This window comes from Peromyscus leucopus, chromosome 3 (genome assembly GCF_004664715.2).
Source record: "Peromyscus leucopus breed LL Stock chromosome 3, UCI_PerLeu_2.1, whole genome shotgun sequence".
Classification (NCBI taxonomy): Eukaryota; Metazoa; Chordata; class Mammalia; order Rodentia; family Cricetidae; genus Peromyscus; species Peromyscus leucopus.
The window spans coordinates 12,465,614-12,537,702 of NC_051065.1; the positions used below are offsets into that span (position 1 = coordinate 12,465,614).

Here is a 72,089-nt window from a genome sequence, read left to right on the forward strand (position 1 = left end):
TTCTACTGTAAAAGTTAGAATGATGCTAAATATATCTAGCCACTGTGGGAGAAAGTATGTTATGAAAAATGAAGCAAGTTCTATTTATTTCTCCCCACGTATTCAGATTAGCTACACATAATGCATATATGCATTCATATAAACATTATCATGTATTTTTAATATTTCATAGAAAAGAGTATTTTTACAATGAATACTTAGTTTGAGCTGAAGAGTAACTTTAGGTGCCCAAAAGCAGATTGCCTGTCTTTTACTTTTGACTCATCAGATCAATTTCTCTTAATTACTAAGTGCTCTTTTGTAGATAACAATGATATAACTACTTGTATATTTTGGTATTCATATTTCAGGAGTCTGAGATTAAGATTCTGTGCATTTTAACAGAATGAAATGTAGAGATGCACAAATTTAACTCATCATTATGGAGAATTTTAAAGCCCTTACTTTCCATCCGTGAACTCTGTTGATAATATACTGCAATACCCGGGTATAAATTGTCTCCTGGAAAATCAATATAATAAACATTTAATTAAATAATTAAATATATTAACAATGGTTCTGGCTTAAAACACTTTTAGGGCTCCTATCTTGCATAATAAACTCAGTTGATTCATTAAATTTTTGCAGCAAACCCAAGTCTCGTTACCACTCAGACTTGCTAAACACTCCATGCATTAATCATTGAAACTTTTGGAGGCATGCATAGCTGCTGAATATTTTACCTTTATTAGGTAAGTCAAGTAGCAGAACATCCTTGAAAATATAAGTAACAAATCTTGATCTTACTACCTTCTAAACAAATTGGGAAAATGTAATTCTTTCATGTTCAATTGTACGAGCTCTCACAATAGTCTTCAAATCTCTTAGTTTATTTTATTTTGTATTTTAAATTCTTTTATCTATTCCAAACCATTTTTAACTCCATGACATTAAGAAATGATTTAATTAAAGAGACATTCTTAATTTTGAGAGTGAAAATAAAGTGAAGTAAAAGTTTTTCTCTGAAGTAAAATAGTTCTTTCTTTCACTCTTCCTGCACATAATAGAGGACCATGAGTAGCTTAGATTGCTATGTTCCTTTCTTGAGATATGTGGCCCGAAGCAAGAACAGAGATTTCTGGATATTGGCTTTGTATTGTTCAGTTTTTTTCCCTGGTTTTGGAGACAGGGTCTCACTGTAGCCAAGCCTGGCCTTAAACTGACTGTTCTCTTGCACTTGCTTGAGTATTGGAGTTACACCATCATGTCAAGCATGGGGTTTTAGGACTGACAAGGTATTTTAAGAGATAGATATTTACCATATATACCAGGCATGCATACATTTTGTATTAATTAATTAATTAATTAATTAATTAAAACAACTTACTTTAGGAACTTGAGAACATTGATTTTTCTATATTATAGTTAATATATAGCAACAAATGCAACTGTTAATAGAATAATAAGAATTATTTTAAAGTTATATATGCTGCCATACCATATGCTTATAAAGTGGAGCCTTTTTAACCCACTGAACAAGATGTTTGAGACAATGACACAAAATTACATATTAAGACTAAAAAAACAAATTTATATATCAGTCAATCACTATATCCATCTATCCATTAAATAATCAACTTATAAACCATGGGACAAAAACTGATACAACTATTAATAAAACAGGTTTGTTTGTGTGTGTGTGTGTGTGTGTGTGTGTGTGGGTTTTGTGGGTTTTTTGTTGTTTTGTTTTTGTTTTTTGTTGTTTTGTTTTGTTTTTGATGGTGGTGGTGGTGGTGGTGATGGTGAAACTATGAGTTTACTGAAGTTACTTACAGGAGCATGGACAACTCAAAGGCAGATGTTACTTCAAAAGCCAATCCCAGTATGAGGAACAGTTTACAAAGGCTGGAAACCTAGAGCACACTGCAGGTTTAGGGACAGCTCAACCCCTTCCCTTAGCAATCTGCTTATCTAAGCATGGGGTGGGGTGGGATGGGGTAGGGCTTGTGAATCAGGTCCAGTTCAGAGACTTCTGGAGACTTGGGATGGGGTCGGGCTTGTGAATCAGGCACATTTCAGACATTTCTGGAGTCTTGGGGTGGGGTGGGATGGGGTGCAGCTTGTGAATAAGGCACATTTCAGACACTTTTGGAGACATGGGGTGGGGTGGGGGTGGGGGTGGGGCTTGTGGATTATGTACAGTTCAGACACTTCAGGAGACTTGGGGTGGGGTAGGGATGGGGCTCGAGAATCAGGTACATTTTAGAGACTTCTGGAGACTTGGAGTGGGAGGTAGAGCTTGTAAATCAGGAACATTTCAGAGACTTCCAGAAATTTGTGAGTTATTTACCTCCTGAGTCTTTTTATTTTTTCTCTTTAATTAAAAATATATTTTTTTCTCACTTAATATATCCTGATTATGGTATTTTCTCCCTCTACTCTTCCCAGTTCCTCCCCACCTCCACTGCCATCTGGATCAACTACCTTTCTGTCTCTGATTAGAAAAAAGGAACAGGCTTTCAAGGGATAATAATATAATATATATTAGAATAAGATAAGATAGGTTAAAACACAAACAAATGCACTGAAATTGGACAAACAAAACAAACAGCAAAAAAGAGTCCAAGAGAAGGCATAAGCAACAGAGGCCCACTCATTCACACACTCAGGAATACCACAAGAACACTAAGCTGGGAGACATACTACGTAAGTGAAAGACCTGGTGCATTCCTGTGCAAGCCCAGACTTGACTTTGCAGACTCCATCTTAGGGAAGGGCCACCAGCTTAGACCACCTGGTAACCAGGGGCTGTACTCAATTCCAGGAAGAACCCCAGGAATGTGCCATGACAACTCAAACAGATACCCTTGAAGCAGCCAATTAAGAAAGAAGGCAGTAAAGTTTAACAATATCCAGATGCTCCTGCAGACATCCTGTTGACTGTTTATGGCCCTTGCAGATATCCAGATATCCTGTCAGCAGGTTTCTGTCTCAAGCCAAAATTTTAGACCAATAGTTTCAAAAAAATCGCCTTGCCCTGTATCCCTTTCACCCAATCCTAAAGTGCCAAGTCATGTAATTCCTGGTTTGTTTGTTTGTTTTTTTCCTTAAAAACCCTCCTACCCCAGAGCCTGTGGCTGCCACTACATTTCCCTCTATTCACCAGGTGGTGGTCCAGGTTTGAACCTGCCAATAAAAAGACCCTTGTGTGCTTTCATCGGAAACCACCTCCCTGTTGGTGGTTTTGAGACATGGGTACAACATTATATTTTCTGGTGCATCTATTTGGTGTTTTGTGTGCTTCGTGGTCCAGGATAGGTGTCTCCATCTTTAGGTCAGGAAATTTTTCTTGTATGACTTGGTTAAAAATGTTTTCTGTGCCTTTGACTTGGGCATCATTGATTTGTTCTTTTCATAATGTCCCAGATTTCTTGGATATTTTGTGCCATGAGTTTTTCAGATATTTTCTTTGACTGAAGTATCCATATCTTCTGTCATTTCTTCAATGCCCCACATTACCTCTTCCATCTCTTGTATTCTGATGGTGAGGCTGCTTGCCTCTGAGGAACCTATTCAAGTTCCTAAATTTTTCATTTTCAGATTTTCCTGAGGTTTTTTTTTTTTTTAAATATATGCTATTTCTACGTTTAGACCATGAACTGTTTTATTCATTTTTTTCCACTGTTGGTGTTTTCTTAAAACTATATATTTATTTTCTTTTTAAGGATCTCTATCATATTCATGAAGTCTATTTTTAGGCCTTTTCTTGTACTTCAGCAATGTTGTAATATTCAGGGCCTCCTGTGGTAGGATTGCTGGGCTCCCATGGAGACACACTGTCCTGGCTATTATTGTGTTTTTATCTGACATCTAGGCATCTGTTTTGGGGAAGATTCTAATTCTAGGTGCTGATAGCCTGTCTTGTCTTTGTTGGGTCACTGTTTTGTTCCTTGTTTGTTGTTGCCCTCTCTAGTTCTTAGGACAATGTGGTGCCTGTGTGTCACCTGGTATGAAATTCCTCTGAGATCCTGATAGATGCGGCCATTGTGGATTCTAGGTAAAATGTGTTTGTAGGTATTAGGATCACAAAGAAATAAGGATAGTCTATGAGAGTGAGGCCTACAAGGATGAGGAAACCGTTGTACCCATTTTGTGAAACCCCCAGAGACCACCAAGGAGCTGGTTCCCAATGTAAACACATAGGGTCCTTTTATTAAGGTTCAACCTGGGCCGCTGCATGGCAGATGGAAGGAAATGTGACAGTGGCCACCAGCCTAGGTGTAGAGACATTTTATAGGGAAAAACCACAAGTTGGAAATTGGCAACTTGGAATTGGGTTGAAGGGAAATGGGGCAAGGTGATTTTTTGAAACTATTGGTCTAGACTTTGGGGACAAAACCACATTTGAAACCCTTGGGTTAGACTTTTGGTGGGGAACCACATCCCGCTGAACAGGATTATCCGGACTGCTCAGCAGGATTATCTAGATATCTTCAAGGGCCATAAACCTCAGAGAGGATGTCTGCAGGAGGATACTGCCCTGCGTCTGTTCAAGTTGTCATGACACATTCCTGAGGTCCTTCCTGGAACTGAGTACAGCAGGTGTTCTGAGATGGTGGCTCTTTCCCTAAGATGGAGCCTGTAAAGTCAAGTCTAGGTGACCCTTTCCGCAAGGCGGAGCCTGTAAAGTCAAGTTTAGACCTTCACAGAAACAATGTGTTTCCCCAGGACCTGATCCCCCTGGGAACGGGGTCAGAGAATGAAAAGAGAATGGAGGGGCAGCAGCATGTGGACTGCTGCAGAGCTGAGAATAAGACTGAGGGATTGGTTTCTGAGGAGCTGAGGGAGAGGTGAGGATCTGCAGTCAGCCTGTCTGCTTCCCTGCCTAGAGTGTATGGATTCCTAGGGAGTGCACTGATTGCCTATCTGCTTCCTATCTAGAGTGTATGGATTCCCAGGGAGTGCACTGATTGCATCAGGGGGCTGTTTTCTGTAGGTTCCTAGGGAATACCTGCTGGTTTTTTGAATCTTGTATAAATGGGGTTAAGGGTTAAGCAGTGGCAGGGTGGGGAGGTGGGGGAGTACAGAAGAAGTTTGGAGGGGAAGATCTGTGTGATCCACTGGAGATGAAGGCTGACAGGAAGGGGGCAGGATGCAGCAAACAGTCTGCTGCAGAGCAGGGCATGAGACTGGGGGTTGGGCTTGGAGGATCTGAGGTAGAGATAGAGATCAGCAGTTCATCTACCTACTTCCCTGATCAGAGTTGTTTGTGGGTTCCCAGAAAATGCATGTTGAAATTCACTATCGATTTTAAATTATCTTTTCCCTTATAAGTTTTTAAGCATTGTAACTTTCTGTAATTATTTACACTTAAACGATTCTCAATTTTTAATGTATTAATTGATTTGGTTATCATAACAAACTTTTGAGGTAAGAACTGCTAATATTCCTATTGTAAGGATGAAGAAATTGAAGTAGAGAGTTTAACTAACTAGCTAATTTCACATGGCAATCAACAGAATGATTTGATCTTAGGCAGTATATTTTATAGACACTGTTTTTAGGTTGTACTACTACATTTTCTCATAATAGCAGAAACATATTAACATAATAAACAATATTGCAATGTTATCAGCAATGTAGTAATAATGATAACTATTGATATACATCTGACTAATTTGTCACTATTGATAACTGTTTATGGACATGTTTTTGTTTGATTCTCAGAGGAACCAAATGAGTTAGATATTATTGTGATTCATGCATATAATGAAAAATGACAAACACATATCCTGACTGAAATCAAACAAATCATTGTGGTGGTAATCTAATTGTACTGAAATGTGATTTTGATTGTATGTTAATAAATAAAGTTGCCGGGGGGTCAGAGCTATTAGAGCCATAGCAAGAGTGTGGCGGTGGTGGCACACACCTTTAATCCCATAGTTCTCTGTGTGTTCAGGGATACAGCCAGCATTGGAGACATATGCCTTTAAGACCTAGGGGGCTGTACATTCAGACAGTGACGAGGCAGTCACGTGTTTGGGTTTACAACCAATGAGAAGGCAGAACAAAATACTATAAATAGACGAACAAACAGGAAATAGCTCTCTTTTCGGGAAGCTGGGACACTGCAGGCGGAAGGGTGAGATTTTAGCTCTGAGCTCTGACCTCTCGGCTTTCTCTTTTACATTGTTTCTGTGTTTCTTATTTAATAAGACGGTTGGATACATCAATAAATCATAAAACATGAAGAGCCAACATTCAAAACAAGTCTTTATTCTAAAACATATTTTTGTGACTACCTCATGAAACTCACTCTAGTTAAATACATTTAAGAAAAGTAAAACTTGTATTCAAGTGTGACACCTTAGAACTAACCCAAATAATCACTGTCTAAAATTTAATCACCATGTATTATAATTTCAAATCCTGTGCTAACATTTAAAATAATATTTTAAAATTTACACTAAAAAGAGAAAAAGGTGTCTTGGGTTTTACTTTTCCCCTAGTTGTGACAATTATTGATTCTAGACTACATTATATAAAGACACCGCACTTTGTCATGAACTCCTTGGTCTTTCTTGTACCCTCACTTTGAGTGACAGTATGGAATGAAAAATTAGCATCATGGGTTTGCATTCTAACACTGAGTTGCATGCAAATGAATAGTCAATCAAATTAGCAAAATAAATGGAAGCCACAAGAGTCAATATTGTGCAGGACATGGAATCTAGACTTCTTGAAATGAGAACAAGTAATTCTAATGAATTATTTCAAAGAACTGGCTGAAATAACAGTCTAATTTGTACATGAAGATAGGAGAATGTGGATAGAGTCCTTGAAGTCATATTTTTAAGGATTGTTTCCAAGGTGTACTAGAAACTGACACTTGTGAAGTAGTGAAATGCTTTAGGGTGGAACACAGATATTAGGTAGTTGAGAAAAAATTTTACCTTTTAGGTCTACTTTGTAAATTTACTGTATGACACAATGTCTGACGTAGAACAGGGAGTTAATATATGTTTTATTAAAAAATGAGTATCATCTTACTTTTTTATTAATTGAATTTATTCATTTAGCATCTCAACCACAGTTTTCTCTTCCTCCACTCTTCACATTCTCTCCCCACACCACACCTCTGCCCCCCACCTTTATCCACACTTCTGCTGTTTCTGTTTAGAAAGGGGCAGGCCTCTCATGGGTATCAACAAAACACGGCATATATCAAATTGAGGTAGGACTAAACTCTTCTTGTATTAAGGCTGGGCAAGGCAACCCAGTATGATGAATAGGTTCCCAAAAAACATCCAAAGGTTAGGGACTGCCCCTGCTCCCACTGCTAGGGGTCCCACAAGTAGACCAAGCTGCACAAGTGTCATATATATGTAGTGGGCCTAGGTTGGTCCAATGCAGGTTCCCTGGCTGTTGGTACAGATGCTGTGAGCTCCCATGAGTCCAGATTAACTGTTTCTGTGGATCCCCTTGTGGTGTCTTGACTGCCCCCTAACTCATATACTCCTTCCTCCCCCCCTCTCTTCAGCAGGATTCCCTGAACTCAGCTTATCTGTGGGTCTTTGTAGCTGGAGAGTTTCTCCAGTTCTGCCTGGCCCATGGTCAGGACAAATCTCTCTCACCCGTTGGTCCCGCAGTTGCTCAGACCCAACCTTGTAAACACACAGAGACTTATATTGCTTACAAACTGTATGGCTGTGGCAGGCTTCTCGTTATCTAGTTCTTCTATCCTAAATTAACCCATTTCTATAAGTCCATACCTTGCCACATGACTCATGGCTTACCAGTATCTTACATGTTGGTACTCATGGCGGCAGCTGGCAGCATCTCTCTGACTCAGCTTTTCTGTTCCCAGAATTCTCTTCTCTCTGGTAGTCCCACCTATACTTCCTGCCTGGCTACTGGCCAATTAGTGTTTTATTTATCAATCAATCATCCACAGTACTTCCCCTTTTTCTTTTTTTTCAAAAAGGAAGGTTTTAACATTAACATAGTAAAATTACATATAACAAAACAATTATCAAACAAGAATTACAGTTACAATATTAAAGGAGATATCCTATCTATATTATATTTGTGAGTTTAAGGTTTTATATCTAACTTATCTTTAATCATAACTGAGGAAATTATAACTCTAGTCTTCAACTACATCAAAGACCCCAGAAGGATATACTATTTATTACCTGAGAAATGGGACAAGGACAAAAGCAACTTTCAGGAGCCTTGTGAGAGTAGACAGAGACAGCTGGCAGCCTGGACAGTCATCCAAAGTTCTTTTGTAAAGTTGGGACATCTGTCTTCAGCCCACTGGCTTAGAGTCTCTCAGCCACTTTTCTCTGTGTCCTGTAGAATGTCTGGCAGTTTCCTCTGTGAAGCAGGAACCTGAAGGACCATTTTGCCAAGCACAGTTCAGTGGTCACCTTCCTAAGGGTCCTGCATGACCAATCAATCAAGCAGTCCAGGCAAGAACAGTTTCTTGTCCAAACAGCTATTTTTGCCAAGAAGAAGATAAATTGCCATATAGAGTGTCTTCAATGACCATCCTCCTCTCTGAAGTAAATCTGGTGCTGCCAGGAGCAGACATGTCTCACTGTCCAGAAAGTCTAAATTTTTAAAACATTTTAAATGCCATATTCTGTAGGTCTTTGAAGTGTTTGACAATTACCTACCTAATTGAATAATATCTATGTATACCTAGAAAACAACATGACTAAGTTTGACTATCATAGAAGACTAATTATTAATCAGTATTACTTAATTATCCATTACAACCTAAATGAGTTACATAGACATAATACCTCAAACGAGAATTGAAATATATATACAGTATAGCAAAATTAAGTTTAAACTTGTATCAATAAACTAAAATCCATAGCAATGTAAAACATTTTTAAATAAGTTGCCCTTTAAAAGTAGATTCAATAATCTACCCTTTCATCCTATCATATCTATACCATATCCCCTTTTCTTCTTTAGAAAGATCACATTTATAATCAACCTGATTTAAATAAAAATATTGGTTTGGCTCTGTCCCACATCAGAGGGCTCTTCTGATATGGGACACAAGAATCTCTTAACCTTTTCTTTTAGGAATATGCTTGGGTTTAGAGAAGGAGTGAACCAATTCCATCTCCAAAGCCAGCTTGATATATTTGGGAATTTGGGCATAGCTTCTCTTACTGTTTCCTGCTGGAGGGGGGCACTGTATCTTATGGGGACACAAAAAAAATTTTAGAATGATGGAGTCGTCCATGACGGTGTATTATCTGAGCCAGTTGCCTTGAAACCATTCTGGATGTCAGATCATCTGGGCCATGGTGTCATTGGAGACCTTTCAGAGGGTCTTGGTGGTCAAACCTGATGTATCTTAATCTGGAACAAATCCATAGCCTCTGGCTTTCTGTGGAAACAAACGCAGAGCCTCCTTTCCAAAGTAACATATCCTTACATCCAAAGTTTGAAGTCAAGGTACCTTTAAAATATACATATTTCCTTAACTCAACAGCTTTTACAATCAAATGTTTTTCTGCAGTTAAAAGTCCCAAAGACAACACAATCCAGATTCTCTGTGTAATATCTATCTTTATGTGGCTTAATTTTTATACTACCTTTACTCTCTCTTTAAAGACTTTAGTTTTTTAAACTTTCTATTTCTTTATACAACTGCATGTAACTGTATATATATATATATATATATATATATATATATATATATATATATTTCAAGCCTACATATATTTTTTCACACAGTTGTAAACTATTCCAACTGAATCTGTCTTATTGTGAACCTATTGCTTTAAACTGCAGCATTCTAAGACTGAAAAAGCAACTGTGGCTGATGGCTCCACCTTGTCAGCTTCTCAACATGGCAGTGGTACAATTTACTGCCAGCTCTGGGTCTGGGTCAGGAGCCATGTGTACCATCAACTATCAGAAGCAGTTCTATCAAAGCAGCATGTAGCTCAGAAACCCATTTTTTTTTTATTAGCAAAGGCTAAATCCACCACACAGCATAATGTGCCGCTTGTTGACGCCTCATTCCTGCCATACTGCAGGTCAAGCATGCACTCCAGGAACCCACCATAGTAGCTCAAACCTGCAGGCTGCTGCTAACTTGAGAGAGACAACTAGAAAGCTGTTTTTAGCTCTGTTTTAGAACCCTTTTTCTCAGGTTTTAGGTGGAAACTCTTGCCAACCCATTTGAGGCCAGGACAATATGGCACCATCCCTGAAGTGGCCTTTGCAATCCAGAAAAGGTACAGTGCCCTTTTCTTCGAAGGCAGTGGGTTGATGGCTTCTGATGTACAGTGGAACAGCAGCTGAAACAGTTATTATTGAAGAGTAACTAATCTCACACCTCTCAATAGTAGAATGGCATTTAATAGAGGGATATAGAGAAGAACCAGATGCTGAGATGAAGCCACACACACACAGCCAAGAAGAATGGACAGCTGAATTCAAAAATCATCAACAATTTCCAGAATTTAAAATCCTGAATCATGACATGACACTAGTGGAATTCAGGTGTTTCTGGTACATGGACTGCTCTCACCAAATGTGAGGTCAAACTGTTGTCCTTGTATACATTCTACTTCACAAATGAGTCTGTCAGATATGCTAGGCTGAAGATGATGCCCCAACACTGCGGAGAAAACTCAGGTGACTGCCCAGGCAGCTGACTGTTTCTGTCAACTCACATTTTTTTTTTTTTTTGGAAGCTGCTTGCATACACTTCCTGTTTTTATTTTTTTATTAGGTAATATTATTTCCTTCTTGGGTCTCTGAGGGAGTTGAAGATTAGTTAGAGTTGAAGATTAGATAGTTATAGTTAAGTTTAGATAGTTATAGTTTTCCTTGTTAAGAATTTTAGAAAAGAAACTCACTAAAGAGTAAGTATAAATTTGAAAGATATTATAAGATAGTTCTGTTAGTAATATAAGTTAGGATAGAAAGTGAATCAGGTACATTTTGGACTTACCAAAATAGGATAGATAATGGAATTATTTTCTCTGAATTTGTCAAATGCAAATGGACTAGACATTGTTTAGATATTTATTGCCTATATATATGGTATATAGTTATTGTACTTTTGTATATAGTTTTTCTTATATTAGTTATAACCTTTTTACTTTTTCTTTTTATTAAAATAGAAAAGGTGAAATATGGTGATATTTTATTTGTACTGAAATGTGATTTTTTTTGTATGTTAATAAATAAAGTTGCCTGGGGGTCAGAGCTAATAGCAAGCCATATCAGAAGCCGGACAGTGGTGGTGCACGCCTTTAATCCAGATAACATAACAGAGAGGTCTCTGTGTGTTCAAGGATACAGCCAGCATGGAGACACATGCCTTTAATCTCAATACCAACCATAGAAGACCTGGAGGCCAGTATAGACAGGCGGTGATGAGGAGGTCATGTGGTTGGGTTTACAACCAATGAGAAGGCAGAACAGAAAGTCAATAAAAAGACAGACACACAGGAAGTAGGTCTCTTTCTGAGGGGAAGGACAGCAGTGACAGTGAAGGGTAAGAAAGGGTTTTTAGCTCTTAACTACTACTCTGACCTCTTGGGCTTTTAACTGCATTTGGCTCTGTCTTTCTTATTTAATATCTACAGGTCTCTGTATCTGCTTCCATCAGTTACTGGATGAAGCCTCCCTGATGTCAATTGGGGTAGTCACCAATCTATGAGTCACCAATCTGTAGGAGAACATTGTTAGGCATCATTATGTTGATACTTATTTTTCTCCAATCATGTTAGATCTCTGTGCCATCTAACATCCGGGTCCTGGCACTCCAGCCAGTGTCAGGGGTGGGCTCACTCTCGTGGTCTGGGTCTCAGGCTGAAGCAGTTGTTGGTTGGCCACTCCCACAATCTCCACACCATCCTTACCACCCCACCCCCAACCACCACATATCCCACAGGCAGGACAGACTGTAGGTTAATGGTTGTGTGGCTAGGCCAGTGTCCCAATTCCTCAACTGAAAGTCCCTCTGGGTCATAGGTGATGGCCAGTCCAATCTACTCATCCACCATTGCTAAGAATCTTTGCTGGGGTTATCCTTGTAGATTCCTGGGAGTTTCCCTTGCACCGAATTTCTATCAGACCCTGAAATGTGTACCCCCTTCCAGCCATCTCTTTGAATACTCTTTCACCTCCCAACTGTATCCCTCTTCTTCCCCTCTCCACCAGCTCCCCTGCCCACCCATGAGATCTCTTCTAGTAACATCTTTCTTGATAAATGGCTCACATCTACTTGGATTTTCTAGATTTGAGACTGTAAATAAATATTTGGAGTTTTTCAAACCACATAAATGATTTCCAAAATCATATTACTTCTCATAAATATAACTCTAAGAATTTGTCATATTTAATCCTAATACGTTGCTATACTTCTAAACATTTAAATATGTCATGCTATGAACATTTTATTGGTCTAGATCTAATTTGGTAATATATTATCAGTAATATCTGCCTTTAGGTAGTTTTATTTTCCTTTTAGAGATAATACTGATTGCCCTCTAAGAAAAGAATTCTGAGATTTTAGTTTTTTTATATGCTAAATGAAAGATTTAACCAATATTTTCTTGCTAAGTGCACTCAGTGCTCTATGTTCACATGCTATTATTAAATGGCCCAATGATTGTAGATCAGAATGTACAACCAACATAAAATAAGATCTCAATAGCTGAGCATTGCACTAGCTTTAGCCACATAAATGAAAAGAATTGAGATGCTGCTTTTGATGACAAAGCTCTTTGCTACAACAAATCATTTGTCTACGCTACATCATTCGATTATCCAAGAAGAATGGTATGTCTCTTAAAATTTTAGCTTTATCAAGGATAAACTTTCTATTTTCTGCTGACTTCTATGTGCACAATTTATTGGCAGATTGCTTTTCAATAATTGGCACTTTTGGACAAATAAATTTGTGTCTAAAACTTTGTTTGGAAAAGTGTCTGTTAAAAATCATTTAACGGCATTAGAATGAGATCTAAAGAGATTTTGATTCTTTTTAAAGTCATTCTGTCATTCACAAACAGAAGTCTTTGAGGATGGGGAAGGATAGCCGGGAATGTTATATCCCACTAGAGCACACAGGTCAAAAGGGTTGACAGACTCTGTCCTAAAGAAAAATTATCTGGACACCCCCAGAGGTATTTCATCAAATGGGAAAAAGAGAAAGTTCACAAAAGTTAATTATTAAAAATAAATGGATTTTAATGACACTCCTCAAAGACTGGTTAATTTGTTAATTATGAATTCTAAAACAAGATAGTATATGTATTTTAGAATATGAAGAGCAAAGGCTGAAAACATGCACTTTGTTCAACTCTAAGCTCAGTTACTAAAAAATGCAATATTTCATTGTCTTCAATTTTTTTCCTTATGTGAACGACAAGTCTAAATGATTGCTAAATGCACCTAATTTACTAATGTATACTTTATTGTACTTTCATGGCTTTTTAGCAAAGTGCTTTATAGGGTTCATGGCGAGAAGCGCATCCATTACAGGAACAACGATGGTTGCAACTATTTCGTTGAGTAGAATACAAGTCCCCAACTCTAAGGTCAACAAATCATCTGATCGTACAACGAAACCAAGTCTGTGTGCCAGACCCCCAGAGAAGGTCTTCATCTGGGGAAATCTTAGTCTGTGGAAATGATTTTGCAACCCATTTATAATTTAAGTATCTCTCATAGCGATTTTACTATGGGTCTCTAGTTAGGAGCCACTGACATAGATTTCACTTGACTTTGGGTTATGGTCATAGACGAATATCTATAAAAGAGGCAAGTAAGCTACAATTCATCTGAATGAAAAAAGTCATTGTTGTAAATATCCAGTCTTTCTTATTTGTAACTCCTGATGTTTCAGAATTTATAGGCCATAAACTCTTAACCCTTTAAAAAATAGTCCTGACAGTAAATGATCCAGGAACAATTTCACTGTCTGATATGGAATATTTACAAAGAATAAAACATGTTAAGTTTTGCATGTATAACATTTTAAACACACATATATGTATATAGTATACACACGTGTGTTTCATCTCCAGGATTTTCCTCCATTTTACTGAGTTTTCAACCTTTCCCACCCTGCTTTGTGCCCCAAGAGACAGATTTGAATGAAGCATTAGCCTCCATGCTCTCAGCCCCTGGTAATCCTTGAAGAACGCCTTAGCAAAGCACATAATCAACCCAATTATTTATGATCTTGTACTGCTGCTAGCAAAGTTATTAGTTTTGTTCCTTGAACTGGTCTCTTCAGTACATACCTCATGGCACTTTATATTTTTAAGTTCTTATGCTCATGTCCCTTCCTATGCCTTTAGTAATAGGAATAGCTATTATGCAACTGGTCTGAGTTTGTTACACTAGCCGTGTGACATATCCTTATTTGCAGTTTATAAATAGACACATGGGTTTATTTTATTTGAGTGTGTCACTTACACCCTATTTACTAGGATCCTAAGTGATCTTTTTCCTTCATGTGAAAGAAAGGTACTTGAGAATGATTTATCAATACAAAGGGAGAGGTAGATGAAAGTATGAAGCTTAGATTTCCAAAGCTCTCCTTATGCTGAAATGCTCACCTGAGCAGCTGGAGAGGAGCAGGATAACTTGTTGAAACTCAGAGCTGTGGGCATGAGAAAATGGATGTTGTGCTATTATGTGGAAATGACCAAGAATTCTGATTTTTCACTTTATACAAATATCCATGAGAATGAGGGCGGTAGTGGTTTATTTTGCTTGCTTGCTTGTTTTACAAGCTTCATAAGCACTTGGTCTGTGATCCTCCATTCACCCATGGACAGCTCACTAATACAGGAACACAAGAAGATGGCAAGACCTCAGAGAGGAGTAACACAGTGATTTAAAAAGAAGGAAAGCAATGGAAAGTTTACAAGTCAGAAGAGATTAGGATGGTGAGGTCACTGTTTTTCAGCAACGTAGTGAAGAAAGAGACACACCAGCTGACTCGGATTATGTAAAGCTTATCAACTCTAAAGAAAGGTGGTGGCTACCACAAGTTAAGAGAGTACTCTCCATTGAAGAGGAACAGTCGAAAGGGAAGAGTTCAAATCAAGTAAACAAGACCATTTTCTAATGTGCATCCCTTTTATAATTTGTAAAGCTGATTTTGCAGACTATAGTCACTGAAAAACATATTGATAAACCAAATTACAGATATTTTCCTAGTACAACCTATATGGGTTATCTACAGTATCATTGATTGGTATGTAAGTTAGCCTTTCACAAGGGATAAACATGATTGTCCCTATTAGGACAACTTTTGTGCATCATATTTCATTGCTCACACTACACTGTAAAAATTAAACAGAAAATTTGGGAAACCTACTGAAAGTTGTAGAATTATTTAGCCACAGAAGCAAAATTATGGACCCAGGGTCTTCATCTCTATAAGTCAACGGATAAATTACATGTGAAATGAATTACATCATTACTTCCTTTACTCAATTATTTTCATGCTTGTTTGGGTGCTTTACATTTATGAAATGTTTTGTTGCCAATTCCTTTAACTACCCAATAATGTACTTTATGTACCTTGAAAAATGGCTACTCCTAATCCCCCGATTTGCAATAACATACATTTGCCACTCTGAAAAGATTCATATGACCCATATCCATCCTAGCTATGTAGATGAGGTAAAACCTAAATAGTTTCACTTTATTATTGTCCTAGATGACATCAATTTCCAACTTTGGAGAATAAATTTTCAGTCACAGAATTTATGAAGTTAATGTTATACAATAATTTAAAATATTTATGAAGTTGTCATTTGAAAGACAGGGTGCCATTGCATCTTTTGATTTTGAAAAAAAAAACTAGTTAAGTCTTTTACTTTATATTTTATATTTTACTTGAGTTCAAATTGTAGATATTTTGAAGTACCATGCTCATCATGTTTAACGTTTCAAAAAGTATCTCAGTTGCTAAAATCACTACAATTTCTTTTGAAACTTTCCAGGAATTCTCTCTCTCTCTAGACACACACACACACACACACACACACCTCTGCACATTTATTTTTCTTTTTCTACTTAGCTTTTTAATTTTTGTAATGACTGCAAGGATTCTATCTTTGTTTGTAGCATTATTTATATCTTTCCTTCATGGCAGCCTTTCAGTAGTATTTAGAGACTTTTAAAAAATAAACTTTTAGGCATGAGTACACAGTGACATTAACTTGTGTACATGCTCCCATCATATTAGTAGGACAGCTATCTCACTGGGCTAAGACATATGAGTATTTTAATTTTTTTCTAGTTTATTTCTTACTCATTTTTAGCACCTGTATTTGACCCCCTGACAATCAACATTAGACATTGTAAATCTCAGAAAATGCTAACTAATTACTAGCAAGTTGTAGAGCTCTCCAAGTTACAAACATTCATACATACCCTTTCTAATCTTGCCTGCTTCATTATTTCTGCTTTTATTTCTCTGATTTAAATTTGTATAGCAACTAATTAAAGTAGCATTTTGCCCATAATTTTAATATTTTTATGGCAAAAATGATTATTTGATGTCTCTGGAACTGAGTTCATAAACAAATGCAACTTTTTAACATTAAGAGTTAAATCTGGAACATCCGAGCCAGAGCAGCATGGACACTATCATATAAAAGGTCTTTGGAAGCAGGCTAGCATAGTTTACAAGCCATTGGACCTATTTATAGAGCTGACTTCTTTTGCAATGTCAACTGTAACCTTACACTTATTTTAAGCCTCAGTATCTCAAATACCAGCCTCTACTAGCTGTACAGTTTTCTCTTATTTGATATCAGACAGCCCAATGGAGCCCACTGAAGTACCTGGTCTGATTAGCAAAGATAATTTTTTAGAAGTTCCTAATCTGTCTGATTCTGTGTGTGAAGATGAAGAGGTTAAAGCGACCTTCAAACCTGGCTTCTCCCCTCAGCCAAGCAGACGAGGATCAGGATCTTCTGAAGACACGTACCTGGACACCCCAACTTCAGCGTCCCGGAGAGTTTCCTTTGCTGACAGCCTTGGATTCAGTCTCGTGTCCATTAAAGAATTTGATTGTTGGGAATTACCAAGTGTTTCAACTGATTTTGACCTAAGCAGGGATGTCTTCCACGCAGAGGAATTTGTTTTATCTCCACTCTTTGACTTGCCCTCTTCAAAAGAAGAGCTTATGGAACAACTTCAGGTTCAGAAAGCAGTGCTGGAGTCAACTGAACAACTCCCTGGGTCGACAAGTGTGAAGGGCATTATTAGAGTTCTGAACATTTCTTTTGAGAAGTTAGTGTATGTGCGCATGTCCTTGGATGGCTGGCAGACACATTATGACATTTTAGCAGAATATGTTCCTAATTCATGTGATGGTGGAACCGACCAGTTCTCTTTTAAGATTTCATTGATTCCTCCTTATCAAAAAGATGGCAGTAAAGTTGAGTTTTGTATTCGCTATGAAACTTCTGTTGGTACATTTTGGTCAAATAATAATGGCACCAATTATGTATTGGTTTGTCAAAAGAAAAAGAAAGATCCAGAGCCTGTAAAACCAGTGGAAGAAGCTCCTAGCAGACAAATAAAAGGCTGCTTAAAGGTAAAATCAAGGTGAGGAAATGTTTTTACATACTTGAAAATTTCTAAAATGTCATTATTTTGCAGGTTATAAGAAATAACAAATCTAAAAATCTGCTGGTTGCTCATAAAAATAATGGTGTCAGAATTAACAGGTCAATGCTGTTTAAGTAATACCACTCTAGTATCCTAAATTAAGGAAAATGAGTATGCAATACAGTGTTGGTTGATTAATATACTATTTGCTTGAATTCAAACCTTGAATTACGGAGGATTCATTTATGAAATTATTTTATATAGAGTATATTTATTTTCAATTATTCTTAAATCCTAATACTTCACTTTGAAGTATATTTAACTAATATAAAATTGTATTTCAGTATGTACCTGGTGCTCAGAAAACGTGTGATTTTTTTTCCTCCAAAGGTGCAATGGTAATTTTAATGACTGAGGGGGTTATATAAAGATGTTTGAAGCAACGTATACTAGATTAAATCATAAGAGAAATGAATTTAATAATGAACTAACAAAAAGATAATTGTAGTGATGTATAAATCATACATAACATTTTATAATTATAACAAGTATACCATTATGGAACACAAATTAATGTAATTTAGTAAAAGTAAGTGGAGCAGAATTAAAAAAAATGACCCAGATAGAAATAAGGATATTCAGCTCTATGGATTAGAGTTTGGGGATATGACCCCTCATTAGTAACCCTGCGTGTCTGTTAATGTTGAAAAATAGAAGTAGCCTTCAGCATGCTCTGTAGTACAGAGCTGGCTAATTTCCATGACACTAGGTTAGCAGATAAAACATTCAGGAGCATGTAGACCACTGTCTGCTTCTCACTGAATCCCAAAGCAAAAGCTCGCATTGCTCTTATAGCAACAGGCAAATGTTTGATTATTCTCTGAGTGATTCAACCTCACTATCCCTAAACAAATAATTCAGTAACTTCACCAGATATAATTTAGCATGATGAAATGGGAACTGGGTAAAGAATGAAAGCACTCAGAATCTAAGTACTAAATAGAAACTTTTTACAAGTAACTTCGAGAAGATATTAATAATTTTGTATTTTAATGGATAAAGCATTAAGTAGTAATTACTAAATTTGTTGATCTAGTGGATTAGTGAATAAGCTAATATAGGGTAATGCAATTCAAATATATGAGATAATACTGTTTTAACTTTATGTTCAAGTCACTTGAAAGAAACTTAATCTACTATGTGAGCTATGCCGACTTTCTCGCTCCAAATGAAAGTTTCATAGTTTTATACTTATATTATTAAAAGAGATATTATAATCATAACTTCTATATATGCTAAAATAAAACTTAAGTGTTTGTGATACTATTCAGTAACATTATCTACACACACAAAAAAAATAATTCAATGAATTCAAACAAACCTTTGCACTAAAACATATGCATTTTAAATACTTTATTGAATGCTTTTTAAACATTCAGCTGGCCACTTGCTTTGTCTGTTAGAGCAAACAGGATTTAAGAAAGGTAAAAACATTTGGCCAAAGAAGCAGTATTTAACTCAGTAGATTTTTCTGTGAGTTAAAAACACAGCTTCACAATGTCAAGCAGTACATTCTGGTCTGAGTTCAGAAGGTCTTCCAGTGATAGGCCATATTTCACTTGATATCCAGAGTAAACTATGGGCAGCTGATAGGCCTAGGCCCAATCATGCACTCCAGCCACAATATCATTGGGAACATCTAGGCATATATATATATATATATATATATATATATATATATATATATATATATATCCACGTACACCTTTGTATTAAGAACAGTAATCATCAGTTCATAGCAGACAACACTCAGCTTTTAATATTGCTTTGGAGAAAAAAAAAGCTGAGAAAAACTAAACCACAAAATGGTCTGAAGGCCTGTAAAGTTTCCTAATGAGTTATGAAAATGGAAAAACCTCTTTCCTTCAAAACCACAAATACATTTTCTGTACTTCTATAACTTAAAAATGACCAACATAATTCAAACCACATTTTGAAGAAAGCATTTGCCTCTGGAGGAGGCTTTCTGTGCTGTTTCAGTCCAACATGAATTTTTACATCTGATTTATATACCACTCAAGATGGAGTGTATAAAGGAAATCCTGACAGATCCTCAGAACAGCATGTGCCATAATAGAATATTTATACAGCTTTTCCATGATATAATTTATATGCAATGGGCTTTCAAATATTTCTAGAACTCGTACAAGAGAGCATTATCAAATTTCTAAATGAATAGTGCAGTTGGATTTAATTGGGAAGAATTTGGTTAAGAAAGAAGAGGGCTACCCTATTAGTATTATTTTTAAAAATGCTCCAATGGTTAAAATAAGCTTGTACTCATTTGATAAAAGATTATAGCTCCAAAGCACCCTTCCTACACCCAAAATAGTTGTAAGATCTGAAAGGTCTTTTACAAAAACTTCTGTACTCCCTGTGCTGTTTGGTTTGGAGGACAATTCTTTTGTGAGGTAAAAATTGAATAGAATTATGCGTGAATTTGTGTTTCTTACAAAGATCTTACATAGATTAAGAAAAGTGTGCAAAATAACTCGGAGTTAAAGTGAAAATTAGGCTGTACTAGTGCACCAAGCAACAACTAACTTCAGTTTCTCTTAATACCAAAGTTAATTTGCTGTCAGTGTCCCTGAGATTGTGTTTTCTGAAAGTGTCAATAATCCCTTCTAATAAGTACAGAACGGACTGCAGGCACACATTCAAAGAGGCAGGATTTTTGTTATGTCAATCACCTACACAGGATTGATGTTTTCTTTGTGGAATTTTTTCTCAAGTTGGAGTTTGTAGACGTCTTCTCTGGTGTGGGTTGTCTGCTTTCATTTGAGGTTTATTACTCTATATGATTTGAAATATATATAGAGAAGGAAAATCAGAGTTCCCCATAGACATGTGACTGCAAGTGACCCAAGTATCTAATATCAGTGAAAGGTATGCATCATGAGGCATCTCTCAGATGTCACCACACATGCAGCAATGGGGGCTGTGCTAGTGAGCAAACTAAGCAGATGTTTTAGTGAGAAATGTCACTGATGCAAGTATAGTCAATGTACAGATCCAGATAAGCTAAAAACAGAATGCAGATACAGTACACTGTCTGAAAGCTTAAAAATTAAACATATCTGTTTAAATTCCAGCTTTCCCATAGATTAGACATGTCGACTTGGGCAAGTAGGGTTGATTCCTTCTAGGTATATTGTGAGTAGCAGCAGTCTATTGGGGCATATTCTTGACACTTGGCATAGTTTCCAGTTCATAGGAATTTACTAGCAAATTATTAGAAGTTCCAGTTAGCTGCTTTAAACAGGCCAAGACTAACTTCAGCTTTAGAAAACTGTAAAACACACACTAAGGGTCAGGCTGCTCCTAATTGCAGGCTTTTAATTTCACAGCCCCTAGATGTTCAGGTGGAGAGCATTCATTTGTCTCTTGCAAGATTTTATTCAACAAGAAAAAACTTAAAGTGTCAATTTTTTTTTAGATATATTTGATCTTGTATTTTTGAGTATATTAAAATAGGAAGAAAACTTAGTAGCAACTGCTAAAATTTCTTCATTTAATAGGTAAAAATTGAAGATCTATTCTTTTTCTTCCAAACCATTGTGGGGGGTGCCATATGTCCCAACACACATGTGAGCATCAAAGGACAACTTCTCTGAGTAAGTTTTCACCTTCCTCCATGTGAGTTCCAGGCACTGAACTCAGGTCATCAGGTCTGGCCACATGTTTTTAAAGCCATTTAGCCATATCTGCAGCCCTGAAAGATCGTTCTTGAAGGAGTAAAAGCATTCTTTTGGGCATTGAACAAGAACACATTTTAATCTGAGTAGGGAAAAAAAAGGATGTGATAGACAGCTGCCTGGCTGTGGATGTTTTTTAAGAAGTCAGGTTTGTCTAGTAGATATCATGATGGCCAGTATGAAAACTAAATGCTATTGCATTTTTAAGGATTCCAAATGAATGTTGAACACATAAATGTTAAGCATCCCAAGCTCTCAGAATTGTCACCACCACCATCAACAAGTGTTCACCTGATACCTAACTTCCTGACCCTTGGCTTGCATTGTTTCTCCTGACATCAAAGATTTCCTTGTTCAGATTCCCAAAGGATTCAGTGACTGTCCATTCAGGGCCATTGTGTCAGGTCCTCTGTTACCAAGTAGCAGTAGGATACTGATAACTAAGGCAAAAATACTTGGGCCTTTAAAGACATGGAGAAACTCTGAGAGAAAACAGCTCACAGGGCAGAGAGGAACGTGGGAGAGAAAAAACGGCAAAGCCAATCTCATATGCTGTGGGTATACAGTGGAAGCCACAGACAAACAAATATTTGTGACTTGGGCTTCTTAGACTTTAAGGAATGGCCTTCCTGGTACCTTGTTTTTCTCCTACACACCTGTCTAACATGTATTCTCCACTATACACAAGATGACCTCACCTGGCTTTCTATTTTATTAAGTGAAATCAATTTATTATTCTAACTAAAGAAACAGTATGCATAGGTGTTGAATGGTATTTACGACTTGGCCAGGTGACTACAAATAAAAGCCCCAAGTGGTCTTAATGCCAAGAAAATAATGATTAGTCTTACTTTTCTTCATGCTTGAGGAATAGAACTGGGCACATGGAGAAAAAGGAAAGAGAGAAATTCTTTCTAAAGTGTAGCTTTAAAAATACAGAGCATTTGTCTTTCAGAACAATAAAATTGTGAAATTGAGGCCAAGAAAAGCACTAGAAAATGGCTATGAGCTAAAGCCATGGTGTATGTTCCAGTCACAGCCATTGGACTGTGAGACTTCCTTAATTTACACATCCCGCATAGTCTGCGATTCTGGAAATAGTCCAAAGCAGTGTAAATAGCTCCATGAGGCCTCTGGGACCTAATGTGTTCCATACCTAGCTCATTTTGAATACATACTAATTGTGGAAGCTGGGCCTGGTTAAGGGGAGGGACCTCTGGCAAGGCCACATGGAAACATAAAACACAGCTGCACAGGCCCCTCAAGAGGGTGCAGAGAGCTGCCAGCTGCTTGACAGTGAGAGGCCAACCTGCTGACTGTCCTTGGAGACCCACCAAGGCTCCATGGCTTCCGGGTGTTGTGGAAGTCTGCACTCTTATAAGCCTATACTACCAGATGAGTGCGGATTTTTCTTCTGCGAGAAGAAATGAGCAGGAGGTTGTCCTAAAGTGTTATTTAATCTCTTGTACAAGGAATCACTGTGGAAGTCATATCTTAAGTACCTGTTCTGAGCATCTGACTCCATCTTCTTTACTGGAGTCCATCTCCCACCTGCAAGGTTAGAAAGAACTGCAAAACTATGAACCAGACACCCGACTATCCCCCAACATATGGTGGCATACCATGAAGTAAAAGAAAGTAATTTTTCACTTTCTTTTCAATCTGTTCCTGTATTTTACCCCAAACACCAATAAGAATAATATAGGCAGAATGACTTCAGCAAACTTCAGGTAGGTTTGACTGTCCAGAGTCCTATTGGACTTACAAAGGTATGCTGTACTTTGACACCTACTGTAGTGCTGTTGCCTGAAAGGTGTATGCACACACACACACACACACACACACACACACACACACACACACAGCTGTCGTCTCCATCTTTTAAGTATAGACACGTTTCATAAGGGTCCTCATATACTCACCAAGATCAGTTACACAGAGATCTTTGGGTTTGATTAAGATAATGCAAATGGAGAATTTTAAAGTCCAGCGTGCTATTGGGTGCAAGGCAGATTTGCATGGATAACTGTGGCAAAGTTTGGTTCCAGAGTAGTCCTGTGTATTTGGCTTCTAAAAACAGTAAAGTACAGTAGAAAGTGATTTCTGGTTTCCTCTCTAATTAGTTACTGTTCGAACTTGGAAAAACTGTATCTTGCCTTCATTTTATTAACATGTAAAATTGGGATTATAATACTATTTTTCAGAGCTGCAATAAGAAACATATTAACTCACATACAATGCACCAAACCAAGTTGCTGACATTTGGAGATATTCCAAAATGGAATCTCAGTGGCAGTGGTGATACATTCCACAGTTTACCATCTTGAATGTAGCCTAGCTCTGTGCCCAGGGTTAATGGTGAAATGCTTTCCCCTCATTACCATTCCTCTGCCACCACCCAAGGTAATATAAATAGTTTCTAAATTAGTCACATTCAATAAGCTCGTGACACTAACCAAGAAACCTCAGGATTGTGCCTCTGTGGAAAAAATGATTTCCAAATCCCAGTCACTTGTAGACTACTTTATATAAATATCTACATATATAGTTACTATATGTATAATATGTAATTTTATATATATGTTAGTTACATTACATACACACATGTGGTCACATTGCACACACACACATATGTATATATAATATAATCCATAGTATATGTGTGTATATATGTATGTGTGTGTGTGTGTGTGTGTGTGTGTGTGTGTGTTTGTATGGAACAGGGAAATAAATCTTTTTGGAAATTGGAGTTTAGGTAACTTTTAAGATGAGTTATAATTTAAAATGCTCTTTGGATCAAACAGCTCTAGCTACACAGACTTCACCTTGCTGTCCATTTATATTTATGATTGAAGGATTACATTTGAAATTTATGTGGTTCCTTTACTCAGAGAAAATATATTATGCATCCTTGCATCTATGTTACCTCTGAGTTTTAAGCAACAAAAATTTTCTCAGACACAGAGTTCAGATCTGTCCAAGCTCTCTTCTGACGCCTTAACGAATATGTTCCTGTCCATAATTTGTTTTGAAGGGTTAATGATACATCTTTGTGTTTAAAGACCAACTGGAAATTAAATTAATGATTTGGACTAATATTCTGTAATTTTTGTTTACAAAGACCAAATGTGTAGTCAACAAGTCTATTATCAGAATGTTTGATATTCTCTCCCTTCATGTTCTCTGAACATTCAGTGCTTGCCACGAGTAGTATTCAGACTGCAACTAAACAGGAAATTCTAATACTGTAAGAAAAAATTGTCCTGTGTTTGAGCGATGAGCTTCAATCTTCATCTTTGTGAAGTTTATAGAAGTAATTATGGTCAAAATAGTTCAGCCTCAAATTGATATTTGTATGTCTTGATGAATAGTGAAAGACACAAACACCAGCCTGCCCTCTGACAGCACCAGAATACCAACACTGCAGTGGAATTCGGCCTTATCTCACATCATTCAGACTTACTTATTAACTATAGTCTAGGGTAGGAACACTGAGCTCCTATTCCTAAAGATTTCAGCAAATGTCTTTGTCTAATTTCAAATTATGTAACATTGTTCAGGAAATGAGAGGAAACTGACAAGGCACACTGCTGGCATCTGCTTTTGGAGATGAAGATTTTTGTTTTATAAAATACTGATAACAACTTATGTATTTAAAACGCCCAACAGAACAATTATAACCAGGCACAACAGAAAAAGTACTACATTCTTTATCAAGACAAGATAATTATTTGGTTTAGTGTAAAAAGAGTTACGGTCATCTTTTTGTTTTCATTCTTTTTCTCTTCCCCCCCCTGTTTTGTCAGTATTGGGTGCTCAAATCAAGGGTCTTGTGCATGGTTGACTCATGCTCTACTCTACACTAAGCGGAATCTCCTGTTCGTAGGACATGATTTCTGAATGATTTTCATTGGGTCAAATTGTAGCAGAATCCATCCAATCCTACACTTTACTTTCAAACAGAATAATTATGAAAGTTGCCAAGTCTCTAGAGTTTCTTCTTAATTCTTTCCTGGGAATATTGTGTTATTCAGCAATAAGTTTGATAAGGAAGTTCTGTGATTGTAGTATGTTATTCATAACATTTCATTTTTAGTCATTCAGTTATTCTGGCTTTCAGTTGAATTAAATACTGGAATCTCTAAGAGTACAATTTTAATTTAATCAGGTATGTTTTTTTATCATCGACTTATATTTTCCATATTAAGTGCCCTCAATAATTTTAGATGTTTTCCTTGAGATCTGAGCCAATAAACATGTAAACTAGTTCACAGTGGCTTAATTCTGTGTCAGAGAAGAATGAGTCAGTCCATCAACCCATCAAGTGGATAAGGTGTAAATGACACTTCCATTACAAGGAACTGGTGTTGCCAGATCCAAAGACTTGGTGGCACTGAGTGGGTCAGTCTCAGCTGGTTAAGGAGGTTTTCCAGTCCTGCAGTCCATCACTGACTTATTAAAGACAGAGCACTGTTATGATGGCATGTCTTGTACATCTCACAGAAGACTTCATCTTAGGAAACTGAAAGCTAAAAGTACTTCAGAAGATCACTTAGTTTTGTTTTCAATCTACACAAAAACTGCTGTATTAGAATAATTTAAAACCTCTTAGAAAAATATGGAATAATTTAGAATAATAATTATGCTAGTTTAGAGATATCCAATTTTAAAATAAAATTTTCTCCAAGAATGTAATTATGCAAGTAAGACATTGAAGACTGTTTTGAATAAATTTTTGTAGAGCAGATGAAATTTAAAATGAGTAAGTACATCCTTCTATGGGAAGTCAATACTGTATCTTCAAGTAGAAATTAGTAGAATATATGTAAAATTTCCTGACTCCCCCAGCCTGTGCGTGTGAGTGCATGCGTGAGTGTCATGAGTGTGTGTGTGTGTGTGTGTGTGTGTGTGTGTGTGTGTGTATGCTACATATACATAACTCCCTCATCAAATTGCTAATGATTTGGCTAGAATTTCTACTTTCTGTATTATAACATCTTATTCAAAGCTGATATTTATAAACTAGGTTAAGTAGTAGACAATAATAAAAATACAAAAAGTCAAGATTCTGTTTACAAGTCTTATAAATATATTTCCACATGAATCTTGGTGCTACTTTTGACTTAGCCTCACTATAAGGATTACTTTTTGCTTCTCATTACTTTCCATGCTTTTACTCTACCCTGTGGAGTTACTGCTCATAGGATACAAAATAAAATAGTTTTCCTTAACTAAAAAGCTTTTTATTGGTCAAAATATATTTGATACAACTTATTTTTTGAAAACAAATAAGCATTAGCATGAACCTACTTAGTTTATTATTTCTGTATCTGGCTGCAAAAGCCCCCAATGTACAGTCTTCCTTACAAGTTGAGTCAGAATGTTGACTATAGGACATTTCTAGGCAGTCCCCATACAAATGATTTTACTTTTCAAAATTTCTCATGTATTTTATCATTTATAAGTTTTCCAGTCAAAGAGAAGGAAGAAGGATTCTATACGTAAGGAGCATTAAGGTCATGATGAGGAAACCTAGAGAGCCAACTGAACCAAACTAGTGGGAACACATGAACTTTAGACCAACATCTGTGGAGCCTCCATGGGACTGTGCTAGACCTTCTGTATAAGCCAGACAGTTGTGTAGCTTGGTCTGCTTGAGAGGCCTCCTGGCAGTAGGATCAGGATCCTTCCTTGGTGCATGAGCTATCTTTTTGGAGCCCATTACCTATGGTAGGACACCTTGCACAGCCTTGATGCAGGGGCAGTGGCTTGGTCCTGCCTCAACTGAAGGTACCAGGCTTTGCCAACACCCCATGGAGGGGGTGCATATCTTTGCAGAGGAGAGAATGGAGGGTAGGTTAGGAGGGAAAGCCTGGGGGAGGGTAGGAAGAGAGGGTGTGATTAGTATGTAAAATGAATAAAAAATTTCTTAATAAAAATATTTAAAAAGTTTTCCACTTTAATATACAGTTTATTCCTCTGTATAAATTCTAAATATAAAATACAAAAAGGCTTCATTGTCAAGCACTTCATTAAATCTATTTTCAAAGATGGCCATTTACTACATCTCTCAGGACTTTTGAAAAAAACAATCACAAGGCTACATCTTGCTGGCCATAAATAGGCAAAAGGGTGGCAACAAATCTTTAGACTAACATAGTTAAATTACAAAAATACATTCCTTTAAACTTGTGAGTTGCTTATTACAGATGAAAGAACTGCAACTCGGGTTTTTCAGTGTAATCCTTCAAAAAGCTGGGTTTGCAGCCGGTTCTAATTACTGAACTACTACGTTCTCCTCTGTTGTGACCACTGCCTTACTTACCTAGCCACACAGGTACTAAAAATATCAAATCTCAATTAGGGAATGAGCCATCAATGTTCTGGGATATAAATATTTAGAAAGGTCCTCAGAGTTTATGAAAACAAAGCAGCGAGTCTTTTGTAGCTTTAGGGATGTTAGGAAGCAATGATGCCACATCAGAGCATTGTGAGTTCAACAGTTCCTGTGAAGACACCCCGTTTGCCCTGGAAGCACAGACAGCTTCCAATATGAAGCCTCTAGCTCTTCCACCTTACTTTAACTGTTTCTTTCCCCAGCTTAACTTAATAATTTTCTGTTTTCTTTATCTCTTCCAAACCACCCTTTAATCAAGGACTTGATCAATTTTTTCCTTTCTACTCAAGGATTTTTCTGGAATTAAACATTTTCCAAGTTTCTCCCTTCCCTATAATTGGCATTTAATGCCTGCATTATTCATCTGATGCTTATTCGTGTGTTTCCTCTTGCATTATTAAAAGCCTTGTATCTGTGCCCTTCTTCACAACTGGATTGCACACTCTGTAAAATAAGGAGTTGTGTGCAACTCTAAAATACTATTTCCCATAATTCTTTGCACAGGTATTCACATAAAAAGTAACCTTAAAAAAGTATCCGTTAAAAGCAACTTGTTTTCTTATTGATAACCTAGATGTTGAGAAAATCCAAAAGCACCTTCTAAACAATGAAACAGAGTTTTAATGTTGAAGATTTTTTGTAATTTCATCATATTTCAAATGTGGATGCCTATTGTACATCTATATTTGGGTGTCTAAAGTAGCAAATTAGTGGACTCATATGTCACATCTAAATGATAACCCTCATGAATATTTTTCTTTTCTTTAGTCTTCATTGTATTTAGAAATCATCATCATGATTTCTTTCATAAAAATAAGAAGCTTCATCAATCAAAATTTATGCATCTTTGGAACACTTCTGTTAACTGAATACCTATATTATAGTCTATAGTTGTGTTGGTAATAATATTTTTAGTATTTGAAATTAAGAAAAATCATATGAATAATATATAACATAAACATCATAAAATGTCAGTTTCATCCTGTAATACTAAATGCTTATTAAATTGATTAAAAACTAAATGTAGATTTAAATGTTTATTGTTTTACTATTTTATAGACAGAATACATGAAGATAAAGTTATTTTAGGCTATTAAGATATAAATATATTATCAATGTGAGGAACACATTACCATAAAAAATAGCCTTTTTTTCTTTCCATGTCTTTGGAAACATCATTTCATCGAGTTACCACAAGTTTACTTTCCAGTAATATTAATTAGTCTTGACTCTCATACCAGAGACCGATTCATTGGTCAAGATTTGGCTTCCCTCTTTTTATGATCTAAAAACTGGAAGAGAAGCAGAACAGTCCAAGACTGAACAAGAAAAGACAAAGGCAGATATTGCATGCCTGCTGATTGAGAGATTCCTTCCTTCCTGTTTTCTTCCCTATGAGACTGGTCCATGTTAATGCTCTCCAGAAGCCCATGTGGTCTTGAACTTACTAGGAGTCTAGGCCTGTCCTTACATGAAACCAATAAAATAAGAAAATCAGAAATGACAAAAAGTAAGGTAATGTGTGGCAAGTTTTAAATGTTATATCTTATGGAAAGTAATCTGATATATCTCTTACCTGATATTGAATATTGAGACATTAATTTTTAAATTTACTGTGGCATCAGACTTACAGATGTATATGAATATAAAGCTTTCAGGCCTTTGCATATCTAAATGTCTTAAAATTACAGCCCAAGGGTCCAGCCAAAGGTTATTATAGGCAAAGCGATTATTTTTAAAATCTTTACACAGGCCCAGCAAGGTGACTCAGCACATAAAGGACTTGAGCTAAATCTCCTAAACCATTTGAAGGCGGAAGGAGAGAACTGACTCCAGAATTTGTCGTCTGATCTCCACATGTGCATATCCCCAAATGTCAAATCCACACAGTCACTATCAGCACAATATAGTTAAAGAAAATGAACTTTACATAGTGACAATATTCTAGTGTGCTAACAATTGCTTATTTTGCTGGTATAAGATACACCTAAAATTTATTTAAAAAAATATCAACATCTGATCCCATTTGTATTCTTAACACTATTTTGCAAGATTAATGTTTTTAAAATTTATAGATCTGATAAAAATTATATGACAATACAAATTAGAAACACACACATATAGTAAAGCTAGCATGAATTCTAAATCATTGTATTGTATGAAAAAAATAGAAATCTGACTTATCTATAACAGTACATCAACTCATTCTTATATTAACATATATGCAAGTAATCTAAATACCTCTATTATAAAACCTCTGAATTCTTTATACTAAGTTTAAATATACTATTGAAGTAGATAATTATAGCATTTATAAATACATTTTACTTTATTAGAAAAAAAGTATCAATGAAATTAGAGCATACTGAGGCTCTATGACATGTGTTTTGTTATTTTCCTATTAACTTTCAACAGACAAATATGAAGATATGCCTATTGAAAACATTGTTAGGTTGGAGTAGGCTTTTCCTGAGTAGGCTTTTAGCTGCTGGCCAACAAATATGGCATAATAAAGTATATTTTTTGTGACACATTATAGTATCTTAAGAAATTAATTATTTTGGAATTATCTTCAAAATTGTGTTGATATTATTAAAAGGGCTATATTGTGTCTTTAGTATCTACCCTCAATTCTTGTAGAACTCCTTGACTACTCTTGATCATTTTGAAAAAATTTATTTTATTAGTCTAATTTTATACATGAAGATACATTACATTCATTAGAATTTGCCAGAGACAAAAACCATTCTTGTGTATAACAAAATCTATTAAATGGACTTCAGCTTTTATTTACTCTTGCTACATTGGCAAATTGGCCTGTTCTTCCTCAATTTAGAAATTTCTATTTACATAAACTTAGGAACTATATATTTTATATCCTTTATATCTCATCATACAATGTAGTAAGCAGGCCCCACTCCATTTTGCACTGGAAGAAATTTTACTCAGGGAATATATAAGAAGAGAAGCTGGGTTTATATCTAGAGTCCGTATTTCCTCAGATTGCCATCATAGACTATAAAAGATCATTCATAAAGAGTTTTCAGAGTACTTGTTTTACCCATAACTACTGTCTTCAAATATGTTTCTGTCTTCAAAATTGTTTGCTAAAGTATGCCATCTGAATGCAATAGTATTTGGTACTGATATGTCATGTGTCACAAGGAAGAAGGTATATACAATGAAATTCAGAGGCAGATAGAGAAATAAGCATTAGAGAAATAGTATGGAGGGACATTCTTATGGAGTAGAAATCACTCATGAATTTAATAGCAAGAAAGGGCAAATTGCAGGTTTAATTAGCCAGTCAGATCACCCAAAAGAGAATAAATAATAGTAGTTAAACTTGAAAAACAAGTTGAAACACACACACACACACACACATACACACACACACACACACACACACACACACACACACAATTAGCTTGGGTATTTCAGCATAATTTTTTGGAGAATTCATGTAAATTGATAGAATTGCTTCTACACTAACTTGAAAATTGAGAAGTTTGGGATCTTGGTTAACACAAAATAAGGAAATAAATACCAGGAACAAAGCACCTACTGTGCTCCTCTTGTGCACTGATAGGCAGTTTTAATAAACATCAATTACCAGAAGAAATTGATTGGAGGATCTTCAATCACTTGGGAACTATTTTCTGAATAACTTTTCCAGGTGTTGTCTTAAGCACTGTAGACATTTCCGTGAAAAGACACGAACTTTGTTCTCATGTAGCTCACAGTTTAATCGACAATAACAATAACAATAATAATAATAATAATAATAGAATGATTTGTAATAATAAACAAAAGATTAACCACAAGCTTTCAGAAGATGGAAGCAGCTAGGAAAGTGAAAAGACAGAGAGCCTCCCTTCCTCGAGGAAGCTTTCCACCACTGTGTGTAACTGTCACTGAAGGCAAGAGAAGGGCCTCCCTGAAGAGTTTTAAGATTAAGAGTGACAGGATAGACACTTCATTTTTTACAGTCTTCTGTGGATGTTTGTGCTCATTTCCTGCAGTGATGATTCCTACCCAACAGTTTGGAAGCACAAAGGGATGTGAGCAGGAAAGGCATAGATGAGTACATGAATCGACTCCTTGTCTTTAACACCAAGCTCTCTTTCAATCCTACTGTTTAGGTCTTTGGATTTTACTGAATGCAATCCTTACTAATTCTCTTTGCATGAAGATAGAGTTGTTACAGTTAGTGTGGGCAAAGAAGAAATTTCCCATCCAAGTTTACTTTTAAAAGTTCTAAATTGCTATATATCATCTTGTTTTCAAAATGCTTTGTCTTGAAAACACTATTCTTTCTGTACACATTGGACAAGTTTGCGTAAATTGGTTTTTGTGAGAAGATATTTTCTACAAAATCAGTATAATGTGCATAGAAATCAACCTAACTATTGAAAATTGAGTCTGAAAGACAGCAAATGTAGTATTGTGTCTTCACTCGTATACTGTATCAGGGAAATAAAGATCAGAATAAATCTAGTTACTTGTATTTTTATGTGAAATACTCCCTTTCACATGATAAAATATCCGCAAATTAAACTATTGGTGTTTTCTGTGAACTTGCATTCAAGCCATTATTCTGCATGTTCTGCCTTTGTAAATGACTGTCACCTCATCTCTATTACTTTCACCTCCAGACTCTAATTGTTTCTTTTATGGGTTCTAGGCTACTAGTGTCCTTGGCAGTATGCTTTATGGTGCTTGCATTTACAGTAATTGTTTGGCAGTTTGCCACTGAGTACAACAACTAGAAAACATTTTGCTAGGTCAGGTTCAAATCTTTACAAACATGGTCAATTTTATAATAAGTAGTAATTGTCAAAAAAAAGTGATGGTTGTCTTTTACAATTACATACTTAAACAATAAGGAAACGTATGTATTGTTTCCTTTCTATACAAAAACACTAAAATGAAATATAAAGTCACTGAGGCATAGGTTTGTAATTCTTTCTCTTCTTACATTTTTTATTCTTTTTTTTACATTTATTTATTTATTTTACCTCCTGACCACAGTCCCCCCACACACACCTCTCCTTCCAGTCTCTGCTGGCAACCTCCACTCTGCCCCCACCCCTTCCTATCCACTTCTCCTCCTTTTCTTTTGTTTCTTTTCAGAAAAGGGCAGGCCTCCCATGAATATCAACAAAACATGGCATATCAAGTTACAGTAAAACTAAGCACCTCCCATGTATTAAGGCTGGACAAGGCAGCCCAGTATGAGAAATAGAGCCCCCCAAACCAGCAAAAGAGTCAGAGACAGCCCCTGCTCCCACTGTTAGGAGTCCCATGAGAAGATCAAGCTATAGAATGGTCACATATATCAGAGGGCCTAGTTCAGTCCCTTGCAGGTTCCCTGTTTGTCAGTTTAGTCTCTATGAGGTCCTATGAGCTCAGGTTAGTTGATTCTGTAGATTTTCTTGTGATATCCGTGACCTCTCTGGCTCCTAAAATCCTTCCTCCCTCTGTTCAGCAGGATTCTTGAGCTCTGTCTAATATTTGGCTGTGGGTCTGTATCTGTTTCCATCAATTGTTCAATGAAGCCTCTCGGATGACTACGGGGCTAGGCAACAATCTATGAGTATAGTAGAATAGTGTTAGGCATCATTACATTGACATTTTACCCCCAGTCATGTTTGGTTCTCTCCTAGGTCTCTAGGCATTCCACCCTCTGGATTCTGGCACTCCAGGCAGTGTCAAGGGCTGGGGGCTTACTCTCATGTCATGGGTCTCGGGTTGAAGCAGTCATTGGTTGACTACTCCCACAATCTCTGTGCCATCCTTACTCCAGCACATCCCATAGGCAGAACAGCCTGTAGGTCAAAGGTTCTGTGGCTGGGTTGGGGTTCCAGTCCCTGCACTGGAAGTCTTGCCTGGTCATGGGAAATGGCCAGTTTAGGCTAATATCCCCTCTTGCTGGCAGTCTTAGCTGGGTCATCTTTGTAGATTCGAGTTTCTCTTGTACCAGGTTTCTACCTGACCCTGAATTGCCTCCCCCATTTCCAATAGTCTCTTTCAGTACTCTTCCCCCGCCCCCCTACCTGATCCCTTATGTTCCCATCCACACCTACCCACAGTCAATGCACAAAATCTCTTCTACTTTCCCTTCCCTGAGAGATCTGAGTGTCCCCCCTTGAGCCCACCTTGTTAACTAGCCTTTCTGGGTCTGTGATTCTTATGATAAATTAAAATTAATGTTTTATAGATTTACTTGTAGCAGGAATAGAATATATCAACAATTTGAATCAACAATAGTGCATTTGGTTATGTTTAACCCTCTCCTCCATGATATACCTTACAAGATATCTACAGTAGCAAGAAATTTTGACTGTAGTACTTAACTTTCATCCTAGTCACACCATGTCATAAAAAGTAGTACAGAGTAGTGGTAACCAATGCTTCTCAAACCTGGCTACACTGAAGAAAGAGAACACTAAGGCATCCATAGGTTCTGCTATGAAGACTCGAATTTAATTGGTACAAGGAAATTTTTAAATCTTCCCACATGATTCTGTTATGTGCAAGGTTGAACAGAGTGTGAACAAAGGGTAGAAATACTATTGAGTTCTAATATTAAAAATATCCTAAATCTGATATTAATTGTAGTATCTGAAAATGAATAAGACTTATGGAAAATAAGAAATCCAAATGAAATGGAACTTTGGAAAAATGTCACATGAGTAATTTGTATGCATGAGTAGTAGCAGCATTAGGGTGCATGAGACAGAGAAATACAGAGGATAAGCCTTGTATTTGTCAATGATGTTTGGATGTTTGTCTGTGCAGCAGATTGGAAAAAAGAAAGTAGCTTCTTTTAGGAAAAAAGGAGTATTGCCTAGCATGATAAAGTGAATTTCCATTGAGAAATAAAAGAAACTTCTAGGAAGTGTTGTTGTTGTTTAGACACTGAAGTGTTAAAGACAATTTTCAATCATTAAGAAACCTTGACAACAGGGAAAATGTTCACTACACTTGATTTGGAGAAAGAAATGTTAGTTAGATGCCAAAAGCACCTGAGCAGTCAGAAAAGTGCAAAGTCAACAAGTAAGTATCAATTGTGCAAGGTCCAATCGGGCGATTTCTTCAGTTGACAATAATAGATCCGGAATTCTGTCTTTCTGTTGGTTTAGATAACCTTCACTCCTTGGAACAACTTTATGTGGAAGGAATGGCCACAAGAGTAGGGCTTTTAGGGTAAGTAGACTTGCCCTGGGCTATGCCCTTGAGCTGTTATACACTATACTAGTATTGTTTGTCTTAACTTAGGTAGTTCCCACCATCTTGTTCCTGGGCTTCCACTGCACAGACTATTGCCAGGCTGACTCATCTGCATAATCACAGTGACTTTCAGCTCTCAGATGAAATGTTTCCTGTAGGAATCCCTTGCCTTGCCACCCTACTTCCGCATGTGTGATGTGGTTCCTTTATTATTATTGCTGCTTGAGCTGTAGGAGTCCATGCCATCTCAGTCATGAAACACATACACATGGTTTAAAATGGTGTGTGTGTGTGTGTGTGTGTGTGTGTGTGTGTGTGTGTGTGTGTGTGTATGTGCCTGTTGAGGTGTGCACTCGTACACATTAATTTCTGCACATGGGAAGTCTGGGTGTTGTATAGGCACAAATGTGGAGTTCCAAGGAGAGCCTCAGATGTCCTAACCTGTTGCTCTTGGCCTTGTTCCCTTGACACGGGCTCTTTCACTGAACCTAGGTCTAGTAAGGCAGCGAGCAAGCTCCCGAGTCCTGCTGTTCTTGTCACCATGCTGGAGCAGGTGGGCAGATAAAACCAGAATCTTTTGTGGGTCCTAAAGATTGGAATCTAGGTCATCACGCTTGCACAGCAAGTCCTCTGATCTGCTGCACTATCTCAGCCAGCTCTGAGGGGATTTTAAAGCACCACTCTGTGTTCATGTTTCATTAGATTGTAAACTTCATGAAGACATAGTAACTTCAATATCTGCCTGGGCTTGTGGCTCAGTTTTAAGCCTAATATCTAGCCCATGCTAAATTTACTTGTAATGGATGCATGTTAAGTTTAATCCAGCATTATTGTAAATGTACAGCAGTATTGAGTGCTTTCAAAACCATTTGCAGAATTAGTTACATGGATGACTGCAAATTCTGTACTGCACTACTCAAAGTGTGTAGATGAGATCTTTGCCAACATAACTCCATCTCAGTAAAACTAGGCTCTTTTACCAACATCAACAATCTCAGTGTGTGGTTCAAGTTTCCTTAGCATTTCAGTCTGATTTCCTAAGCACCATATTGTTATTGTGCATAGTCCAACCTTATTCTGTTTCAGCTTTCTTTACATCATTTTCTTAGGATTTCTTGGTAATGAAAATCACTTTGTTCAAAGTGGGACCTAAAACATTTATCCTTACCCATCTTCACACTATGAGCTCCTTCTGATCTTCCCTAAAGCTACCTGTTGTAAGTGATAAGGATAATGTACCAGTGTTTGATTTGTGAGCTCCTCAAATCAGATTTCTTCCCTTGAATGTACTTGTTCAGATACATAAACCCTAAACCTGCACTTTTATACTCCAGTCTGGAACCTTAGCAGGACAAACAATGTTTAGATGTTTTCTGGCATTTAACAATGCAATGAATGACAGCCAGAATATAAACTATAATTTGCTGCTGGTGATAATTGTTCTAATAAATATTGTTTATATTAAAATAATATTACTTTCTACTTAAACAGCTTTAGTGAAATAAAACTGATGTAAAATCTATTCAAGGTAGTGAGAACCTAATTTAAAATTCGTATGACTTATTTTATGTTTCATGTTATGTTTTATGATAGATTAATATAGATTTCTGTGGACACAGCATGAAAGGTTAAGGCATATGGAATTTGTAAGTTAAAAACTAAGGGTCTGCCTGCTTTCCCTAAAATTTAAGAGAAAATAGCAACAAAGTATATTGCTTCCCTTACATACATTAATAAATCCACATTCTTTTCTATTTTAAGACTGTAATATATGGTAAAGTAGACTAATATTGTAAAGTTGCAAAAAATGAATATGGGCAGAACATAGGGTCTCAGATGCAAAGGGTGTGAAAAGCTGCAAAGGGCAGCTCTGTACCTTCCTGAGGGTTCTGTACACAATGTTATCACAGCACTATGTACTTGGTGCCCATTGCAGAAGTATATTAGTTCAAAGACTACTTTTTTCTCTGACATTTTCCATACTGTCATAGTTGAATATCGGTAGTAACTTTACTCTATTTATGTAGATACAAAATGCCAAAGCAATAATACTATTTAGGGCTTGCTTACTGTGTGATAGATACCGTGTGCTTTATATTCATGTCTTTGTTCCGTGCACCACATTAGTGTGGATACTTACTCTTCCTTGAGTTCTTTACATCTTCTTTCTTACATACTTCCTTGAGCTGTTGTCTGCTCTGTTCTCTTGCTCTTAACCTACTCCAATCTATTTCCTCCAGACACTCCCACTACACATTATGCAATGGCTGATTACACTATGCATTTCTGAAGCCTATGACTTTTTAAAAATGCTTTCTTCACTTTGCTCTGTTGTGAGCAAAAAAATCAATTAGACATTGGAGAAAAATATGAAATCATATTTTATACTAAATTTTGATTGATTTAGTCAAAATGCTTCAAGTGGTTTGTACATTTTTAAACCTGGCTTAAATCAGAGAAGCGGGAGTGAAGGGGAGGCGGCGTTTGAATATGAACTGGTGGGTGCCACTAGAGCACTGAGTCTTTTGTGGAGAAATCTGTCACAGAAGATTGAAGGGGAAAGTAGTTCACAGAAGGTGTGGGTGAGGGGATGGCAAAGAAAATGTGCAACGCAAAATATGGACATTTGAGAGGTATGCCTCATTGCTTTGCATCGATGATTTGCATATTAAGAAGTCAGGAGCCTTCACATTAATGAATCCCTAACTAGTTTCTGACACAATAGACTGATATGTCCCTGGAGGAGTCATTATGGTCTATCATGTCAATGATCCGCATATTAATGACTCTCTAACAGGCTCATCAACAGGTAGCCTAAATAGGCTCCCATTGAGTTCTTTTTCATTTGCTTTTTAAATGTATCTTCTCATCCCTTCCCTTTGTAATACTATTGTGAAGAATTGACAAAAAGGCCCATTAAGATAATTTTAATGTGTGACTTAAGTTCACAAAAGCATTAAATTTAGAAATAGTGCCTTAAGACCTACCAAGGCTGCCTAAAAAAGTTTCCAAATGCAGCAAAATATAATCCAAGTTTGGGAAGAGAGCCTTTCTTTGGAATATGAACTGTCTAGTCTAATTTACTTGGTTCCTGACTTTCTTGATATATTAATTTCTGATACTTAGTACAAGTAGAAGAGCTAGTTTTAAAGTGTGATTATGAAATGGAATTACTTAAATATAGAACTGAATTCCAACAGACTTCATAACATACATTCTACTAAACATTTATTTAAACTAAAACATTGATTAATAGTAGAAATAATTTTAAAATATACAGGAAATGCAAGACATAGTTGATTTAATAAGAGGCTGGACATCTCATGATCTGAAAAAATGACTTCATAATATTAAATTCAACATTTAATTAAAAGCTAAACATCAAAATTCCTAGTATCTTCACATTTCTAAATTGCTTGAGACACTTTATCTTCTGTTAATTCTAATGACTATATTAAGGATATTAGTTGATTCTTTAAAACAAACACTGACTCTATGATGTACCATAAAACTATTGAAGAATTGGGGCTGGAGCGATGGCTCAGAGAGTAAGAGTACCAGCTATTCTTCCAGGAAATCCTGGTTCAACTCCCAACATCGTCATGACAGCTAAGGACAGTCTGTAAACCCAGGGTCTGAAACCCTGCACTAGCTTCTAATGGCACCAGGAAAACAAGTAGTCTGAGGGGATGGGGTGGGGGAACTCAAGCCAACATCAGACATCTTTCTTAAAGCCTCTGCACCTGACTTTTTGAGACAAGGTCTCTCTCTCTCTCTTTTTTTTTTTTTTTTTTTTTTTTTTTTTTTTGGTTTTTCGAGACAGGGTTTCTCTGTGTAGCTTGTGTAGCTTTGTGCCTTTCCTGGGACTTACTTGGTAGTCCAGGCTGGCCTCGAACTCACAGAGATCTGCCTGCCTCTGCCTCCTGAGTGCTGGGATTAAAGGCGTGCGCCACCACCGCCCGGCATGAGACAAGGTCTCTTATATATGCAAGTCATACATGCAGGTAAACATACCTACAGACAATACATCCATACACATAATAAATAAATAAGAAATAAAAACACCGAGTGCTTGCTCTTCTCATACTTTTCTTGAATCATGAACTATTTCATTTGACTTACTCTAGATAAGGGAGGCCTATTGATTCTCAGGTGGGTGATGGCAGGGTGATGCGCTAGCCTCACACTTGTAACCTTAGAATGATGGCTATTCTTGGTTGTCAACTTGACCATATCTGGGTTTAACTAAAATCCAAGTGGTTGGGTACACCTGTGGGGGATTTTTTACTTATATTATTTGAATTTTAAATGACCCACTTTTAATCCAGATTTTTGAAGGTAGGAGGATACACCTTTGACAAAGATCTTTTGTGGTGGACAGATCTATGTTTAATCTGGGCCACGGCTTCTGGTAGCAGCCTATATAAAGGACATGGAAGGAAAAAGCTCTCTTTATACCTGCTTGCCCTCACCTTCACTGGCACTAGATCCTACATCTTCAGGATTCCAGAAAGCCAGCTGAGGCATTCAGCCTAGTGGACTGAACAACAACTGGATTCTTAGACTTTTCTTTGGTAGACAGCCATTGAATTAACTGGACCACAGCCTTTAAGGCACTCTAATAAATCCCATATATATACAAATGTGGATAGAATGAGCATGTACATGGGAGTGGAGGACATGTCAACATCAGTTATCTTTCTTAAGTGCCTATCCACCTTACTTTTTGAGAAAAGGTCTCTCATTTGGCCTGAATCTCACTAATTGGTTAAATTAGCTAGTTATCAAGTCCCAGGATCCTCATGTTTCTGCTTCCCCAGAACTGAGACGTCAGGTACCATTGAACTGGATTGTGTATCTGAGTGTTAGAGATCTGAACTCCCATGCCCACTGAGCCATTTCTCAGTCCCCAAACGACTGTATTTAAGAAACTCAATAACTTACGTGGTGAATGTGAACACTACAGATTACCCTGGGAAAACAGAATATTTATAGAAGTTTTGAAAATTGTGTACCAACATGGAACACTCAGTAGATTCAACTGCTAAAATTAGTTTTTATGCAACACAATTTGATATAATTTTTAAGAAAGTAAGAGTTGAAATGTATTAATTCAGAGATTAACACACAGTAACATTCTGGAATTTTTTGAAGGTAGGAAGCTCTTAGCAATCAGTTTGTGTAGATTTTGAAGAATGGGCAGTCTGGCTTTGGAGACAGCAAGGATTTCAGCTGGACAGTCATGAGTTTCTTGACATCTATCTGCTGCAGGGGTGTAATTATGTCTTTTAAGCATTTAGATAAAGTAAGGACCTTAGGGCAGTCAGTTTGAGACACCTTTTTCCCCAGATAACTTGCTGATATACATTCTTCAGTTGTTCTAGTATCCATCACCTAAAGACATTTACATTTCTCTCCATAAAATATAATTGGCAGGTGGTAGCAGAGAAGTCCCTTAAGCCAGGTTTATCTATAGTCTTCTTCTACTTAAAATTCATGAATTCTGCTTGTAATTACATCACATTCCCAAGCAACCTACAATGTTTTTTTAGTCCACATCTCAACTTCCAAGATTCTACTTAATGATGCACTAGACCCTCATCAGTCAGTGCCTTGAAACATGCACATCACTTCCGTCAGTGTGTGATGCTTGATTCAATGACAGAATAACAAAATGTGAAATGTCTTTTCTGCTGTGGGGTGGAGCTAGGAAAAAATAGCAACCACCACACTGACATGACCAAACACAATCAGACTTGTAATTTTTCTTGGTAGAAAATGATGAAGAATCTCTGAATAAAATAAAATAAAACCTACCAAGGATTTCCTCATGGAAGGGTGACTTTCAATTGCTTCTTTCTCTGCTATTAAAACTATTCTCCATCAAAAAGACAAAGCATCATTGTTTTTAAGTTGAAGTGTCATGATGAAACATAATGTTCTAATATATAAAATATATTGATATAAGATATATTTTAGAATATAGTTATTCAATGCTCTATATAAGAAAATAACTCATTGGGATCATGAAGCAGGATGATCTTAGTTTCATTGAAGGGTCTAAGGGGTTGAAAAGCTGGAGCGATGGCTCAGCAGATAAGGTGTCTGCCAGCAAGCCTGACAACCTGAGTTCAATGCTTAATGTCCACAGCTAACTCATGCAGGTTGCCCAGATCTCTCTGCAGGCATAATGGACACACACATGCACTTACGCGCGTGCACTCGCACGTGCACACACACACACACACACACACACACACAATTAATTAATTAAAATAATTTAAAGGATGAAAAACAAGAAAATTCAGCCTATTGAGAGAAATTCAGTGGCATTTAGGCCAGCTAGGAATTATTAGGACCTTCTCTAAAACAGGAAAATAACTCAATTAAGAATTTAGATAGTCTAGCAGGTTGTTCTTAGATCCTTCAGTGATTGAGCAGTTCATATAGTTCTTTCAACCAGCTAGTGGTTTACTATCCGCAGCTTTTGATTGTATTTTAAATTAAGAATTTAGTTCCTGTGATAGGTGTTATCTAAAACACTTGCTTATCTTGATATATGGTAGATATTAGCAAAGTTCTAATATTTGCAAAGTTTTACTTGATCATGTATAAAATAATCTGGTATTAACTATTTCACTATACACAGTGGATAAAATTATAGGTTTTCATACTGTAAAACTGTAGGTCATAATACTGTGATCTGTAGTTTTGATCTAACTGGTTTTATTACATTTGTAAATTAATAGTTGCTTCTATTGTTTTATTTAAAATTTTTTTACATATACTATATTTTTATCATATTATTTTCCCCCAAACTCCTCCCAGAACCTCCCTACTTCCCTTACTAACCAGCTTCATGTATTCTCTCTCTCTCTCTCTGTCTTAAAACCAACACAAAGGAAAAAAATCAAAACAAGCAAACAAAAAACAATAAGGCAAAAACAAATATATAAAAAGCACATCATGTTGGGTGTTAGTTTGAAGACATAGTAGATCAAAAAGAAAAAATAGCCAGTTTTGACATTCTAATGTTTTCCTCTAGACTAGAGACTGCGTGTTACTTTTTTGAGTGGCTGTCAGTAGTGTTGAAGTGTAATTTATGCTTGACTCTCTGGTGATACCATCAGAAAACTGGCCTTAATGTATTATTCCATCCAAAACATCCTCTGAAAAGTGCCTTGTTTCTTTCCTCTTCAGACATGTCTGTTCACTATTAGACATTTATCATAATTATCTATTTAAACTAATATCTCCTCCATTTTCAGTTTTATTCCTGATCAAGAAAATAATGATAGTATTATGATACCAGAGGAAAACACAGTAAGATGGCTAGTGTGTCGTGAATGTTGCATTTCTTCAAGCACAGGCTTTGCTCTTTCTCTCCTCTTCCAATAACAAACGGATATGAATGATCAAAATTCTATAAGCCAACTACTGGGGAAACAACGTAACGGAAAATAATTTTTCCTGATTTTTATTTAACCCAGGGAATTTTTTTTACCATATTTGTCTGTATCTACATAATACTAATATTGGTGTCTGTAGTTTTGAAATAGACTTAAAGATAGTCCTAATAAGGTTCATAATATTTATTATTTAAAATATCACTTATAAACTGTAGTGGTGCCTGTACTAGCAATCCAAGTACTTTGGAGGCTGAGGCAGGAGGATCAAGACTATGTTCCTTGGCTACATAGGGATGTCATTTATTAAAGGAACAATAACAACAAAATATTGGGGAAGACTTTCATAAAGGAAGTAATTGAGACCACAAGCTTTAAACACAGATAATAATCAAGAGTATCATAGTAATTACTCTTTAGCATAAAATGAGGGATGATAAAGAAGGATTTGAAGACTGGTCCTTTTTAGACAGTTTTGTGCACTTTGAGGCAGTGTTAAGGGGTGGTCAATTCAACACTCACAACTCTTTGGGGAAATGGTCCTTTGATCTTATCCGTATCATCATTTTAGACCCCTTTTGAATGGTTATGTTCTATTCCTGCCACTCTCATCCTGCCACTCACCCTGATGCTCGATGACCTCCATCATACCAGGCTTTGATTCTGTTGAACTAGTCTTTGAGAAGTTTCTCCAATATGTTAAGTGACATGTATGAGATTTTAGCATAATGGTATTACAGGAGTTTAGGAAAATTCTATTATTAATTATCCCAAAACTGCTATGTTTTGACAGTGATAAAATAAATAGTACCCCAAGAATGGAAGGACAGCAGCCCTCAAATCTCTAGAATTAGTAATTTGGTGGTGACATTCTCACACCAAGTAAATCAGTAGAGTAGTGAAGGAAGGTGGAAACTGGCACTCAAGCAGGCCCGTTTTTGGAGAGGATATGTTTAAATAAAAGTTGTGCTGGGTGCTGGTGGTGCGCACCTTTAATCCCAGCACTCGGCAGGCAGAGCCAGGTGGATCTCTGTGAGTTCGAGGCCAGCCTGGTCTACAGAGTGAGATCCAGGAAAGGCGCAAAGCTACACAGAGAAACCCTGTCTCGAAAAACAAAAAATAAATAAATAAATAAAATAAAAACAAAACAACAACAACAACAACAAAAAAAAGTTGTTTGTTTAGAATGTCTGGTGCATTTTCTTGGAATGTGGGCTAGTGATAAAGAGAGACTATTTTTAAAATTTAAGAGAGTATAATGCTGTGGATTGCAAGTTGTCTTACAAGAAGGTTATGAATTGATGAAAAATGCAGTAGATATTAAAAACAGAATTTCTAGTAAAAAGGGAGATGGGAGTCAATGGTTATGCTATAAAATGTGATCAGCATGTGTCTACTCACATCCTTGTTAGTAATAGCATCAGTGATAATAATTGTATTAAAAGTCCTGTATGGGACTAAGTGATATTGTGAAGAAAAACTAAGCATCTAGATGCCATGTGTCTGGTTGAAGTGACATGGTTAGCAATGGCTAAGTGTAAGTTTAGTAACTGGAAAGAGGCATAGGAATGGAAGAATTACTGCTCTTTCCAAGGGTGTTGATTCTCTCAGAAAAATCCCTGCTCAGGGATCAGAACAATAGGATCACTAGTTTGGATACTTGTAGCTAGAGTTTTCCTGCCTTGTCCACAGTCAGGACAAATCTTTGTCACCCGTCAGTCCCACAGCCACTCAGACCCAACCAAGTAAACACAGAGACTTATATTGCTTCAAACTGTATGGCCGTGGCAGGCTTCTTACTAACTGTTCTTATAGCTTAAATTAATCCATTTCTACAAATCTATACCTTGCCACACGGCTAGTGGCTTACCGGTACTTTACATCTTCCTTGTCCTGGCAGCGGCTCCAGGCAGTGACCCCTTCTGCCTTCCTGTTCTTTTATTTCTCCTCTTTGTTAGTCCCGCCTATACTTCCTGCCTAGCCATGGCCAATCAGGTTTTATTTATTGACCAATCAGAGCAACACATTTGCCATACAGACCATCCCCCAGCACAGCCAAGTGCAGACCATCTCAGACACCTGCACTCAGGCCCATGGTCCTAATCATCCTCTATGAGGACCTGCTGGGTAAAGCCATGAGGAACCCAAGAACGGGCTCCCACAGGACACACAGAACATCCCACAGCAGATGCTAGTTAGCTTTTTGTAATTTTGTTAACATTGTAGAATTGAAACTTTATTTTCTCTATAAGAAAATTTGGTCATATAAGGTCCCTTGTAGATCTAAATCCCACGTAAATTAAATAAACCTTGCTAAGAGATGAAAATAAACTCACCATATCTGTCTCCCATTTAATGTCCCTAACAAGAGTCTACTAGTTGGAAAACAGAACAAATGAACAAACAAAAATAACAACTGTGGAATTTATTTAACCAGATTCTGCTTATACAGTAATGTTGTATTTAACTAAGTGTCTTTCTATTTTACTAATAATGACTTGGATCCAGATGCTGGGGTGAAAATTTCCTAGCTCATAGAGACAAAGAAAGCATGCAACTGCTTCCTCCTTTGCTCTCTTCCCAGAAAGAGAGCTTTCTTCTACACTTTCTCAAACAAAAACTCCTCCAACCAGATGTTACTTCCTTCTCTTCCTGTGCACCTCTTTCTCTGTCCTCCTGACTTCCTCTCAGTGTTTATAGCTTTTGCTATCAACTGGTTGCTTGCTCTGCCTCTAGACCAATGATTGATTTTATTTAATCCTGTTTACAATATTCAAGCAGAAAGCTTTTAGGTTAAAGATGTGTGCTCGGGCTGAGCCACAGTACAGCTAGAAAGCAGGTTCCAGTAAACAACACAACATCTGGGTTCTCAGTGTGATCAAGTACCCTGCAACACAGTAACGTACAGTAAACCTTTTCACAATCCGGCTTAAGCTAACTCCGGTTTCACCCTTGATGTTCTGCCTTTAAACATTATTCAAACTCTCTGGCAATTTTATTACTCTCAGATGCATACATTTTGTGCTGTGAATCCTTTACCCCTTGTTGTTTTTTAAATTATTCTTCTGAATGCAGAAGAATAGCTTTAAACAAAATTTAAAATTTAAAAACCTAACTTAAAGCATTTGCATTTAATCATTTGATCCCAGAATTCTAAACTTTGGAAGTGGTAATAATTTAATCTGTAGAAGGGATATAGATGAACATATGCTGTTTTTCTCTGAGTAAATTTTATGTAAAGAAGAAATAGTATTATTAAAATGCTGGCAAGAGACTGAAAAGAAATGAAAGGTAAAAAGAAGGCTAGGCATTTATTCAACAACACTTGTTTGCCATTAGATTGTACCAGGCAGCATGTCAATCACCAGGAATACAGAAAAAAAAAGGAAAGAAAGAAAATCTTCTGATCAAAAAATTCTCAGGAACACAAAAGGGATCTGAGAGCTAGTAGAGATGGCTTTACTTATGTCATAGTCAGATGTACTGATGTAGGTGGGACCTGCTGTAAACAACCCATTGAGTTTTCAAATTGTAAACCTGTTTAATTAAACTCGTTATATGTAATTGGTCATAAAAGTGTTACTTCAACTTTAAGAGTGGTGTTCTGTCTACACACATCCTATAATATATGGCAAAGAGCAAGCCACTTGATTTCATGATTATCTGAAAAGAGGACTGAATTGTTTAGACATTTGAATGATATATTAACTCTACACAAAACAATGACAGACTTTTGGTCATCACATGTACTGATTCCTTCCTCATAAACTGTTTTACCTGAAGTCACTATAATCCTGAAAATCTATTTTATAGCCTTGTCTTCCTTGGTAATCATATGGAATCATATTAGTTGGCTTTAAACTTATGGGGAAAAAATCCTTGAAATAATCATTCCTGGTTTCTCATTTAATACTACATTGCTAAGAGGGGTTTATATTTCTGTGTGTTTCTATGTTTTATTAATTTTAACTGTATATAATATACATTTCTAGGATAGTCTGTAGTTTTCTATTTAGTCTTCTGTGAATGTGTATTTATGTTCACTCAAAACTGTCAGCTGGACACCAATGCCATTCCAATTATTACTGTAATTATCTCAGGTGGCACATAGAGAAGTCATTAGTGCACACCATGGAATGCATATAATGGTGCTGAAGTATACAGAGGCTAAATTTTTTAAATGACGTTAAATTGATTTTCAAAATGGCTATTCCCTAATCATTTTCATACCACTAATGTGCAAGAAAGCCTGAGTCTCCAGACCACCTTCCTCTCTCTGGACTGATTTACTTTGTTGTGTTGAACAGGGATCAATGCTACCACCTTGTTTTGATTTTCATTTCTGCTCCCTAATAATGATAGTTGTCCCATTATATGGATATGTGTGCTCTGTTTTTTGCATCTTTCCCATTTGCTACCAAGATAAGTTGTAATTTTATTCATTTGAAGTTGTTTTTCTCTGTATATAGATATAGATTATTGGTTCTTGATTGTGTTGATTTCATGTAATGTAAGCATCTTCTCCACAAGTTTAATCTTTTTTAAATTTTACAAAGACTTTTTAAAATTTGTTCTGTTTTATTCTATATGCATGAGTACTTTGCATGCATGTATGTCTATATAGCACATGCATGCCTGGTGCCCTTAAAGATCAGAAGATGGTGTTGGATTCCTGAAACCAGCGTTCTTGGTTGTTGTGAGTGACAATGTGGGTGCTTGGAATTAAACCTGGGTCCTCTGCATGAATGATAAGTGCTCTTAACTACCAAGCCACCTCTTAGGCCCCCTTTTATAATGTCTTTCAATGAACAAAGGGTTTAAATTTAATAGTGGGGCTGAACAGATAGCCTAATAATTAGGAGCACTTGCTGCTCTTGCAGAGAACCTGGATATGGTGCGCTGAAACCACATGGTGGCTCATCATCACCTGTAACTCCAGTTCTAGGGGACCACAGCTTCTTTGCTGGTTCCTGTTGGCATTGTGGACATGCAGTTCACGGACTTACTTGTAGTAAAACATACACATAAAATCAAAAGAATCAAAATAAATAAGTCCTTAAAATATTTAAATGTTAATAGAGCCAAGCTAAGATTTTTTTTTAAATGTCTGTTGTCTTTTTTCATCATTTTAAAGATACTTCCTACTGTCCATATTCATACATATTTTCTCCTAGGGATTTTCAAGGTTTTGACATGTTAAGAATTCAGTCCACCTGGATTTTGCACATGTTCTAGTGTCATTATTTTCTCCATGTGTAGCTGTTTCCATGTCTTCGTTTCTGAAGATCCCATTGTCTCCCCATTTTCTGGTGTATTAGTGTCTTCTTCTCACTAAACTTCAAGTCTGATTTCTCAAATGAGTTGCAGCTTTAGCCGCACTTTATCTTCGACATTCATACTGAGTGAGAACTCTTAAAATTAGCTAAAGCAGGTTCCCCCCTATATTTCCCACAGCTATAGAGCTAACCATCCCTCTGCTCCTCTCTGTAGACTCACATGTCCAAACTCTATGAAAAATGGTTGTATAATTTCTCACTTCCATTTGTTGAATTTATGCATCAGTTTTGGAGAGAATTTATACCTTCATCATGTTTCATTACTAGCTATGAACATGGTATATGTTACTTCTTTAAAATTTGTTTATATAAATTTATCATTTTGTACTTTTAGGAATTTTTTTCATTTCTATAAGTTTTTTTTTCTATGTTTGTTCTATATAATATCTAGGTTCCATGGGTATATAGTTTTCTGCTTTGCATGTACCTTGACTATAAAGTTGTCCCTTTTATTCCTGAATCTCCATGTTTTGATGAGACTCAGTCACACTAAGGTGGTTTCAACCCTAATCACTTGTCTCTGGAATGAGGTTTTGTTTTGTTTTGGTTTGGTTTGGTTTTGGTTTTTTGAGACAGGGTTTCTCTGTGTAGCTTTGCGCCTTTCCTGGAACTCACTTGGTAGCCCAGGCTGGCCTCGAACTCACAGAGATCCACCTGGCTCTACCTCCCGAGTGCTGGGATTAAAGGCGTGCACCCCCACTGCCTGGCTAAATGAAGCTGTCACTTTTTTTTTCGGAGCTGAGGACCAAAACCAGGTCCTCTAGGCAAGTGCTCTACCACTGAGCTAAATCCCCAACCCCCGTGAGTTTTTAAAAATTAAGTTCTTGTCCTTTCCAAACAACCATTTTTTTTTTAACAAAGCAACTAAAATTATTAAAAAATTCAGGGATGGTATTTTGGCAAATAAAAATAAAACATTGTTTAGTAGCAAATATTTTCTCTCTACAAATAAAATTCTGAAAGTTCCTAATTCTAACCAAGAACATATAAGAAACAAGAATAGTTAAATGTTGTTTTAATAGTTTACACATTCTTTTAAAATATTTATTAGTTCTTTGAGAATATCATATATTGCACTTTGATCACATTCAACCTCCTCCCCAATTACTCCCAGATCTATCTATTCTCACTTCTTTATCCACACAACTTCATACTTACTTTCTCTCTTCATCTATCTATCTATCTATCTATCTATCTATCTATCTATCTATCTATCTATCTATCTAACTATCTTTCTTAAAAAAACTCATGTGTCCAATGTTTTGTATTCCTTGACTGTTCTTAGCTGTAGGGCCTTCCCTGGAATGTGGTTGACTCACCAGAAAGTGCACCATTAAAGAAAACTGGCTCTTCTTTTCCCAGCAGCTATCAAATGCCAATAACTCCTCTGCTTGAGGACTTCATGTCCACCTCCTACTTTATACTGGGATTTTATCTGGCTTGAGTTTACACAGATATTGTTCATGTTATCATGAACAACTGCTCACTGTGTCAGTAAAACAGTTGTTTTGGAGTCATTCACCACTGATAACATTGCTATTCCTATAGATCAGTGTCTCTCAACTCATCAGAGAAGCTTCTTTGGGAATTCGATGGCAATTAACACAGAGACCTACAACTGATCAAAGTGTAAAGAACAGGAGATTGCATGATTTTCAGCCCTATTAGGATGTGTATATAATTTCACTTTCCCCATGGCTCAGAGAACTTTATTCAAGAGGGAGGTAGATAGCTCAGAAGAGCCAGAGGTGGTGGCTGTTTCAGATTTACATGTTCTTAAAATAGATAGATATTATATAGTCAGAGAAGCAAAATGTATTGGTTTGTAGGTTAATTTCACAAAATAAAATCATTGCATAGTTATAGATCTTGTCAAACACTACAACTTTTAGATTAATGTAGTATCAATACTTCAAGCTCCATAGTCTAAAATTTTTATGTACATAGAATATTGGACTTTTTGCCATGCTCACCACTGTTGTTTTCAGTAAAGCTAAAATGAAATAACAAAAATATATGCAAAACTAACTCACCTTCTTACATTATCAGGATGGAAAAATGTACAAATTCCACATGACTTGTAGAAGTAAAATTAGCCATGCTGGATTTATATAAAAGTTTCAATGCAAACAGACTAGACTCTAGCATAGAAGTTTATCAGTAACTGACAATTTCCTGTTTGTTGTTTTGTTGTTATTATTATTGTTTGTTTTTTGGTTAGTTGGTTGGTTGTTGTTGTTGCAGAAACCTCACTGACAAAAGTGAGTATAAGAAAAACAAATTGGGGTGTGGCAAACATGGTGGTAGAAGTTTTTAATCCCAGCACTTGGGAGGCAGGGTCAGCTCTCAGACACGAGCTCTCTGCGAGTTAATGGTCAGCCTGGTCCACACAGAGCATTCTAGAACAGTCAGGGCTACATAGAGCTACCCAGTCTCAAAAGAAAGAAGGGAAGGAAGGAAGGAAGGAGGGAGGGAGGGATGGAGGGAGGGAGGGAGGGAAGGAGAAAGGGAAGGAAGGAAGGGAGGAAGGAAGGAAGGAAAGGAAGGAAGGGAGGAAGGAAAGGAAGGAAGGAAAGAAAGGAAAGGAAGGAAGGAAAGGAAGGAAGGAAGGAAGGAAGGAAGGAAGGAAGGAAGGAAGGAAGGAAAGGAAGGAAGGAAGGAAAGGAAAAGAAAGAAAGAAAGAAAGAAAGAAAGAAAGAAAGAAAGAAAGAAAGAAAGAAAGAAAGAAAGAAAGAGAAAAGAAATATAGACTAGAAGGCTGAGAAGACTCAGTAGGTAAAGTGCTTGGTATGCAAGACTGATGATCTCAGCTCAATCCCCAGCACTCATAGAAAGATGAGAATCAACTCCAAAACGATGATCTCTGTTATCCACATTTGTGCCATTGCACACATGAACCTACCCAGGCACATCAGATGAACTCAATAATAATAGCAATAAATGAAATATTTTAAAAAGAAAATGATTTAAAGGCACACAAATTACCTTTTCAGTAGCTATACATAAATTGCAATTTTCATTTAATTATATTTTTCATATTGAGTATCACAGACAAATATAATTATAAAGACATCATTAATCTTCCTAGTGACATTTGGAGGGAAAAATACTTATCATTTTTAGTCAGAACGCAGAATACACTAGAAAACGCAATGTAATCTGAATAATTTGAAAGTAAAGTTATGTGTTTTCCTGTGAGCACTCTGAAGTCTCCATTTTAAAACTGGCCAGTGGCAATTCATGCATGAAAATTTTCAGTATAAATTTAGCTGTCTTTCAGGTCTTAGTGAGCTTGTTTTATTTTATTTTTCAATAAAATTGAAAGATAAAGAGGATGAAAAACATAATTATTAAAAAGCTAGAAAACAATTTCATAACAACAATGGAAGATCAGTTCATAAACTGGTGTCATTTAAACCAAAAGGTAAATGCTCTCAATTTGAAAGGTTAAAAAAAATACAATGAACGGTACACATTTGCTTATAGTTTCACTCTGGATATGTTTTAATAAGCATAACAAAATCTCATTTAGAAATATGTCATGGCATAGATTATTTAAATTTTTCTAGAATCAGTATTGATTACTGTGTCATCCTAAAATTTATTAAAAACTTAAGTTTTTAAGTTTTATTTAAAATTATAGACAGTAATACAGAATTACAAAAGGTTATATAAATATTTATTTGTCTTACTGTTCATTTTCCACTATGTAAAGATAATTTAAAAGATGTCATTTCAGAACAAATGTCTGTTTTTCTGACTTTTAGCAGTAAAGAAGAATCATTGCTAACCTCTGAAGAAAATAAGGTTGAGAATTTGAAGTTCACAGGTAATATTTATTTAAAATTAAACAAAATCCATTTTTGTTAAAGTCTGCAATAAAAACAAACTTTGACTTAAAATCTAATCATATTAACTTTTCAGATGTCTATATCCCAGCAATCATTTGTTCTCATGAAGACAAGGATGACTTGGGAGCCAGTCATCAGAATGTAGAAGATACCAACAGGGAGCATGACGAACATAATGAAAAAGAATTGGACTTGGTGGTAAGTGTTCTGGTTGCCACGGTATTAGGGAAGATGAATCTATTTATGCTTCAAAGATGCTGCAATTCCTGCCTTCCAATGGCCTCAGTTAATATAATTTGCAAATGTGAAAGCCTATTCTGTCCCAGCATCTCTACTGAGCTAGAGCAACAAGGCACTTTGATTTCAGCGTGTTGCTTCTGCGCTTTGCAGTGGTGAATTAATGACATTCATTTCCTATCTCTTTACCACTGGCTCTGAATAATAGTTTGAGGGAATTAGAAGCAAGGGGCCCTATCCTGATGTGTACATCTAATCTTTGTAACAAGTGTACACTTAGCATAAACTCGTCTGTAAAATAAGAGGGCTGGAATAGAAAATGGTTAAGGCCCTATCCAACTGACAAGCCTATAATTCTTATGTTTTGCAGTCTTTTGCTTTGCTATTTCTGTCAGAGTAAGAATCCCAAAGTTCCTTATCACGGTAAAATAGTAAATTACTGAGTGCTACATAATTTTAAAAAAAGAATCGAATTTGGTAATGTACAATTTAGTATAATATTTGTTATCACAAATTTCACAATTGGTGCACATCAAATCTGTTCCGAAATTTGGAGGAGATGGTTTAGTTCACACTTTGAACTCACAATGAGAAGTAGAAGTAAATGAGTCACATAATGCAATTTATCTCTTACTGTATTCGGTTGGAGCTCATAGCATGGGAATACATGGATTCATAATCACATTTGATTAAAATGACATTTGCCTCTTCAAGTGTCAGTGCTGAAGCCAAAAGGAACTAGAACTCTTCTCTTTGACCACATATTTCACCTCTGCGATTGCGATATGGCAACGGCACCACTAAAGTATGCAATTTACTGGGCTCCCACTTTAAGGCAGTACGAAGTTGTCACCCATTGTGAGAGTTCTTACCAGCTGAAAGTTAACATCTCCTTTTTTTCAAACCACAGAATATAATGAAAGGCCCCTGAAAAATCACATACTTCACCAATACACCTCATTACCATGAGCGGCCTCAAATATAAAAGTTTGTTTAGAAGTTACTGAGAGTATACGCCCAGTAAATGAACAGGGAGCTGTAATTTAGATGCTAATTTGCTCCATGCTGACGTGACTGCATAAAACAATGAAGCTCCATAATGGATGGAAATACAACCAAATCTGTAGAACCCACAGGCATTGGCTTATAAGACAGCTGTGCAGTTGACAAGTAACATGAGCCTTATGTGAGAAGAAGGGGAAAACGTAAGATTTGCATATAATTATTGAGATCATGCAAATGTCAGTTATGAGGAGGAAAAAAAAAACACAGGCATCTCACTGTTAAATCCTGACAGTTGGCATCACTGAAGAGCTCAAATACATTTGAGTACCAGTTGGCAGAGGGTCATTAAAACAGAATTTGCAGAAACATTAACTCCCTCACTTTTCTTTGAGTGACGTTTTGCTATTAATAGTTTGCAGAGGCTTTGCAGAAAACATATTAATAAGAGAAACTGTAATGGGGGCACCTACAGCACATATAAACGTGGCAAGGGGCATCCAGGAAGCTGCTCTCTAATTGATTAGCATGGAGCTATCAATGTGTATATCCTAAGTGAGGAAAAAATGCACTGACAAGCAGAATGGGTGAATAATACAATGTGATATTTGGAAGCTGAGAAGGAGAGTGATTAATTTGGGCCTTTTCCCACTGATCTCATTCCCAAGTCATACCTTACAAAGATCTTGCCCCAAACATCCAACTTTCAGAGTCTGTGTTAAATCCACAAATAAATTGAGACAAGGAAATCTACCAGATAATTACTTCAGCTAATAAAATCTAATTCACTTTTCATATATTGTAAAAGATCATATTGTCCTTATTTTTGTTGTTTTTATTTCATAAGGTAAACCAACGGCTACTAACTTCCCGGGATGAAAAGAATACATTTTCAAAAGATGGAGTCAATTTCACAAATACAGCTGAGGGGTCAGAGAAGAAGCAAGATTATCATGAAATTCATACTGACTTGTCCAGAAGGCCTTTGTCTCCAAGTTTACCAGCCTACCATAGCAAAAACTATTCCCCAGGAAATGAATGTGGTCACCAAACTTCAGAGGAGATTCCTTCATCTGTGGGAGAAATGGGGCCATCACTGGGAGATGCTAGCTCTGATGAATTAATGCAATTGAACTTCTGCAGCAAAGAAGGTCTGGATGATAATGCCAACCCAGCCCATGAGAGTGGCAAAGTGCAAATAGCATCTTCATCCCCTGGCCTACTAATGGCAGATTGTCTTAAAGATAATGAAGCAGGAATCAAGAAAACTGGAATAAAAGATTACAGATATTCAAGAAGTGATTTCTATTTAGAGGCATCCACAAACCCGGAAGAATCAAATGCATCTTCCAAAGATGATTATACCACGGGATTTGATGGAAAGGAGCAGAACACATGCTTAGGTATTAGTGAAAACCAAAGGAAGAATTTTCAATCAATATTCCAGAACCAAGAGAGGCAAATGGGGCACCCCAAAATAAGCAGTGAGGGGACTAAAGCTAAGAACGAGGACTTAACCACAACCACTCTACTAAGCAAAGACACTATACCTACCACCTGGACAGTAACAGTAGATCCCTCTCCTTCAACAAAGACAAAAGTGAATTGGGGAGAAGCTGGTGAAGGTTCCAATTTAGAACTAGGAACTACTCATCTTGGTTCACCAAGAAATGGCAGTGTTCTGATGGATGATTATCTTTTTCGAGCTGAAAGGGGAAAATCAGACTCTAATAATCCTGAAGATCAGAATATGAATTCACAGCATAAAAAAAATTGGAATGTTCTGGAAAGTCAGCCAGAAACAAGAGGGATTGAAACAAATATAACCAAGCAGATCAAAGAACAAGCAGAGTGTAAATATACGTGGGAAAAAAGCGATAACACGAGAGATCTGAAAGCTACTCCTACAGAACAATTGTTTACCTGCCAGGAGACAGAGAGCTATGAACTGTCTTCTCTAGCCGATCATGGTATTACTGAAAAAGCACAAGCAGTTGCAGCTTATATAATTAAGTCAACATTAGAAAGTACTCCAGAAAGCATGTCTGCTAGAGGAAAAGCAATAATTGCTAAGCTACCTCAAGAGACAGCACGCAGTGACAGGCCCATCGAGGTAAAAGAAACAGCGTTTGATCCACATGAAGGGAGGAAGGATGATTCACATTATACCCTTTGTCATGGAGATACAGCAGGTGTAATCCATGACAATGATTTTAAAAGGGAGTCACATTCAGCTATTTGTAATGTACATGTAGATGAAATGGAGAAGGAGGCAACCGCATCTACAGACAATCGTAGGAAGACATATGTCAAGGAGAAATGTGGAATTGGAATTGTAACATCTATAGAAGAACCTTCGCAGGTTATTACAGGCAATCAAAAAGCTACGTCAAAACTGGATTTACATTTGGGTGTGTTACCAACAGACAAAGCAATATTCCCAGAAAATAAAGATCTTGAGCTGCTTCAAGAATTACCACAGAGAACAAACTTGGATGCTGTTCATTCTGCATTTAATTTGGACACTTCCAACACTTCTCAGGGCAGCCCTCAAGTCTACAGATGCCACTCTAAAAATTCAGTATCCTCTTCTGGATGGCGAGTTGCTGAAGGGAAAGCAGTTACTAACTCAACACTCCAGTCTATTCCAACCAAATCAGAATATACTTGCCACCCAGAAAGTGAGATCCTGGGCCATGCCATGTCTAAACCTAGTGATGTTTCCCAAAGTTCGGAAATAATGGAATCAGGTAGTGGAAGAGAACGACATGTGGGGCCAATTCTCCAACACAAAGATGGTAGCTTGGAAAAATCCCAAGGCCCAATGATTTTAGTCAGTGACACTCTTGAAAATCTGGAGGAGGCAAGGTCTGACATTGAAGAATTGATGTGTTTTGGACACTCAGGATGCTATTCGGAAGATAAAGGATCAGAGAGCCCTGCTTCTGCTACCCTCCCTACCCAGGAAGTTGAAGCTCAGGGCAGGGACTCTCTGCTTTCAAGATATATCAACTCTAAAATACCTTATCTCCTTTTGTTTTTGATATTTCTTGCAACTATCTACTACTATGACTTAATGATTGGGTTGGCCTTCTACCTTTTTTCCTTGTACTGGTTATACTGGGAAGGGGGGAAGCAAAGAGAGTCTGTCAGAAAGAAGTGAGCGTGGCACAATGACTGTTCTCTCCTAAAAGATAAGCCATTTAGTCCCAAACATTTGGATTGGTGAGAGAGAATGTTCATTGTTCAGAGTCAGAGCAGTTTTTCTCTTGAAGGAACATTTAAAAAGGAATGCGTATGAAGTTTGCTCCTTCGTATAAGTAATTATTCTATATAGGACCATTATGCTTGGATCATTAAATAACTATATGAATATGAGATCTGAAGCACGTCAAGTTGAAATTAGGTACAGCTGTTGCTCCTTAGCAGGCTGTGAAGTTGCAGCGCTTCACATCTCACTACTTAAAGCGTTATTTCTTGCATTCATTTCTTTCACAGTAAAGCTTTGGACATTTTTCCCCCTATGGTTTTTAAAAATAGATAAAAAATGGACAATAGCAGACAATTTTTTTCTTTTAACCCTTAGAACTAACCAGGATATTTTCATTTAGCATTGTGTCATTTATCAGCACATATTTATAGATTAAATACTGGGATTTGTATTTCATACCTTTACTAATATTTATAGATCAAATACTGAAATTTCTATTTTACACCTTCAAGAAAATGCCAATGTATGTTACAATATAAAACTTAAGGTGGAAACATATATTATGCACACTCACATTATATTTCATATGTACACCCTTGTATTTCTTTACACATACAGCATCAGGATGTTTATAAACCAAACTTGACCAATACTTCTGTAACAAACTGGAAATTTTCATGCAATTATACAAAACATGTGGGTATCCCATTTTAAGCAATGTTTTTCAATTGAAAGGGTAGACAGTAACATAGCTGAACAACTTCAAAGTTATGTGGTGTCCAGACATGAAAATTAAAACCTTCTGCAAGTATTGTTTTAGGATGATGTTGTACTTATATAGCAGCAGCTCTCAACCTGTAGGCCATGACTCCTTTGAGGTCACATATCAGATATCTGATATCTTGCATGTCAGATATTCACATTCTGATTCATAACAGTAGCAAAATTATAGTTATGAGGTAACAATGAAATAATTTTATGGTTATGTCACCACATATGAGGAACTGTATTAAAGGTTGCAGCATTAGGAAGATTGAGAACCACTGCTATAAAGGATAAAGCCTTATATGATAATAATAAAACAGATAATAGAATTATTTGCTCTTTATGATAGTTCTTTTGCCTTTATTTAGTTGTTAATATTTTCTCTTGGTGAGGAGATGAATTATTCCCCAACATGCACTTACAGGACAAAACACCTTTTCTGGGTGATGCTCATTATATTATCTTTAGGTTGTGAGCTGATGACTCAAAATTGAAAGCAGGAAAAATAGGTAGAGTTGGAGGCTAACTAGAAAATAACTGAACATCAAATACAGCAGTGATTTTGAGTACTGTAATTATGGTAAAAGTGTAAAATAATATAATTTTTTGGTTAGGTGGCGATATTACCAAGATTCATATACAAATCATTTCAGCAATTTTTGTATGACTGTAATATACAAGGCACTGTGTCCTCTATTTTATGGCAGTCCTTTCATACACTGAATATATGGACTCCTTTACATAGCAAAATAATACATTTTTAATTTGCTTGGAGCACAAAAACTGTCACATAGAGGGAGCCTATGGGCATGGTCATCTTTCATTGGAATTTATTTCAGGGAATCTTTAATTGAAAACAGTATGATATTTTTACTTATAATGATAAACTTACATGTCATCTCATGAATCTTAGAAATACACATTGATGAAAAATAATAAAAATGTTTAAAATGATTTTCATCTGATACTTAGTGATTTGCTTAAATTTCTTTATGTACACAACTATTTCTCAATCTTGTAATTGCATGCTGTTCTTAAGTCCCCTTGAAAATGAATGACTGGCTTCAGCTCTTTAGTTGGCCAAATACAAACATCCTGAAGTAGAATGTAGGTCAAATATTTGAGCTTTTGAGAAGCATATTTTCATTAAATACAAGTGGAATTTCTTTAAGCCGTCCTTAGAAATTATCTCCAATACTGTTGCCATCATATTTTATTGTCAGGACTAAGTTAAGTTAGAGTTAAAGTTAGCAAGCATTCCTCCAGTGTTTTAGGGCTTAGAGTTTCTTTAATTCTAGGTTTTAAGAGTTTTAGTCAATATACTATTTCTCTTTAATGCAAAGAACACTATTACTTTATGAGCACAGGTGCCCAAACTGAAATTCTTCTCTGAAATGATCTTTTATCTCTTTTATTTGATTTCTGGTAACATTAACTCACAAAAGGTTCTCATGCATTTGTAATAAAACAGGAACAAGATTCAAAAGATTTTAAAACCTGGATTGAACTGACTCTTCAAACACTATGTATGAGGAACTTGAAATATAAAGTCACAAGAACATGTAAAATGATTGCTATATGAGGATATAGAATTCAATAGACTCTTTTGCTCACATCTCTATGCTGAATAAGAAGAGTGGGTGGTAGGAAGAACTCGTGGTCTCTGCCAAGAAGAATTTGGCTATGGACCATGTTAATAAAGGCCATTTTTTTTTAATGCATAGTTGCATGTTCCATGTCTCACCAATATTGACTTTGGGCATAATGAGGACATGGTAGGGTAATTAGGAATGAGGAACTTTGACTATCTCATTCTCATTTGAATGAGAAATTTGATATAACCATTATCACCTTTTATCTTGTTGGGTTTCTCACTCAGACATGGAACTCTAAAAATTAATTGACAAGTCTAGGAAGTATAATTAGTAACCACAACCCTCTTTTAAGAAATTTTACTTCTGTAAGCTATCAATGTCACAACAGAATTCTCAGCCAGGATGAAATAAATCAGTGTGTGACATCCACTCTCTCTCCAACATTGAGGAACATTAGGTTAATAGAACAATATTTTCCTGAGTAGCTCTAATATGTCAATAGTAAAGTTTTTCAGACTATCTGTATTCAAATGTTTTTCAATATGTTGTCAAAACAGGACATTCTTATACCTCATCTTACTCTGGTACTCTGGTTAAGTGGAAAAAAAAATTGAGTGACCAGACAAAATATGGGGGAAAAGTAAGATATTTTATCTCTCTCCAGTGGTATTCATGGAGGGTTGGAAATGATTTCTTTTACAGCAATGATTTTTTTCATGTTAAAGACCTTATCTTCTTTATCAAGATCCCTTGTATATATAAATAAAATAAAAACTAAACAAATCAAATAGGCCTAGTAAAATCATGAGTGGTCTGTTTACTGATCTTTTCTTTTACAAGTCCATTGAGTGCTTCTGGAAGTTGGACCTTACTATGAGGACCTCCTTTTGGTGTTATCTTGTCTTAACCAGTTCCTGTGGAACTGAAGAAGATCCACTTTAACTCTACAGGATGTAAAATGGCAGGCCAGGTGCCTTCTTGGCTGTGTGTCTCTGAAGAGAGCAGCTAAAAAGGCTACTGTTATTTATCTGCTTAACCATGGTTGCTTTTGTATATTTTTGGAAATTTTATAATAAAAATCTTGTCAATGCAACTTAATTTTCATCATTTAAAACACATTTAGTCAAGAATCTAATGTTTCTATCACATAACCCAAACTTTCAAAATTATAAATAAAAATTTTATGAAGCTTTCAGTCTAGCTTTGATTGTGCATGTATTTTACAATTAATTGTTCTATTGTGGTTTGCTGAAACCTTATTAAACAAACAACTATTTAAAAAATACAAGATTTTCATTTTATATCATTTTAATATTTTCTTTTCTTTCTTTTTTTTCTGTTGGATTTTTTGAGACAGGTTTTCTCTGTATAGTTTGGGTGCTTGTCCTGGATCTCACTCTGTAGACCAGGCTAACCTTGAACTTACAGAGATCTGCCTGGCTCTGCCTCCTGAGTGTTGGGATTAAAGACGTACACCACCACCGCCCAGCATCAAATATTTTTAAATGCATACACAAGACATTGTTTTTTTTTTAAGAGAGAGAATACATTGTGCAAAACTTAAATAAAAGTTTCCCCAAGTTTCTTTCTATGACATTCAATTCTTGCAAATTGCTAGAAAATAAAGTAAAAGGTCAATAAGGGTAAAGGATTATGGAGTCATTTAAATTGGCTGTGGTGCCTCCAAGATCTGATTTTATAATAGCCTGTGATATCTAATTAAATTACTTCTCTTGGTTGAAATTGGTGCAGATTTCTTATCTCACTCCTCCAGTAATTCAGCCTTCTCCATTGTCCCCTCCCTGAAACTCAACAAATCATATTAGTTCTCTTAGCACTACTTATGTGTACCCCTCTGCCTAGACTGCACGGCTGTACTACTCTTCTCTTCCTAGTTAGTGCGGCACAATTTCTCTGCCTAATTCAAGTCCCGTCCTTTCTGTCAGATCTCCTTTCTTAGTTTATAAGATCTTGCATTTTTATTTCTTTCTATGTTATTCTTCTCATTGCTTGCATTTGTCACTTGGCTATCCCAAGTGAACTGACTATAACTTGAGAAATAAACAAAGATTTTATCTTTTTTTCCAGTCACCCTACATGGTCTAGTTTGCAGGGATACTGAGTCAGTACTTGTCACAATGATGTCCCTTCCTGTTGTCTCCTGACATATAATTAAAACTTCCTAAACCTCCTTAAGCTGTAGCTGGATGATTAGTAAATTCCTGAAGATAATGTCAAAAAAGCAAAGAGAATGTGGAGAAGCAATATAGAATGATGTGCTGGATTTGGTATGTGAAAGGAGAAAAATGGCCTTTTCTTCACATTTCTCTTAACAATTACATTTATTTTCCATGTTAAAAGCTTATTTCTCATACATAAAACATTCCTATCATTTTATCTCAAGGAAAATAAACAAAGTATTCTGAGTTTAAGGGAAAATAATGCATCCCTTAATTAAATGGCTAAGGTGGAAATTAATGGAACATAGCATGTTGTCAGAGAAGATGGCTCAGTGGTTTAAATCAACAAACATCACAAGGTATAAAGTGCCAGAAACCCAATCTGCCCAGCTGCTGCCATGCCCTTTGAAAATGGCTGATCTCTCCACTCCACACCTGTTCTGCATGTCAACCTTCAGGGTAAGCAAATAGAACTTGGGATAGAAAACAGTCCATGTACTTTTTAAAGAGGAAAGCATTTACCTAACTAACATAAGAGAGACTTTGAAAGCACACACAGATATAACATACACCAATACATCAATGTACAAATAATTCACATAGTGTTGTATGTAATATTTGAAAGTTTATTTTTCATCAATTAGATAAAATACTATTGTAGAGATATACTCATTTTAGAGGTTTAGGCCAAAGAAAAGCAGTATGCAGGCAGGGAATGTAATAGCTTGTTATGTAACATTTCAAGTTAACCGGGATTTGGTCACTTAAAATTGAAGGAAAAACCAGATACACCCCACTCCATTTTAGAATTCTTTGACATCTTGTATTGCTTGACTTGGTTCTGGATGGAAACATTTAAAATACAAAAAACACACTCTTACAATATCAAACAGCAAAGAGATGTCAATTAAAAATCGTAAGAAGCTGGAAGCTCTCTCTGAAAATACTTAAATATACCATAATATACTTTTAGTAATTGTATGCGGGAGGTGTGAACAATAGTTTATGTTTAGCAAAAAAAAAAATATAAGAAAACATTACATGTTTGAATCACTTTTATACACTCTAATATCTTGTATTGCCTTTCTACACAGTAGACAAATTCACAATTAGTATTCTTACAAAATCCATTTGTATGTATCTTTTATGGTGATATAAATTTTCACCGTGTCTTGAGTGAAATGATCCTGAGTTTCACCTAATGGACCCAAGCTTAAGGTTCTGTATTCTCTGCTCTCACAGACATTAGTGGAAATATTTTAAATACATTCACAGTCTTTGGAATTTGTGAAGGGAAATCAGAAGTAAAGGTAAAATTCCGGGTTAGAAGTAACACCAAAAAGGACTGCCCAGTCTCATACATACATACACACACACACACACACACACATATATATATATATATATATATATATATATATATTCCTTTTTATGGATAGGCCATCTTTTTGACACCATAAAAAAATCAAACAAATAAAAAGACCCACTCAATTTCTACTTGCAATGAACTTTTGCATATATATTAACCAGAATGAGGACACAAATACTAGTATCCCTTTAAACTTTAAAAAGCAACATGGTTTGAATAACAAATTATAAAATGAATGTAAAATAAAACAAATGAAAAAGAACTTCAAGTAAAAAATCAAGCAAATAAACTTGGAGAGTGGATGTGAGTAATGAGGTGTCTCAGGAACAGGAGGAGCAGTTTCCAACATGAATATCATATGTAACTTGATAGCTCCTGTCTTCAGGCCCTGGTCAGTCAGGAAAATCTAGCAACGTTTTTGTAGATTCAGTAATATAGAGGGCAATTGACCAGGGAAGGGAGGCACATTTTTAAAAGAAGTTGCTGGTCAAAGTATGTCAAACATTATTTACAAACTGATACCAGACAATGACTGTTGCATCATGGAGTTACATACTCTAGCCTGTTTAGAGAGCTCAAGCCATCATCTTTCTATGACCCAAGATACCCAAAGTGGAATAAAGTGGAAGAAACTTTTGAGAACATTGTATAGGCCACTGTGTTTGCTACACAAACCACAAACTTATAGTAGTATATGTTGCTGGAAGCTATATTATGGATATGATTCTGCCCATCATAAATAGGAACAAAAATTGAGGCAGTGTAACTAGATCATATTACTAAACTCTAACATTGAAATTAAAAGATGCTGTTTCATCTACTGGCTTCTCAGCGGGTATTCTGTGTTATCCCATGGATGAACTTGTAACATTTTTCTCCTTAATGGGAACCACATGGTAGAGTCAAGATGATTATTAATATTTCTCTGTAACATTCCATAAAAATGAGATGAAAGAACAAAATAATGTAAAGACCTCCAGCACTAAAAATACTTGGGAAGACATTTCAGCAAACCTCTCTGAGTTCTAGCACATGCTAAGTCATAATTGACTCCAAAGCCCCAATAGGGTTAAAACGTATCCGAGCAGCAGAAGGAGCACAGAGGCAATGCATTGGTACCACATTCCACTAGGAACATAGCTTTAGGACACCAACTGTTTCTAAAAGGTATAAGACATTTACAGCTGGAGATATATGAAACGGGTACAAGATCTTAATGTAGGGTGCATAGATTCTCAGTTGAAACTGCTTCTACACAGCCACTCAACTCTGTTCCTCAGTCCTGGAAGGACTACAGTTTTATTTTCTATATAAACTGATAAACTTATCCATAGAGAGAGAAAGTGAAAAGCCTTTAGGGATAATACTATTTGAATGGTCATTGGAAACTCATCATTGCAACAGTTCTGTTAGAACACCCTACCGTGAGAAATAACAACCAACACATCCCCTGACCCCTCTCAGCATGCACAGCCTCTATTTTGCTCTCTGGTACCATACTACACTCTTAAATGTTACTAGAAAGCCAATATCTACTGTTACTTGAAGAAATTCTTTGAAATAAAGGCAGAAACATAAAGATACATCTAAACCAAATGGACCAATCAAAAGAGACCAAGTTAGGAACAGAAAATAAATCTAAAACAGTTGTTACTGGTACCTTCAAATAACTAACAATGGCCACTAGAAACAGGAGATGCTCTGTGAAGGATGAGATGGTACAGAAAACAAATAATGACGAACCTTTTTAAAAAGGTAAAGGTTGATTTAAAAAAGAGGAAATGTCACAGTGCATAGAATGAAGTGACAAGAAACCAAATGTAAAAGAATAAAAAATAAGATAAAATCAGAGAATCAGCATCAATCCAGAGACCCAATGTCCAGCGAAGACACAGTAACTGGAACTGTGGTGACTAGAGGCCCGCTAACCAGGAGAGGTGCTCTGGCATTGAAGAACATGGATGGATGTACAGGAAAACCTCACTGGCAATCCTAGCAAAAGCTTAAACATTTATACAGATGAATGCTTAGCATCATAAAATTTCAGAACTCTGGAAATGAGAAAGCCATCCACAGAAGCTTCCAGAGAAAACATAACGCCTGCAAGCCTCACTTTTTGGGAGCCAAAGCATATGTTTTACTTAAGAATGTGTGTTTTTCTCTAAATCATCAGTAATTCTTATCTATAACTCTAAGATAATAATGCACTATCATTTTTCCTGTCTAGAATTCCTATCGAGTTTTCTTTGAAGTATTTCATTGTTTCAATATTTCTATGTTCATGTTTTCATATTTTCTGTTGTATTTTTAATAATTTCATTAACTACCTTTCCAATTTACTATTTTTCTGTTTTTTATACCTAGTACTGATAGTTCTTTAAAAATCTCATGATTACAAATTATATTTAAGAATATTGAATTTAATTTTTCATGTCTTGCTGGATTTTTTTTTTCTTAAACAAGTTTTTTGTTGGTTTATGCCTTCAACACAATATACTCAGGATACAGGAGGGTTATGAGTTTGAGGTCAGCAGGCTAGATAGAAAACAAAGACAAGCCTAGGAGACCCAGTAAAACAAACAAACAAACAAACAAACAAACAAACAAACAATACATTAATAGTAACACAATACATGCCTCATCACTGCTCCAAAAATGAAAAGTTTCTCTTCCCTTTATCCATTCAGTTATGCAAAGTCTTCATCTGAATGCTTCATGGAGTAGCTTTTTGTCCTGGTTCTGGACTTAGTTGCTTACACTTGTTTGATGTCTGGCTTCATCAACTCTTTTCCATCTAAACTTTCTCCAAAGTCGCTTGATTTTGCTTTTTGTTTTTTGTTTTGTTTTGTTGTTTGGTTTGGTTTGTTTGTTTTGTTTTGTTGGTAGTCTCTTCCGGCTTTTTGGTACTCTGATGTAGAATCAGACAACTTAACTGGGTCTGGGCCGTGTAAGTTACATGGGTAATAAAAATGCCATAGAGTCTCAAAAGCAGGTTTGCCGTTTTCAGTGAGTATGCACTGCCTGGCACCTGCAGGATCATTTTTTTATTCTAGAGTTTAGCTGTAGCTTCTCGCCTTGTTCTCAAGTTGTATGCACTTATGCTTTCAATCACATTAGCATATATTCCTTCCAGTTGTTCCCGTGTTGTCTGTGTCATTTCTAGGATATGGCAGAGTGGAGGCTGATGGGGGAATAAGAAGTAAGCCACACCACTCTCGCTAAAGCAGATGCAAGAGGGAAACAGGAGAAGCGAGGTGTGCCAGCTGCTTCAGTTTTTTTTTTTTTTTTAAATTTTATTTTATTTTACAATACAATTCAGTTCTACATATCAGCCACACATTCTCTTGTTCTCCCGCATCCGGCACCCCTCTCCTTCCCCCCAGCTCACCCCCCATTCCCACCTCCTCCAGAGCAAATCCTCCCACGAGGACTGAGATCAACCTGGTAGACTCAGTCCAGGCAGGTCCAGTCTCCCCCTCCCAGGCCGAGCCAAGTGTCCCTGCATAAGTTCCAGGTTTCAAACAGCCAACTCATGCACTGAGTACAGGACCCTGTCCCACTGCCTGGATGCCTCCCAAACAGATCAAGCCGATCGACTGTCTCACCCATTCAGTATTAACACACATATCTGAGATCATCCCTAGCCAGTGCACTCCAAGGAAAGACCTTATTTAGAAGATCTAATTATTCAATGCCATTTTTAACAAAAGCAAGTGATATTTGGTTATGTTGCTTTTTGTTCTTTTTGATGAGCACTGCATATCTTAAAACTAATTAGATTTTGCAGTGTAGAGAAGAAATTTCTCAAATGTATCTGATATACTAATAAATCATACTATAATGTGTTTTTCTGTGAGATTTTTAAAATACATAAAATTCTATTGTTTCTGAAATATATACTGTTCATGTGAGAAGGAAATGGCTTATTAGGAACAGTTCCGAAACAATCTATAAAACAACTTGTGTTTTAAACACCAAGAATTCCCAGAGCTTGGTCATCTATGTCCGTAAGACTGGTCAAATCAGACCAGCTTTGCTTTATGATTGATCCATATATGTGTGTTTGAAATCAACATTATGTTTTCACATGCCTCCCACAGTAGCAAGGATAAAGCCTGCCTGGAAGCATGGAATCCCACGGAGAAGCCTTGAGAGGGAACTCAAGTTTGGACTCCTTGCCGTTCCTTCTGCCCTTGACTTATCCATTTTATATTCCACTCTCTCTTTTCTTCCTAATTGTTGCCACGAAGAATATTTTACCATTGTGTCGAGATGGTTTTAGGCAGTAAAAAAGAAAGTGTCTCACAAACTTTTAGGACAAGACTTAAACCCATTAGTGCTTGCTATTACCCCACTAAATTTTGAAACCACTGAAGAATAAAACAGTATCTAATATTATCTAGATTATTTCCACCAAAGAAAAGGGTAGAAAATTATCTTCATCTTAAAAATCATGTAGCTAATGATTGGCTTAAGTTAATGTTGTGTTTTGGTTTCAAAAGACCAAACTAAAATACGGTGGTGCCAATAGAACCCATCGCTGCCTCTCCTCTCATTTATGTCTCCATCCCAAACCATATTGTGGAATACAGTAGAGCTAATAAGCTACCAGTTCCAGACAATTATTATAAAATCCTTTTCATCTTGTTTAGGGAAAATGCCTGGCACATGTTTAGCTTTCATTATAGGAAAATAAATCATTATAGAGTCCCTCTTTAGCATACTTTAATATAACCTGGAAAAATGAGTGTAGTTCCTCAAACTAAAATAATTCCTGTATGGGAAATATTCAATTAAACTGGAATTTTTACTAGCTTGTTGAATAAACACTTTACCTTTGAAATGCTAACACAGCCTGGGGAGCTTGAGAGATTGTCTTGCCTAAATTTATAATGTAGAATACTGCTGTACATATGATGAGGTACAAAGTATTGTTTTGTATATTCCCATTTGGGTCTTTCACAATGTCTAGCTTACTACCAGATTATTTCTTGCATGTTTAAGTCAACCTTTGGAAAGATGAATCTAAAACACAAAATGTTAGAATGTTAGATGACCCTTTTTTGTTGTTATTATAGGAAAAATTGCAAGAGTAATTATAATTATTTCTCATGTCAACTATAGTTGATTATAGAGATTTCCTTCAACTACCACATAACACTACAAACAAATAGTCTTGAAAGGAATTGGAATATTGGTTATTTTGTAAAGCAGTAGTTCTCAACTTTCCTAATGCCATGACCCTTTAGTAAAATTCCTTGTGTTGTGGTGACCCCCAACCATACAGATACTTTCATTGCTACTTCATCACCATAAATTTGCTACTGTTGTGAATCATAATGTAAATATTTTTCACAGATAGAGATTTGTAAAGGGGTTGTGACCCAAGGTTGAGAACCACTGTAGTGATGCTAGAGTTGTATTGTCACAAGAAGTAGGAAAGTAAGATGCTTTCCTCAAGAGGGTTGACCTAATTAATTCCATTAATACAAAGGACAAACTAATAGATAGGCACTGCTCAAAGCTTTTCACATAAATTACTGAAGTTAATCTATTTTTTAAAAATTATAAGCTAAATACTACCAATATTTTTTTATTCTAAACATGAACCTCCAAAACACTGAGGTCACTCAGTCATTAAGAGGTAGAACCAGAATTCAGTCTGAGGTGTCAGGCTATACAACCTATACCATTAAAACAAATCCCTTGGAGCTGACTGCCTAGTTTTAAATCCTGATTCCATGGTGAGTTCTCAGATCAGTGTCTGATGCTGAGAAACTGTATGATGCATGTCAATGATTTTAACTGTATTGTAATTGTCAATAATAGACTACTGTATTAGAGCTACTCCTCTGTAGCTATGCATAAGGTCTCCAATGTACTGCAAATAGTGAAAATACAATAATTAGATCTTTTTCTTCATCAACCATTTAGCATCCTGAAGTAAGTAGGTACATAAACCAGACCAGAAACATAATGGGACTTCAGACTTTATTCTAGATGGAGAGGTCAAGGAGCCTTGAGAGTGTAATATGGGATTGAGTTTGCAGTTCGTGGGGTGAGGAGTTTCTGAAGCAAGAGATAGCACACATTAAGGCAAGTGGTCCTCAAAACGTTCAGCTTATCTTTAGAGAATAGCTTGGCTCATTTACACAAGGAGTATGGAAGATAGTGAGAGGCAGGGAAGCAGTCCTAAGTTTAGATCTTATGTAGCTTTAAGAAATGTTCAAGTAAATCAGTTACAGATCAAAAGCATGCTTGGAAACACCTTTTGTGTAACAGGGCTTGGAATAGAAGCAGGGAGGGTAGGCGAATTCCTCTGGGTATGAAAGTCAACAAGGTCTGCTGCCACTTTATTTCCCCCTTTATGTTCTGACAGCATCCTGGATGACTGGTTTAGCTTTTATTGTCTCTGTATTTCTTTTTCTGCTTTGATCCTCTGTTTCTTCATCTCAAAATAAGGAGGACAAACTGATAAATATATGGTCATCAGTTGATGGAAGTCACAAATCATCCACGCATTACTTTGTCCTTAATACTTTTATAAGTGATTTTTGTTTTTCATGGTGGCTTATGGACAAGAGTGTCTTTCATCTTGTAATAAATTCTTACTTATATTTATTCCCTAATCAATCTATTCAAATGGCACAGGGTACTATATTAAGGACCATTCCTTTTTTATTTGTATTCTTTTAATATAAGCTATAATTTAATTAAAAGAAAAATCATATTTTATGCCTTTATCTCTAAGCAGAATTAGAACATATATAGGTTTAGATAACATTTTGCTACTTAGTTCATTAAGAATAATTTAATTTGAGGTTCTGTACAGTGATAATAGTCCTTTTCCAGAGAATGACAATTTATCCTGACCTGGATTTTGGAACAAATCTGACATGGAAAACTAAAATTCTGACTTCTTTTACTGCCACAGCTTCAGTAAACTAAAAATCTAATTAATTCATGTGTGTGTGTGTGTGTGTGTTTTGTCCATATCTTGAAACCTAGAACATAGTTGTGATGGAGTAAAATGTATTTTTTCCTCAAAAGAAATGAAATGTTCTAATCCTTAATGGAGGACACAGCTGCACACATAATTTTTTCATACTATTAAAAGACTCAATATATTTTTCACATAAAGAAATTTGATTTTCAGTGAAATGGACTTTATATGAGAACTTTGGTAGTGATGGCTGTGTCGTATTTCAGGATGTTCTTCCGGATGCGATAAACATACCCCTTAACCTTTGGAGGCTGAATGTATTGTAGAAACATTAAGATACCACAGCAAATAAGGTCCTCTTGGTCTGAGAGGTAACTAGATATGAATCTTAGAAATAATTATGGTTCTCCTTCTGAGAGTTTCGTTAAGAGCCACTTTCTAATGTGTAAACATTTGTAGTTCTAGTTCAAATATATATTTTTTTTCAGAATTAATTCACTTTAAGACAGTGTTTGCCTTTCATAGGGAAATACAAAAGGTAATAGAGAAACTTCAAAGGAATTAAAAATTAACTCTGAAAATTATCTTTAATTTTTCAAAAACTTGATGAATTCAATCGTAAAAATCTTGATGTTACCACATTTTCTTGAAGATGTGGGATGATCTCATTGACAATTCAGTCTATTATTGATAAAAAGAAGTTCTAACAAACTGTAAGCTGGTTGTATTGCCAATTTTTGTAAACTTATCATGTGCTATTTCTTCTTTGGGTCACTTTTGTTACCTTTTTCCATGAACAACAAACAAAACAATAATGGATTTCCTATTCTATTGTCTGGACAACGCAGATGACGTACAACTGCCCATGAAGGGCACATTCTCCTGAACCAGCAGCTGCATAATGGGTAAAATGTCTTCTTCCCCAACACCTGTGCGTGTTAGAAAAAGTATTGGGTTGGATTCAGTTCAATTTACTTCTCATTAATGTATCTTAGCAATTAATTGTTCAAAGAGAAGAACCAAAGCCAATTGCATCATTTCCATAAAATAAAAAATTTATTTTAAAAACCAAAAGTTTGATTCTTGGTCAAATGATATATATATATATATATATATATATATATATATATATATATATATATATGTGTGTGTGTGTGTGTGTGTGTGTGTGTGTTATAGGAATATGTATATGTTATAGGAACATAAAAATTGAACTAAATATAATGAAAATATCAAGTTTAATTGTCACATTTTTATTTCAGTATCTCACAGAAACAATCCTTTTACTCCTGTAATATAAAACCAATCAGAATAGAATGGAGGCTACTACTTAAAATTTATTAGAAACATAAAATACACATAGTTTATTAATCAAGTTTATATAATGCATTTTTCTTATGACAACCATAGCTCTTACGGCATTCAAGAATATGTGCCGTATTTTTTTAACTTACTTTCCCTTTGTTTCAGTATCATTTGATGCAACCCCACAGTTACTTCCAATAAAAAGTTTAAAATGAAATCACTGTCAACTATTTTCCTGTAGCAAACACTGTGACTCACCTCCCAAATAAAAGCATATCAACATGAAAGTTTCCCAAGGGTATATTCTAGGTCATAATCTTTATGTTAATGAATTCTTACTGAATAGTAAATTGTACGAATATATTACCTCATTCTTATAATACATTACCTGTCAGCACGTAATTGCCCATCAAAACAGATAGAGATCGCCCTGTGACACCAGTGACCCCTGCAGGTAAACTTAAGGAAAGTAATACAATGTAATAGGACAAAAGGTCCTATTGTGTGTTACAATATAGATAGATTATATAAAGGCTTTAGTATTTGTCAAGAGCTCCCTTTGCAATTTGCTGTAATTATTTTTTAATTGCCAGTGGAGATTTTGTACTCTGCAGAATAAGGAAGCAAATTCTTTGGCATATTAGCTAATACTGAACACATTTGCAATTTGCATATGTGCCACAACTCCTTGAGAAACCTGTCCAGGTAAGGCCTTTCAAAAGGTGTTGGGAATTGCTTGATAAAGGAGGCAGAAGGGATAGCCAATTACCATATTGTCTTTTGGCCTCTCTGACAATTAGATGCAGTAATGGCTGGCTGAATACTTACCAGATGCAAAGCCTTCCATAGGCAACCAGTCTCAGGAACTCCCAGCAAGATAAGTATTATTTTCTACATAACAGAAAAAGATGTTTAAGTGGCTCTGTAAGAGTCAAAGCTGAGCCGGGCGTTGGTGGCGCACGCCTTTAATCCCAGCACTCGGGAGGCAGAGCCAGGCGGATCTCTGTGAGTTCGAGGCCAGCCTGGGCTATCAAGTGAGCTCCAGGAAAGGCGCAAAGCTACACAGAGAAACCCTGTCTCGAAAAACCAAAAAAAAAAAAAAAAAAAAAGAGTCAAAGCTGGGAGGCATGTCCCAAAGCCCTGTTGCTAAGCATTGTCCTGCTGGACGAAAATCACGTTTGGAAAGATCACAAATAAATGCATATACTTCAATTATCAATTCATTTATTTGGAATATATTGAAATAATAAAAAAACTAACACTGGAATAAATTTTATAGAAAGATATCAAGTTAATAATTTCGATAAACAGTTTCAATTCCCTAACTGATGGTAATAAAGTAGCCATCCGTTCAGCCGGTCTATATGTGTAATTGAGTCACTGCCTCCAGTACTTACCTCAACATTAAAATTTTCTAATAACTTATGAGAAGTATGAATAACGTTATACCTTGCCATTTCTTTTTTTATTTCTAAATTTGGTTCTTCAGAAGTGGGAAGGAGTTGCCATTCTAAGATTTATTATTTTAAGCAGGGAATGGTAGTTTTCTTTAATCCTAACACTCTGGGAGGCAAAGGCAGGTAGGTCTCTGTGAGTTCTAGGACTATACAGTGAGACCTTGTCACAAATAAATAAATTTAAAAATTTTATTTAACAAAATTAAAACTGTTATTTTGAGGTCACTCCTAAGTTTACCATTGTCACTTGTGTTTCCAAGTAATTCATAGAAAATTGGTGACCTGAACATAATTACTCTTACAATTTTTATAATATAGGGATCAGCAAATGAGATAGTCAAATACGGTCTTTGAAATAGCTGTGAATTAAGTATGAGTCTTAAATCTTAATATGGTTATGAAAATAATAATATAATAATAAAAATTTTAAAATG

The 72,089-nt window shown here is 36.2% G+C and overlaps 1 protein-coding gene across 1 annotated transcript; it reads left to right on the forward strand.

Annotated features, from left to right (window-relative positions):
• The first annotated feature begins 16,750 nt into the window (after positions 1–16,750).
• Ppp1r3a (protein phosphatase 1 regulatory subunit 3A) lies at positions 16,751–56,991 on the forward strand. Its single transcript, XM_028871781.2, has 4 exons — positions 16,751–17,610; positions 51,508–51,569; positions 51,665–51,789; positions 53,678–56,991. The coding sequence occupies exons 1-4, from the start codon at positions 16,823–16,825 to the stop codon at positions 55,991–55,993; spliced, it is 3,291 nt and encodes a 1,096-aa protein (XP_028727614.1). The 5' UTR covers positions 16,751–16,822; the 3' UTR covers positions 55,994–56,991.
• Positions 56,992–72,089: the final 15,098 nt, after the last annotated feature.

Excerpts from the sequence above, each read along its gene's own strand:
- Ppp1r3a (XM_028871781.2), top strand. The coding sequence starts at position 16,823 with ATGGAGCCCACTGAAGTACCTGGTCTGATTAGCAAAGATAATTTTTTA. Across the intron at positions 17,611-51,507 it reads TGCTTAAAGGTAAAATCAAG|CAGTAAAGAAGAATCATTGC; the intron begins GTGAGGAAATGT and ends TCTGACTTTTAG. Across the intron at positions 51,570-51,664 it reads TGAGAATTTGAAGTTCACAG|ATGTCTATATCCCAGCAATC; the intron begins GTAATATTTATT and ends TTAACTTTTCAG.